General features: G+C 39.8%; 1 protein-coding gene, 3 long non-coding RNA genes and 1 pseudogene across 8 annotated transcripts; 3 read left to right on the top strand and 2 right to left on the bottom strand.

Annotated features, from left to right (window-relative positions):
- Window positions 1–33,280: 33,280 nt before the first annotated feature.
- Window positions 33,281–36,027, top strand: LOC132797876 (uncharacterized). Its single transcript, XR_009633809.1, has 3 exons — window positions 33,281–33,490; window positions 33,776–34,170; window positions 34,231–36,027. It is a non-coding gene; the product is annotated as an uncharacterized LOC132797876 (long non-coding RNA).
- Window positions 36,028–41,939: 5,912 nt separating this feature from the next.
- LOC132797861 (uncharacterized) lies at window positions 41,940–46,414 on the top strand. Its single transcript, XM_060809618.1, is given in 4 exon segments — window positions 41,940–46,025; window positions 46,027–46,122; window positions 46,124–46,210; window positions 46,274–46,414. Coding segments are annotated over 4 exon segments (4,410 nt in total).
- An 8,600-nt stretch (window positions 46,415–55,014) lies between these two features.
- LOC132797857 (uncharacterized) lies at window positions 55,015–57,664 on the bottom strand. 3 transcript variants are annotated; one of them, XR_009633801.1, is made up of 5 exons: window positions 56,612–57,664; window positions 56,302–56,435; window positions 56,172–56,240; window positions 55,818–56,106; window positions 55,015–55,496 (listed from the first exon to the last, which is right to left on the bottom strand). It is a non-coding gene; the product is annotated as an uncharacterized LOC132797857 (long non-coding RNA). The 3 variants fall into 3 exon arrangements; XR_009633800.1 differs by having other exon boundaries at window positions 55,015–55,177; window positions 55,242–55,496; window positions 55,818–56,240; window positions 56,612–57,659; XR_009633799.1 differs by having other exon boundaries at window positions 55,818–56,240.
- Window positions 57,665–59,569: 1,905 nt separating this feature from the next.
- Window positions 59,570–61,547, bottom strand: LOC132797852 (uncharacterized). Of its 3 annotated transcripts, XR_009633794.1 has the most exons (5): window positions 61,258–61,547; window positions 60,628–61,163; window positions 60,421–60,565; window positions 59,967–60,321; window positions 59,570–59,897 (listed from the first exon to the last, which is right to left on the bottom strand). It is a non-coding gene; the product is annotated as an uncharacterized LOC132797852 (long non-coding RNA). The 3 variants fall into 3 exon arrangements; XR_009633793.1 differs by having other exon boundaries at window positions 59,967–60,565; window positions 61,388–61,547; XR_009633792.1 differs by having other exon boundaries at window positions 59,571–59,897; window positions 59,967–60,565.
- A 303-nt stretch (window positions 61,548–61,850) lies between these two features.
- Window positions 61,851–68,009, top strand: LOC132797860 (probable ATP-dependent RNA helicase spindle-E; annotated as a pseudogene).
- Window positions 68,010–72,089: the final 4,080 nt, after the last annotated feature.

Genomic DNA, 72,089 nt, shown 5'->3' with positions numbered 1-72,089 from the left:
AAATCAAAATGTATTTGTAAAGACTTCAATGTAATTCAAGTATGTTTTAATTGTTTCAAAGGTATTAGCTTATTATCTAGAAGAAGTACAATGTTAAATCAAATTCGATCAAATTCATATAAAATCTAATCAAGTTTAATCAAATCAATCAATCACGTAAAATCAAATCTAACTAAATTAAATCAAATCAAAACAAATCAAGTTGGATCGAAACAAATAAAATAGAATCAAGTCAAAATCCAATGTAATACGAAATTTTAAGACGAAATTTTTCGGGGTTGGATCATGCATGTGAGGGGTGCTTTCCAACGTATTTGAAGCATGTGAACTCTCTTGCCTTGCAGTCCTTCAGCACATGATCAAAACCTTGGCACTTTTGACATTGATAAGCCTTTCTTTTGGTGTTTGGAAGTTTTATTGTGACTTTGTATGTGCCAAGGGTTTTTATATTTAGTGCGCTTTTATTGTTTTATTGGTTAACGAGGTCTGCTTTAAAGGCATTGGTAGGTTGACCTGAAAAACCTCCCTTTATGTTTGTGATGTGGCAAGGAGTATGTCCGATCTTTTTTAGTTGCTCCGAAATCTAGTTTAAATCTGTTGAAGCATGGAGTCCTTTTATTATGATTCTATATCTTTGTAATTCATTGCTATTTGGTATTTTATAATTGATTCTCTCGTCGAATCAATGTTTTGGATCCCAACATGGGTGGCCGAGTCTGTAGCTCAAGACCAAGTCCCGTGTTTGCTCTAGCTTGGAACTTGTTTCCAAATAGCTGTGCGGCCTTACTTATGAGAACTGTCGCGTCGGCGATGTATGGGATGATTATGTTTGGGGGTCTATTTTCAACATTGTCATTGCTTATATCAGATTGGAGTCCCAGAACGACAAAAGTATCGCCGTCCTCCTCCCACATGGCTGGCCCCTGCTGCTTTTTAGGGGTTTTGGGGTGGGCTGGGAGAAATAGATCTCCTTTTGGGAGTAGAGGCTCTCTTAAGGCTTCGCTCCTTGGTTACCTTTTGGGAGTAGAGGCTCTCTTAAGGCTTCGCTCCTTGGTTACCTTAGCCTCGACTCCCTCCGTGTCCCTGTCCCTATTAGCATTGTCAGTTTCAGCTTTAATAACTTTAAAATCCGGTTTTATCCAGAAACATTACCTTTGGGGTATCTACGATGTTACTGGTAATGATTGCTTTGTTCTCGGGTCGATTTGGCATTTTTTGTTATTCTGTTTAAACAATAGGGTAAAAAACGGTATGATAGTTTGGTTTTAAAATTGTACTGCAACGCAGTCTTTATAGACATGCAACAAGCCTTCGACAAAGTATGGCACAATGGCCTTCTGAGTAAAATAAAAATGCTGCTACCTGCTCCATTCTATGGAATCTTAAAATCGTATATGGATAGACGCGAATTCAAGGTCAGAGTTAGAGACTCATTTTCTACAACATGCCACATGAGAGCTGGAGTCCCGCAGGGTAGTGTTTTAGGACCACTGCTGTACTCCCTATACACCTATGACCTACCCATCCCAATGGGTGCATATATGGAAGATCCCTCCAAGGCAACTTATGCGGACGAGATTGCTGTATTATACAACTCCCTAAGCAGAGTAGAAGCTGCAAACGGACTCCAAGGATACCTGGATAGCTTGGCAGCTTGGTGCAGAAGGTGGAATCTGAAAGTCAATTCCACAAAAACGAAAAAACCGTGTTTTACTCTGAAAAGATTAATCTCCACCACTCCAGCTATTCACTTCGAAGGCGTGACACTGGAACAACCTTCTTCTGCGAAATATCTTGGTAACGTTCTAGACAAGAGACTCACTTTAGCGCCACACTTAAAAAGTGTCACCAAGAACTGTTGCCAAAGGCTACAGAAATTGCGCTGGCTGCTCAACAAAAGAAGCAAAATGTCTCTTCGAGCAAAGAAAGCAGTATACGTATGTATGTACATTGCATAGTGCCAATTTGGATATATGGAATGCAGATTTGGGGGATTGCTGCCAAATCAAACTACAAACGCATCCAAGTACTGCAGAATAGGGTGTTACGACAAATTACAAACTGTCCGTGGTATGTGAGAGGATCCACCCTACACCGCGATCTGAAAATACATTCTGTAAAATATTTATGATTGCAATCAAATCAAATTTAACACGACTGTGAAGGGTGTGAGTGTGTCAGACGAAGAGAAGAGAAGCGCAGCAACCAAGTCTTCGTGCATTCGCATGTACATTAGGGTGTCCCAAGGTAACAGGTGGGTTTTTTTTTTAAATTAAAATCGCATACCCTCTATTTTCTTTCCAAATGACCTTATGAACATAGAAAATAAATATTATAGCGATAGAATCAGGACAACCCGTGCCGACTTGATGTCGAACATAAAATCTAAATTTCTGTACAAAATAAGTATTGAAGATTACTAAAAAATCGAGTTAATTTAGGTCATAAAATATTTATATATACGAAACATATTGCTATTTATTATTATGTACAATATATGTGAAAAAACATTATTTTACAAATGTTCTTTTTAAGGTTTGTTTTTTACAGTCTGGATAAATCTTCCGGTGTTCTTGTACGCAGCGTAATAAAAATTGCTTTTGTTCCTCTTCAACTGTAATTAATCCATGCAACTCTTGCATCATCTTAACCGCTCTTTCAGCAACATCATTGACTGCCCTTAGCATTGGAACCTTTTTCTTGGCAACTTGAAACGAAGCGATGTTTGGCCATAAAGATGGTTCTTCGTTCAGAAAACTATCAACAATTTGAGGCCGTGTGAAAAACGCTTTACTTTTGACTGATACGAAGTCGTAAATGTTTTTGTCTGAAATATAAAATTGAAGAAAATTACTAATTTGTTTACAAAATAGAAGATAAAAGAAACTATATCTATTCATGAAACTTACCAAACAATGAACCACAGAGCTCTTCTTTAGAAGGGATGTAGCGTTTCTCATGGGCTGATGGATTCTTATTGGTTAAATTTTCAACCATTTTTATTTTCATTTCTTGCTCCACATTGTCATCAAATAATTATAATACAGCTATTTCATCGGTTAAGTACCATAGATGCTGACTTAATTTCTGTAAAGCAGCTATTGAGACGTTTGCATCGTTTTTATTTACTTCAAAAAGCACAAATCCTGATAAGGTGCTTTTACTGTCAAAATACATTGGAGCCATGGCTAAACATAGGATGTCACGATAAAAAGTGCTATTTTCAGTGCATAAATCGCCCGCGCCATCCACCGGGCTTGTTGCATGGCACCTGGAGAATTTTGAATTTTTGATTCTTATCTCCGCCTAAAAATATCACTGAAAGTTCAATTAGTTCTCGATAGTCATCTCGGACTATATCTTTGGTCAATTCAGATTGGTAAAACTTGATCATGTTTTCTATTTCGGAAACAGACAGATGCAGATCTAGTTTATCTTTATAGCACTGCATTTTATTCAGGTCGAGACTCTTCCAGTTGTGTCGGAACTTATGGAAAAGCGGAATATCTGGGCTTGTTGTCACTTGACTGATTTTTGCTTCAAAAATGCTTTTTAATATTAATTCATAGATATGAAGGCGGCAGGCAAAAATTAGTAATTTTCTATCGAGTTTCTCTTCAAGGAGTACACAAGCGCAATTAATACGACCTGTGTTTGAAGCTGTAGTATCACAGGAAAGAATTTGTACCTTAACTTCTAGGTTCCAGTCTGCAAGTACGTTCCAAACCGCCTTTGCCTGTTCTCTTCCTGATGAGTTTTCTAATCTTGGCACAGCTATCAATTGTTCCTTATTTCCATATGAAATAACTACCGGAAGTCGTTCTTCTTTTGATTTATGAACATCTAAAGCAGGCAATAATTTCCCATCAAAATGAACAGTTATAAACTCTGGCATCTCGTTTTGAAAATCATTTTTAATGAATTCCGCGCGCTCTTTGCGTTTTACGGTGCGAATTCTTTGAATTGAGGACTTACTTATTGGAAACTCATCAGTATTATATCCAAGTGCTTCAATAGTAGCTTCAAGAATATATACAGAATCTCTGATACTTACACCTGTCTAGTGCCGCTACTAATTTTGAAGTGATAAAGTCTTTCTGCCCTGATATTTTTGTTTTCTTGGGTTGCGCGCTCTCGATATAAGTTGGCCAATCTTTTTGCAACGATATAATGTCTTCGTCCGAATAAGATAAGTCTTTTTGAAAAGGATCATATGATGATGTTGATGGGGTTGACTCTGCTATATATTTAGATCACCGTTTCTCTTCTTCAATAATTCTCAGGCGCGCCTTCTCCTCTTTATCAGTCGCTTTTTGTCTACTCCACCTAAGTGACCCGGACGACCTAGCTCCCGTTGTCGTTGCAAAAAGGACTTATCTTCATTTGTTTTCAATAATTGAAGCGCATCGGCGTGACCAATATCAAATAAATTGTCCAAGTTACTGTCAAATTCTTGTCGACGCTGATTAAATACGTCTTGTGTTTTCTGTGCATCTTTTTGCAAATCCCTCCATACTTGATATAAACTCATAAGTTTTTTAACACAATTGGGAAAAGATTTCGTAGGTATACGAGCTCTTTCCCAGTATATAATGCACTCGCGAATACTGAGATTTGCACTTTCATTTACAGTTAAATTCACTTGACGAATGTTGTAGAATTAAACTGCTAAGACTTGTTTATTAGAAGCAAGTTTTGAACCCGTTATTTGGTGTTTTGCATCACCTATTAAGAATATATTCTTTTTAGCACTGCGTAATTCCACTGACATGTTGACCGAACGAAAACTATGTGTTCGATGTGCAAGTAAGTCTAAGGAATGTGCCGAAAAGAAACTGCACACTTTCAAGCGTCCAAAGCTCTCAGTGGGAGCTTTCGATCATGCCAAGCGATACATCGTTAGAAAGCTCTATTAATTCTGCGTTGTATGCATGTTCTCTTTCAACTATTTGTGGCGATCTGGTAACATGTCAGTACATAATAATTAAAATTACCAGACACATTGACCGTTCGAACGTGTCGTGTAGTAATCAAGTATTGACAAGTTAAAATGCAAGTCGGCACGGGTCATCGTTATCCTACCCACTCCAAATTGCGTTTTAAAAATTTTCAACATCATTCAAACAAATTTAGAGGATATGCGTTAAAAAAAAAATTTATGATTTTTTGGGACACCCTAATGTACATACATATGTATATACGCATATATGCAACGAAGACACTCATTAGACACATACAAGTTAAGACAAACAAGCGGTCTGAGTTCGCTGACCGAATACGACACTGACCAAATAGCTGAATAAGCATTTGACCGGATGTCGTTGCATAGCCGGCAACCACGACATATTTGCGTGGCCGCTATGAAACGATCTCGTAACCATAAGTTGCGGGATTGTCTTGTTTGAATTTATGTTTTAGTTCATTTCTTTATTCGAACAGAGGCACATCGGCCCTGTAATAAACAGTAATAAGAAATACTCCGCCTTTCATTTCAAGTTCTTGGATTTCAGGTGTTACCAATTAAATCAAACTCTTGGTTAAAGTAAAACCATTTTATTGATTCAAATAATTTACATATATATATATAATTATGTTTTCGCGTAACGCGAAGGTTAAAAAAAAATAAAACAACTATTTTATTTTTTATATAACTTGTAGACGAACTTTATTGGTATTGCAAGATTAGCGGGCTACGCGTCTTGTCTGAGGAAAGTGTCTTTAAAAATTTTTGAACAAGAAACTTCTTATTGCGACTTAGAGCTAACATACATATGTGTAATGTTTTGTGTATGTGTTAGTGTTTTAATGCTGAGTCCTCAAATTGCACCAGAAAATTTTAAGTGGCGTGAAGTGGATCTTTTTGTTTGACGTTAGTCGCCGCCGCGACGATTTTATGTTTAGGATATGATCGCAATAGCGATTATATTTGGAACATATAATATATATATTTTGGCCGGAATTGCGGCAGTGAAAAATTTTTGCCTGACAATTGCGTCAGTTAATACTATTTAATTATGATTTAATATTTTTATTTTTGATTTCTAGGTGAAGTTTTTATTTTGTTAGTCGACGGCACGACTTTCGTTGTCGATAGTTACATCGCCAACTCGCTATATTGCCTCCATTGCCGCTGCTGCTGCTGCTCATATATAAAACGCGAGGGGTGAGGGAAATTTTTGCTACTGCTCAAATATTTGACAATTTTTTTACTAGCACCGGCAGCCCCAAGAGGAGTAGAGTTGGCGGCAGCTGGGAGCAAGTCAGTGGTCACGCCCAAACAGCCGAGAGAAGCGCGAAAGGTGAGATGAGCTACAGCGACGTGCTGTTTCTAGTTACGAGACGGCAGAACGGTAAACTCAAAAATGTTTCGGACAGAGTGACCACTGCGCGTAGAACTGCCAAGGGCGATCTGCTGCTTGAACTTCGAGGATCTGGTCTGGATAATACAGACAAACTTCGAGAGGAGATCGTCCAAGTGCTAGGAGACTGTGCAGAGGTGCGCACTCTGTCCCAGCTCACACAACTAGTTGTCAGAGACCTGACCGAACTGGCAAGCAAAGAGGAGGTGGTTAAAGCGATGGTAGAGCATACCGGCTAATCTGGCATGCCGGCTAATCTGTGCCAAGTCAAGAGCATACGACCAGCCTACGCCGATACCCAGGCGGCGACAGGAACCCAGAAATCGGTGCTTTAAATGCTTGGATTTCGGGCACATCGCGAGTAAGTACCAACGCTCAGTGGACAGATTGAATAGCTGTTTTAAATGCGGCGAGCAAAACCACAAAGCGGCCACGTACAACAGAACAGCGAGAGGCTTTCTTTGCTCATCCAGAGACAGCATTGAGGTCAACCACGTGGCGGGTAGCAAACTCTGCCCTTCGGCAAGCGGGCGAATTAACAAACGCTCAGTATGAAGGTTATGCAGTTGAACCTTAACCACTGTGCAGCGGCTCAGGACCTCTTACTGGAGTCGGTCAGGAAGAACGGGTGGACGTATGCGTTCTCAGCGAACCCTATAGAGCTGGATTTGGACCTGATTGGACGTGCGACCACACTGGCAAGGCGGCTATATGGGTTTGTGGCAGAAACCCACCTTCAGTTTGGCTACAAACAGGCTGACGGCGGCTTTGTCAGGGCGCTAGTGGGCAGCGTATACCTAGCCCCAGTCTGCCAATTTCGGACTTTGCTAACATCTTGGATAAATTAGATGCGGACGCGATATTCGTATATTCGTCGCAGGCGGCTTCAACGCTTGGGCAGTCGACTGGAAGCATGGTCACCAATCAAAGAAGGCGATTAGTGGTCGAAGCCTTTGCTTCACTGGATCTGGTTCTTCTCAATGGTTCAAACTGTCATGGAGAGGTTGGAGTCGGCATACGTAGGCTCTATGACGAGCCGAGCAAACCCCTCGCTACGCCACACGCTAGTCTATTGGTGGAACGAGGCTATTGCCGCCGCAAGACGGCGTTTCTGTAACCACGCGAGGAGGCGCGGGGAAGACCCTCTTTCCTAGAATGACAAACAGCTTTTAGAGAGAGTCACAAAGCTCTTAAAAGCGCGATCAGGGAGAGCAAAAAACAGTGTTTCCTGGCCCTGTGTAACACACTGGAGGACGACCCATGGGGTAAGGCATACCACATTGTTATAAGGAGAATCGGCACACGGAAATCTCCACCACCACCGGATGATTTATTGCGTGGGATTCTCAAGCATCTGTTTCCCAGCGTGGAGGAATATAACACATGGCTACCTGATGATCGACTCAAGACTATGTTTTCGAGAACATCTGCAGGAGATTAGCCGTAAGGCTGCAGTAACCAACATGGTGTTATCTCGTCTGATATCCAACACCAGGGGCCCCAAACAGAGTCGTCGAGCATTACCATCAAGCGCGACAAGGTCCATACCCTCTATGCTGCTCCTATCAGGGCAGACGCCGTATTCAAAAGCTCCTACATCGGCGGCTTGGCGTCAACCTTTCGGCTGAGCACCATTAGAATCATAAGCGGATTCAGGACTGCTTCCGATGAGGCTGCATAAGTCATTGCCGGCATATCCCCCAACGAGGAAACGGTCAGGGAGAGACAAAGCGTTTTCCGGCAGCTTCAGACTGGTTCCTCAACCAGCGCTGAGAAAAAAATGGCCAAACTGAGAGTACAACGGGAAAGTCTCGACATGTGGCAAACCCGGTGGAACGGCTTATCCCGTGCATAAAAGAATGAACGAAGGACGAATGGAGGATGCCGAGCACGTCATTTTCCAGTGCAGCAGATACGCTTCTCTCAGGCAAGAGCTGGAAGACGTAATTGGCGAAAGGATGACGGTGTCAACGTTGGTACCTCTGATGCTGGTATCGTCCGCAAACTGCACACTGATTAGTGAATTTTTGGCAACGGTCATGATCAATCAAAGGTGGGCCGAGAAGGATAGACAAATAACGAGGGAGTAAGCGGCGCCGATGCCCTTGTGAACCATTGCTTCGCGGCCGTCCCACAAGAGCCCGGCTTCGCTAACTCTGTTTTCTACAGTTTAATTTTCTTCTCTTTGTATAATTCTTACTTTCACTTTTGTAAACCTTGCATCTCTCTTACCTCTCTCTCTTACCCTGTTAAAAAAAGACACACACACACATCCCTACATATTTTTAATCCAAGTTGTGTTTGTGCAAGTAACGCGTGGTGGTCGGTGTGATTTGCTTGTACTCTGTTTCCAGTGCAAGCAAATTTCGGCAGTGACACACCTCCGTTTAGTTTCGCGCAAAACAACGTCCATCGTTAATATTTTTATATTATTTTCTTATCCAACAGCAATAACAACAATTGAAAACGTCATTTTTTTCCGGGTGCAAATATACCTATATACATACATACATTGTTGTTTTTCCAGCTTCCTGTCTTTCTGGTATTTTTATACTCTTGTTGTTTTTTGTTTTTCGACTTACGTTTCTTTTCTATTTTTTTCGTTACGGGAAATTTCCCCCGCCCCCGTCCTTTTGCGTTCTTCGTCTGTGTTAAAAATAAAATTACTGATTAAATTAGTTATCTATAATTAATAGTGGAACGACTTAAGAGTACACTTTTAACGCCAACTAACTGTATTTTAAATGTAATTGTAAGGTAATAATGTCTTTTAAAATAAGGATTGCATTCAATAGAAAGAAAATATTAATATTCAAAATTACTGTGGTCGTGTCTGTGGCGCTGGCAGCAGCCACAATGGCAACGGGCAACAGCGGCGTCAACACCAGCGCGAGAACGGTCACGGAGACGGGTATTGGAGGTGGGAAAGGAGGTGTGACGACGGGCAGCGGCGGGGGCGGTAATAACTATGAGGAGCGCATAAATTACTGCAGAATGAAGGAGGCGGAGTTCCGTTGCTTGGGGCATAACCCCTAGAAATATTGCATACTTTTAAGCTGATCATTCAAAGAATCAAGTATTGACAAGTTAAAATGCAAGTCGGCACGGGTCATCGTTATCCTACCCACTCCAAATTGCGTTTTAAAAATTTTCAACATCATTCAAACAAATTTAGAGGATATGCGTTAAAAAAAAAATTTATGATTTTTTGGGACACCCTAATGTACATACATATGTATATACGCATATATGCAACGAAGACACTCATTAGACACATACAAGTTAAGACAAACAAGCGGTCTGAGTTCGCTGACCGAATACGACACTGACCAAATAGCTGAATAAGCATTTGACCGGATGTCGTTGCATAGCCGGCAACCACGACATATTTGCGTGGCCGCTATGAAACGATCTCGTAACCATAAGTTGCGGGATTGTCTTGTTTGAATTTATGTTTTAGTTCATTTCTTTATTCGAACAGAGGCACATCGGCCCTGTAATAAACAGTAATAAGAAATACTCCGCCTTTCATTTCAAGTTCTTGGATTTCAGGTGTTACCAATTAAATCAAACTCTTGGTTAAAGTAAAACCATTTTATTGATTCAAATAATTTACATATATATATATAATTATGTTTTCGCGTAACGCGAAGGTTAAAAAAAAATAAAACAACTATTTTATTTTTATATAACTTGTAGACGAACTTTATTGGTATTGCAAGATTAGCGGGCTACGCGTCTTGTCTGAGGAAAGTGTCTTTAAAAATTTTTGAACAAGAAACTTCTTATTGCGACTTAGAGCTAACATACATATGTGTAATGTTTTGTGTATGTGTTAGTGTTTTAATGCTGAGTCCTCAAATTGCACCAGAAAATTTTAAGTGGCGTGAAGTGGATCTTTTTGTTTGACGTTAGTCGCCGCCGCGACGATTTTATGTTTAGGATATGATCGCAATAGCGATTATATTTGGAACATATAATATATATATTTTGGCCGGAATTGCGGCAGTGAAAAATTTTTGCCTGACAATTGCGTCAGTTAATACTATTTAATTATGATTTAATATTTTTATTTTTGATTTCTAGGTGAAGTTTTTATTTTGTTAGTCGACGGCACGACTTTCGTTGTCGATAGTTACATCGCCAACTCGCTATATTGCCTCCATTGCCGCTGCTGCTGCTGCTCATATATAAAACGCGAGGGGTGAGGGGAAATTTTTTGCTACTGCTCAAATATTTGACAATTTTTTTTTTTACTAGCACCGGCAGCCCCAAGAGGAGTAGAGTTGGCGGCAGCTGGGAGCAAGTCAGTGGTCACGCCCAAACAGCCGAGAGAAAGCGCGAAAGGTGAGATGAGCTACAGCGACGTGCTGTTTCTAGTTACGAGACGGCAGAACGGTAAACTCAAAAATGTTTCGGACAGAGTGACCACTGCGCGTAGAACTGCCAAGGGCGATCTGCTGCTTGAACTTCGAGGATCTGGTCTGGATAATACAGACAAACTTCGAGAGGAGATCGTCCAAGTGCTAGGAGACTGTGCAGAGGTGCGCACTCTGTCCCAGCTCACACAACTAGTTGTCAGAGACCTGACCGAACTGGCAAGCAAAGAGGAGGTGGTTAAAGCGATGGTAGAGCATACCGGCTAATCTGGCATGCCGGCTAATCTGTGCCAAGTCAAGAGCATACGACCAGCCTACGCCGATACCCAGGCGGCGACAGGAACCCAGAAATCGGTGCTTTAAATGCTTGGATTTCGGGCACATCGCGAGTAAGTACCAACGCTCAGTGGACAGATTGAATAGCTGTTTTAAATGCGGCGAGCAAAACCACAAAGCGGCCACGTACAACAGAACAGCGAGAGGCTTTCTTTGCTCATCCAGAGACAGCATTGAGGTCAACCACGTGGCGGGTAGCAAACTCTGCCCTTCGGCAAGCGGGCGAATTAACAAACGCTCAGTATGAAGGTTATGCAGTTGAACCTTAACCACTGTGCAGCGGCTCAGGACCTCTTACTGGAGTCGGTCAGGAAGAACGGGGTGGACGTATGCGTTCTCAGCGAACCCTATAGAGCTGGATTTGGACCTGATTGGACGTGCGACCACACTGGCAAGGCGGCTATATGGGTTTGTGGCAGAAACCCACCTTCAGTTTGGCTACAAACAGGCTGACGGCGGCTTTGTCAGGGCGCTAGTGGGCAGCGTATACCTAGCCCCCAGTCTGCCAATTTCGGACTTTGCTAACATCTTGGATAAATTAGATGCGGACGCGATATTCGTATATTCGTCGCAGGCGGCTTCAACGCTTGGGCAGTCGACTGGAAGCATGGTCACCAATCAAAGAAGGCGATTAGTGGTCGAAGCCTTTGCTTCACTGGATCTGGTTCTTCTCAATGGTTCAAACTGTCATGGAGAGGTTGGAGTCGGCATACGTAGGCTCTATGACGAGCCGAGCAAACCCCTCGCTACGCCACACGCTAGTCTATTGGTGGAACGAGGCTATTGCCGCCGCAAGACGGCGTTTCTGTAACCACGCGAGGAGGCGCGGGGAAGACCCTCTTCCTAGAATGACAAACAGCTTTTAGAGAGTCACAAAGCTCTTAAAAGCGCGATCAGGAGAGCAAAAACAGTGTTTCCTGGCCCTGTGTAACACACTGGAGGACGACCCATGGGGTAAGGCATACCACATTGTTATAAGGAGAATCGGCACACGGAAATCTCCACCACCACCGGATGATTTATTGCGTGGGATTCTCAAGCATCTGTTTCCCAGCGTGGAGGAATATAACACATGGCTACCTGATGATCGACTCAAGACTATGTTTTCGAGAACATCTGCAGGAGATTAGCCGTAAGGCTGCAGTAACCAACATGGTGTTATCTCGTCTGATATCCAACACCAGGGCCCCAAACAGAGTCGTCGAGCATTACCATCAAGCGCGACAAGGTCCATACCCTCTATGCTGCTCCTATCAGGGCAGACGCCGTATTCAAAAGCTCCTACATCGGCGGCTTGGCGTCAACCTTTCGGCTGAGCACCATTAGAATCATAAGCGGATTCAGGACTGCTTCCGATGAGGCTGCATAAGTCATTGCCGGCATATCCCCCAACGAGGAAACGGTCAGGGAGAGACAAAGCGTTTTCCGGCAGCTTCAGACTGGTTCCTCAACCAGCGCTGAGAAAAAATGGCCAAACTGAGAGTACAACGGAAAGTCTCGACATGTGGCAAACCCGGTGGAACGGCTTATCCCGTGCATAAAAGAATGAACGAAGGACGAATGGAGGATGCCGAGCACGTCATTTTCCAGTGCAGCAGATACGCTTCTCTCAGGCAAGAGCTGGAAGACGTAATTGGCGAAAGGATGACGGTGTCAACGTTGGTACCTCTGATGCTGGTATCGTCCGCAAACTGCACACTGATTAGTGAATTTTTGGCAACGGTCATGATCAATCAAAGGTGGGCCGAGAAGGATAGACAAATAACGAGGGAGTAAGCGGCGCCGATGCCCTTGTGAACCATTGCTTCGCGGCCGTCCCACAAGAGCCCGGCTTCGCTAACTCTGTTTTCTACAGTTTAATTTTCTTCTCTTTGTATAATTCTTACTTTCACTTTTGTAAACCTTGCATCTCTCTTACCTCTCTCTCTACCCTGTTAAAAAGACACACACACACATCCCTACATATTTTTAATCCAAGTTGTGTTTGTGCAAGTAACGCGTGGTGGTCGGTGTGATTTGCTTGTACTCTGTTTCCAGTGCAAGCAAATTTCGGCAGTGACACACCTCCGTTTAGTTTCGCGCAAAACAACGTCCATCGTTAATATTTTTTATATTATTTTCTTATCCAACAGCAATAACAACAATTGAAAACGTCATTTTTTTCCGGGTGCAAATATACCTATATACATACATACATTGTTGTTTTTCCAGCTTCCTGTCTTTCTGGTATTTTTATACTCTTGTTGTTTTTTTTTGTTTTTTCGACTTACGTTTCTTTTCTATTTTTTTCGTTACGGGAAATTTCCCCCGCCCCCGTCCTTTTGCGTTCTTCGTCTGTGTTAAAAAATAAAATTACTGATTAAATTAGTTATCTATAATTAATAGTGGAACGACTTAAGAGTACACTTTTAACGCCAACTAACTGTATTTTAAATGTAATTGTAAGGTAATAATGTCTTTTAAAATAAGGATTGCATTCAATAGAAAGAAAATATTAATATTCAAAATTACTGTGGTCGTGTCTGTGGCGCTGGCAACAGCCACAATGGCAACGGGCAACAGCGGCGTCAACACCAGCGCGAGAACGGTCACGGAGACGGGTATTGGAGGTGGGAAAGGAGGTGTGACGACGGGCAGCGGCGGGGGCGGTAATAACTATGAGGAGCGCATAAATTACTGCAGAATGAAGGAGGCGGAGTTCCGTTGCTTGGGGCATAACCCCTAGAAATATTGCATACTTTTAAGCTGATCATTCAAAGAACATCAAAAATAAAGAAAGGTACATTCAAGTGTGCTCGACTCTGAGACCCCCGCTACCCATTTTGAATAAAGGCAAAATATACGGTAATATTTTTTATACTAGGGTAGAAGGGTATTGTAACTTTGTGCCGGCAGGAAATGTATGTAACAGGTAGAAGGAGGCATCTCCAACCCTATAAAGTCCGTATGAGCACCTATGTAGATCTCAGGGACTATAAGAAATAGAGCTTTTCGACAGCATTTGCTATGTTTGCACGCAGATCAAGTTGGTTTAAAATTTTTTGGCACGTCCTCTTCCGCCCCCGCCCATACACAAAAAGCGTAAACTACCAGGTGTACCGGTATGAAATGAGCATTTTTTTGTGAACATAAAACACTAATTATTAATGGGAAAGTAAAAAACATTTTATTCAAAGTATTGGCCATTGTTTTTTTACAAATTTTGACCACCTTTCTGGCAATTTGTGGATACAAATTTTAAAGCAAACCAACCAGACATCCAATTTTCGACCTTCTCGTAGGAATCAAACTGCTGCTCAGCCAATGCATGTCCCATCGATGAAAACAAATGGTAGTCGGAAGTAGCCAAGTCTGGTGAATACAGCGGGTGGGGTAGCAGCTCCCAGCCAAGTATTTTGATTGTATCCTGAACCAGTTTTGCTTTGTGGGCAGGTGCATTGTCATGGAACAAAATTACCTTGGCCCATTCTGGTCGTTTTTCGATCAATACATGGTTCAAATTGATCACTTGTTGTCGGTAGCGATCAGTATTAACGGTTTCACCAGGTTTTAGGAGCTCGAAGTACATCACACTTTTCTGGTTTTCTTTGCTTTCCGCAAATCATCACTTTCTGGCACAAAATTCGAAATTTTTAACACGATGAAAAAATATGTTGTTGTCTGTTCAATGACTTGATGTATACTAAATATGTTTCACAGATGTCATAGCAATCAAAAAAAAAAATTAATAAAGGGTCGTTCACAACAAATGTTCCCTACACCTGGTATAGTAGTTGTCATTAGAGGTGGGCACGGACCGGGCTTTTTTTCGTGGCCCACGCGCTAACAGGCGTGGAGCGGGCCCTAAAAATAAGATTCGGGCGGGCTTCGTGCGGGGCGGGGCTTAGGAAAAAGGCCCGGCCCGTAAAAATCCGAAATCGGCCCGTAAAAGCCCGAAATAGGCATGAAAACAATTTTGATTTGATCGAATTTTAATTTATCGCATTTTAATTGCTTATAGATGCTACTATCGATTTGCTTATACAATATTTTACTTGTTTGCACACCACTAATTCAAAATTGGCGGCCTATTGTGAAATTAACAAATTTGTGAAAAATAAAAATGTCGCGACAAACCATTCAGGACGCTACACACTGGGCCGGACGGATTGACGATTTGGTGGCAAAAAGTCAACAAATTTATTGAAGAAAATCTTAATTTTTATTTTATATATTTAAACTAGATATCCTAGATATAAAGTATCAATAAATATTTTTGTTAAAAATGCAAACTTGCAATTTTTATAGATTTTTAAAGTCAGGTGATTGAACTGATTTTTGTGACAAAATTGGTGGGAAACTTTATGCGCTTGGCAAATCCAAACGAAAGAAAAATTTTATATTTTCTAAAATGGATATAGATGTTGGAGGTATGTAAATTAAGAATAATAAACACAGTTTGTGTGATAATTTGCTAAACTGTATATATGTGTACTGTTTTGTGTTGTCCAAAGAAAACAAAAAGCTAACAAAAGTCTTCGTCTTCTGTAGAGAAAAAAAGGTCTTCTGTACACGCAGCGAAATTTTATACTGCTTTTTTTACTGCTCACTATGTGGATGATAGCTTCCGACTGAACGTCGCTCTTTTAGGTACTAATATAAATCAATTTTTATAATATATTTGTGTGTACGATTACATATAATGTACATGTTCATACTTACATATTTATTTAGTAATGTTTATGAAGCATTTCACTTACTTGTAAATCTTTTACAGGCATCATGGACTTCTTAGACGAGAAGAAAACTGGAGAAAATATTCTCAAAAATGTTCAGGAATGTCCTCAGGATTTCAACACACTTGAAACTATGGATCGAGCTGTGTTCATTACGGACAATAGTGCAAATGTCGTTGCGGCATTTAAAAGCTTCAAGCGCCTATCTTGTGCTTGTCACAATCTGAACCTTGTCATGGATGACGTCATTGAGAAAGATCCTATTGCGGAAGTGAAGGCTTTAATAGATTGCTGCAAATCATTAGTCAAATATTTTAAACATTCTCAGCTTAACAGTAAGCTCCCTGCAGTTCTGAGCGCTAGTTCGTTGCTGGTGAAATAAGCGCTTACCAGGAGCCAGTCACTACTTACAAAGTGGCGTGTAGCCATGCGTTTCTTAATTTCCGTTTTTCTATGAAATGTCCGCAAATAGGGTCAATCGCCACCGCCTCGATTACCACGAACTAGTGAAATAGTGCAACATATTAGGGTCAGTAAAATAAGTGCTTACATTAGACCCCATGGAACGGCCGGTAAAATAAGTGCTTACATGGGACCCCATGGAACGGCCGGTAAAATAAGTGCTTACATGGGACCCCATTGAAGGGTCAGTAAAATAAGTGCTTACAACGGACCCCATGGAGGGGTCGGCCATTATAAATTTAAAAAAAATTTACAATTACAATTACAGTTTTTATTTAATTTTAATTTTTCTTTATTTTAATAAGACGGATACTTTTATTACTTTAAGGCAACTTGAGTTTTAAAATATCGTTTTTTTGGAGCTGCAAGGCCTTTCTCAACTGGTCCTCAGTTATTGAATCTGGAAATAAAGGATTAAAAAGTCTTAATAGATTAAAGTGGATAATGATTTTTAAATAATTATCTTTTAAAATACTCACCGATCATAACACCAAAGAAATTGTCTTCTTTTTTAGGCCGCATTTCCCTGTCATTATTTCTATAACGTAGATTTTCTGTCATAATTTCCACTTCCTCTTCTTTAGGCACATTGTCGCTTTCCACTGTAGAACTATGCATTATTCTAACTGCTTGATATTCTTTTATTATCTGTTTATTTAATATTTTACACATTAAACATATAATGCATACATAAATTATTTTTTAAGTAACTCACCTAATAATTGATCGCGGATCCCTTTGCACTTCTCAACTCAAATGCTTGCAATAATTTCATCATCTACGAAACACAGCTGCGTTTGAGTAAAAGAGTAGCACAAAATAAAACAAAGACGCGTAAACAAACAGCGATGTAAAGCATAATCGAAGTTTTCTCTTTAAACTTGTGTATACTTTTTCCACAAAATAACAAAAACAAAAGCGATGCTTGCCGTTATTTTGTACTTATGCTTTAATGCGCATATATTTATTAACTAGGTGGTTCGACGTTCGATTACTATAGGGTTAATCTAGTAAGTACCCATGTAGTAATCGACGAGGTAAGGACTTATCTAGGGCCAATCGCAAATTCGAGTCGACTAGGTGGTTCGACGTTCGATTACTATAGGGTCACTTTAGTAAGTACCCATGTAGTGATCGGCGAGGTAAGCACTTACCCAGTGCAATCGATACCTCCAGAACTGCAGGGCTCTCAAAAACGCTGAAACAGCAAGTTAAAATACGCTGGAACTTTACATTTTGTATGCTCTTGAGTATATTTGATGTAAAAGAGGAAATAACTCTTTTACTTAAAAAGTGTGACGTTGCCAGTCTCACGTTGGGCCGACAAAAATTTATGCGATTGTTGCCAGTCGCACATTGGGTTAGCTAACCATTTATGATGACGTTGCCAGACCCACGATTGGGCGCCAAAAATTCCTAAGAATAGTCAGCCCCGGATGTGAGAAGACGGTTGCAAATATCATTCACGACCATCTCGCGTGCAAGCAGATAGCGGAGCGGGACCCATTGAACCCATAGCTCTTTCGGGATTGTGGGGTGGGTTTTTGCTATGCTTTACACGAAGCCACGAAAACTTTATTATTTTAGAGTCCCTCCTGATTCTAAAAAAAAACAAACACATGAGTCGATCCTCTTGTCAATAATCTTAATCCGACTCAAATCTACAATACAACTCGATCGGAGTACTACCAATATTTAATCAAAATAAAACAAAAGGTACACTGTTGAAATTCGGACAAAATTTAAAAAAAGCGGGGGATGTCTTATAAGATGTTACCTGCCACACCCTGGTCTCTACCCACCCAACCATGGTCATAAGAAGAAACTTTTTTTTTATGACCCCAAAACTATTCTACAACTCCCCTTTTACTTTATGCTCCCATGTCTCCGGAAATCAGAACAAATTTTAGAATTTCATTTTTAAAGTCCAATGACTCAAATTAACATACGTATTTATTTATAAACAAAAACAAAACCATTTGCTCAAAAATAATTATAATTATAACGAAATTATTATTTCCATTTTTTTTTTGTTTATAGGGCAGTTATTTTAATTCAATACAATATTCATTTTCTTAGTAACTGCTACTACTCATTTACCAATAATAAGAACTAAGAAAGAAGAAGATGTAAAAACTAATAATATTTAATAAACAAACAATAATTAATAATCAAACAAATTTTGGCAACTATTTTTGGATGCGCTCTTTAGCAAAACAGATTCATGAGGTTGTTATAAATATCCAAATTTACTGATATGTTTTTCTTTCAATTTTACTATAACATTTAAATTTTTCTTTACTTCAAATCATTTTTTTTTTTTTATTTTATTATTTATTTCTTTTTGTTTGTATTATTATCTCAACCACTTTTTATTTATGCTGTATTTATTATGAAATCATTTTCAATTTTTATTTATTTATTTTTAAATATTTATTTATTTAAAATTTTTATTTATTTATTTTTAAATCCTTTTTATTATTAAATATATTTTTTCTATATTTTATTTATCCAAATTTAATATGGACTTTTATTTATTTAATTTTAAATCATTTTTTTTATTTAATTTTTATATATTTAAATTTTCATCAAATTTAATATTGACTTTTTATTTATTCGTTTTTAATATATAGTTAATATATATATTTTTTTCTCTATTTTATTTATCGGATTTAATATTGATGTTCATTTATTTATTTTTAAATCATATTTAAACCACTGTGCTTTACCAAAGAACAATAATAATAGTAACGATATATGGCAGAGGCAAAATCAGTTATAAAAAGTATAGGCCTGACCCAAAAGTTAGGGTATCAGCCGACAGCTCATACGCTGTTTGGGAGCTTTCGCAACTGCGAAGAAATATGAAAATACAATTCATGCAAAACTGTGGGCAGCTGCTGCGTGGCCGAACAGGCACCAATATATGTATGTATGTATGGAATTACATATGTACGAATATTTATGTTATAAAAACTTCTTTTATGTATTTTTATTCGGACACTCGGACTTTTAACTTACCAGACAGAACTCCACGACGAAGGCCTTCATGATATTGTTGCTGTTGGTGATGATGTTGATGATAATGATGCTAATGATTTGTTATAAACCTTATATATACTTTTGTTTGGTTGTTCACACACACACATTGTTATAATTATTGTTGTTTTTGGTTACACAGTGTTTTCTTTTTATTTGTAGTTGGTTATTATGTTATGAGATTATATTTTCATTATTTATTTATATATTTTTTAATTATTGATGTTTCACGTCAGATATACCCTTTAAGGCCTAGGGCAATATAGCAAACATAACAAAGCAAACCAAAAAAAAAAAATAGCGCAAAAAAATAAGTGCCAAATCACAATTGATATTCTCTTTTCTTTTCGTTATCTTTTTAGTTCCTTATCACTATGCAAACTAAATTATGTTATATTTTAGAACAATTGCAAATCTTTTATTTAGATTGCGTTTAATTTGAGCTTTTACCCCTTTTACTATTGCCTCTGCGCACAACTATTGTATGACCTTTTTAACTTTTAACAATATTATTTTGGCCATACTATTATTCACAAACTTGCACTGAACTAGCACTGGCACTGGCACTGAACTGCTGCGGCTGCTGCTGATGCTGCTGCGACGAAGAGAAACGGCGAATAGGAGAAGCGGCGAACAAGTGAAGCGGCGAATATGGTAACAAGAGCCTTGCGCGGCTCGGCACAGTGGTGCAAGAGTGATCTGCCCAGAGATGCACTGCACGTCACTGTTGTTGCTGTTGGTTCTGCAGGCGGTAAACCAGAAATATAAAAAGTCTTCCGGCACGAAATAGTCGCCCTCCGCTGACTAACATGCGCGGGATTTGTGGTATTAAAAACCACTTGAAGGGTAGAAATTTTTGTCTATCCGTATTATTTTAAAGAAAATAATGACGGCTATGACGAATTTTCCAATCTACATATGAGAAAAAGTCGAAATTAGGGCCAATGTAAAATTCGATTATTTTCATAGAAATAATTACCTTCGCTTAGCAAGCGTAACGAGTTGGATATTTTATGTTGCTCAAAGCAAAGAAGCATCGATGGATGCTGATGATGTTGACAGATTAGTTTTGTCTTTTCTGGTGATGCATGCGTTTTAAATTTTTTTTTTTTTTAACACCATCAACCAAGAATGCATCCGTCTCTGATCGTAGTCCAATAAGAAAAGTTTGAGAGCTGTCGTCGCCAAAGTGACAAAGCCCGTCTCCTTCTCCTACGATCTTTCGCTAGACAACTCACCACGAAATTTAATTTGCAGAGGTGTATTGTCCCTTAATCGTGCAATGGTTTGTGTCTTCGCTAACTTTGCGCGGCAAATTTAAAATCTCAAGGAGAAAGAGATTTTACGCACAATTTTGTCAATACAACCAACAATGAACCAACAATGCAAATATTTGAAAAATTATGTTAACTTTGCAGAACTAGCATACTTGATTCCCAAATAATAAGTGAGTCTAAAACAATGACCCTAAGCGCATTAGAAGTCAGGTTTCTTCCGGCAATTGATCATTTGGTTGGGCTTTTCTTGAACCCTTCTTATAGAGAGATGAATTTCCTCTTAGAGAAAAAGAAAATGTGTTAGCTACGGTAAAAGCAATAGAATTATAAAATTAATAGATCATGAAAATAGTAGCTTTGATGACATGATGACCAATAACTTAAGCCCAAATATTTCTTAAAATGGAATGTTTGCTGAATTTTTTTGACTTAAATTATGTAAAAAAAAACGAAAAGTTGAGAAAAACGATATTGACATAGAGCTTAACAAATATTTGGCCTATCCAGTAGCTCCTGGCACACATATTCTAGAATTTTGGAAAAATGCAAGGGACTTAACATACCTTCCCAAATTAGCTCGGACAATTCTGGCTATTCCAGCCAGTTCGTCTACGAGCGAAAGGCTTTTTTTTCAACGTCGGTAGAATATAAATATATGTATGTTTTTCACGTCACCTACAAATTTGCAACATTGTTTTACGACATTGTAATTTCAGTTTTCGTGTTCGATTTAATTGTTAACTAGTGAGATGTTTTGAAAATGCATGTGCACATTACACAAAAATTTTCTAGTTTTGTTGTAAGACATTTGAACTTTTCACTGCACTTTTCGATTGCTTCTTAATATGATTGGCCCCTTAGAGGGGCTCCGCTAGGTACAAGGTCGCTAGAGCGACTCTTGGTGCGCACTTCAGGAGCTCCGCTAGCCGCTGTGCGCTGAGGCGGGGTGCTCCGCTGGTCAAAGGCCCTCAGTACAGTGGGCGATTTGGTCTCGCTAGCGGCATTTAATTAATAACTTTTAAACTAAAATAGGCGTCATCAGTCACTGATTAGAGAATAATCATAGAATTTTTCAAGTTAAAAAAAAAATTTTTTTTTCCTTAATTTAAAAAAAAAAAATTTTAAATATAAAATTTTGTTTTACTTTTATATTTTTTAACTTCAATTAATATATTTTCAATCGCGAACGTCGGCGAGTGCAGACGTGCTTTCTTCTGTCTTCTTATCGTGCAACGAAAATTAAATAAAAACAAAGCATAGTGCAGTGTAAGCTCCAAACATAAATACACAGTGGGCGAAAAGACGCTTAGTGCGATGAACTTCGTACTTTTTGTGTAAATAAAAACAAGAAAATCAAAAACATTAGGCTATGAGTGAATTCGACACTCATACGGTGCTCCAACGTCAGCAAGACGAGCGTCGACTCTCTTTGCAACGTAACAACGCATACCACTCATTCGTGTCAACGCAAGACAACGCGACCGCAAACCCAACAAAAAATAACCAACCGCGATCAATAACCCCAAGCCCGAGTAATGAACTCAATCCAACATCGCAAGGCAGGGCGCGTTCTTGCTCTCCTGCGCTCTCGTTGGATAAAACCCCATACCCTTCCCTCATGCCTACCTGCTTAGCCACGGTCACCAGTACAGTGACGTCATTAGCAACTGTAACGGCAACTATTACTACAACTACAATGGTATCAACTGCTCGCGCAATACCATCTACTGTAATAACGGAAACTGCTGTGCAAGCAAATAATGCAGCACCTTACACCAGCGTGCTCTCCTCAAAACAACGTTCGGCCGTACAGACTGGTATGGATCGCTACATACAAATAAAACGTAAGCTTAGCCCACAGAACTCTAGACTTGGTAACTCTGCTAAAATAACTCGAGGCACCTCAAAACAATCTACAATAGAGAAGCCCATAGAAGCAAACAGATTTGCTATTTTGGCAGATAAATCCGATGATATGCCTCCTGAAGACATCGTAGGGGACAACAAAAAGCCTAAGCCGCCGCCGATTTACATTCGAGAGAAAAGTTCGAATGCTCTCGTAAACTCGATACTGAACCTAATAGGACCAGACAATTTCCACATAATTCCATTAACAAAGGGAAATATTCATGAAACAAAAGTTCAGACTAATACGGAAGTAAACTACAGAATTTTGTCGAAGTATTTAAACGACAATAATAAAACTTCTACACGTACCAATTAAAAGCAGTAAGGGCCAGCAAGTAGTACTAAAAGGTATTGAGCCGGAAGTAACACCAGCTGAAGTTACAAGAGCACTGACGGAGAAAGGTTTTAATGTAAAAAATGTTATTAACATTTTGAATAGAGAAAGAAAGCCTCAACCTCTTTTCAAGGTAGAACTTGAACCCGAAACCAAATCCAAACCTCTGAAAAAAAATGAAGTGCATCCAATCTTTACTCTCCAGTTCCTACTATACCGCAGAATTACGGTAGAGGAGCCGCATAAAAGAAACGGACCGGTGCAGTGTAATAATTGTCAGGAATATGGCCACACAAGGTCTTATTGCACGCTTCGTCCAGTATGCGTTGCTTGTGGAGACCTTCATGAATCTCACAAATGCCCAAAAATAAAGAGGATCCCAGCAGCAAAAGTGTGGAAACTGTGGAGGCAACCATACAGCAAACTACAGGGGCTGTCCAGTCTACAAGGAACTGAAAAATCGTACACACCCAAGAGTGACCACTGCTCACTCGCATACACCACTTATGAAATCTACACGTAATGTCTTCCCCCCTACAGCTGTTAAATCTTTAGCCAATAATGAGTTCACCGACAAATCCGCAAGCTTTGCAACTGCTCTAAAATTGGGTCTTAAAAGTACCGCTCCCACCAATCCAAGATCATCAGTTTCCTCTCATCAACCAGAAGAACAGTCTACGAACAAACTTGAAACAATGATATGTAATCTTCAACAAAGTATGATGGAGTTCATGTCATTCATGCAGACAACTATGCAAGATCTTATGCGTAACCAGAACGTTTTGATTGAGCTGCTTGTTGCTCAAAACAGACTAAATAATCAATGGCTCCACTCCGTATATCACTGTGGAACGCCAACGGCGTCTCACAGCGCAAACTCGAGCTAACTCAATTCCTTAATAATAACCATATCGATGTAATGCTACTCGCAGAAACTCATCTCACAAATAAATATAATTTTCAAATTCGAGGCTACCTATTCTACAACACGAATCACCCAGACGGGAAAGCACATGGAGGCACTGGGATTCTGATTAGAAATCGCATCAAGCACTGCTTCCACAATAGCTTCGCCACTAAATTCATGCAAGCTACATCAATAGATGTGCAAATGGATTCCCGATCTTTAAAGCTTGCCGCCGTATACTGTCTTCCTCGGTTCACAATATCAGAATCCCAATTCATGGAATATTTCAACTCTCTGAGCGAACAATTTATAGCAGCAGGAGACTTCAATGCCAAGCATACGCACTGGGGATCCCGACTTGTGACTCCTAAGGGAAGGCAGTTGTACAATGCAATAATAAAAGCAAGCAACAAGCTAGACTGTGTGTCACCTGGGACACCTACATATTGGCCAACAGATCCTAGTAAACTGCCAGACTTGATAGATTTTGCAGTCACAAAAAAACATTCCTCGCAACCTGATAAGTGCCAACTCCTTATCAGATTTATCGTCTGATCACTCGCCTGTACTTCTACATCTAAATCAACATCCAGTTGCGGTAGATAAACCATTCAGACTAACAACGAATAAAACCAATTGGCTTAAGTACAAAAAAATATATAAGTTCGCACATTGAGTTGAATCCACGTTTGAATGACGAAGCTGATATCAACTTATCCACAAACACTCTTGAATCCGTCTTGGTCGCAGCAGCTCGCGTATCAACTCCACAAACGCAAAGATCATCGTACAATAACAGATACACGAACGTTGAAATAGAGCAGCTCGTTCTAGCAAAGCGACGCTCAAGGCGAGAATGGCAATCCAACAGATCACCATCCGCAAAACAAAGGTTAAAAGACGCAACACGGAGGCTCTCAGCTGCACTTCGTCATGAAGAAGAAAGGTCCCAAAAACATTACATAGAACAGTTATCCCCATTGAGCTCCAAGTTCCCACTTTGAGAGCACACTCATCTCTCTGCGCACCAATTGAATCTGCAATGCCAATAAGGACATCCACAGGCAACTGGGCTCGAAGCGACGAAGAAAGAGCCGTCAGATTTGCAGAACATCTTCAAAATGTATTTCAGCCCAACACATCATCAAACGGGATCTCACTGCCAGCAACATCAGATATTGACACATCAACGTATGAACCTATTGTGTTTAGGCCACATGAGTTACTCAAAATCATAAATGAACAACTCAACCCAAAAAATCTCCAGGATGCGACCTAATATCACCAAAATGATTATTGAACTTCCTCTCTGTGCTGTTCGAGCTATTTGCCAGCTCTTCAATGCAATAACGAGACACGGACACTTCCCAGAGAGATGGAAAAGTCGATCATTATAATGATACCAAAACCTGGCAAAGACCGCACAATCGCTTCATCGTATAGACCAATTAGTTTACTAACGTGTCTATCAAAACTCTTCGAAAAATGCTTCTTGGTACACATTACCCCATTTCTCAGAACACACAACAAAATCCCGATTCACCAATTCGGTTTTCGAGAAAACACGGAACCATTGAGCAAGTCAACCGCATAACCGCAGAAATCCGAAATACATTCGAACAAAGGGAGTACTGCACTGCGATATTTCTGGACGTATCACAAGCTTTCGACAGAGTATGGTTAGAAGGTCTAATGCACAAAATTACTGAAATGCTCCCAATCAACACTCACAAACTTCTGAAGTCATACCTATACAACAGGAAATTCTCAGTAAGATGTAATTCAGCCATGTCCGATGACTACATCATTAGAGCCGGAGTTCCTCAAGGCAGCGTGCTTGGACCAACACTTTACCTTATCTACACTGCGGACATCCCAACGAGCAGGAATCTAACCACATCCACTTTTGCAGATGACACAGCGATCCTAAGCCGCTCGAGATGCCCCAAGCAAGCAACGGCGCAACTGGCTACACACCTGGTGGCAGTGGAGAAATGGCTATCCGACTGGCGAATCAAAGTTAACGAACAAAATGCAAACACGTAACGTTCACTCTTAACAGACAAGACTGCCCTCCACTTATTCTTAACAACACAGTGGTTCCGATAGCAAATGAAGTAACATATCTTGGCGTACACCTCGATAGACGGCTTACCTGGCGCAGCCACATTGAAGCCAAAAGAACGCATTTAAAGCTCAAAGCCAACAGCCTCCACTGGCTTATCAATAGCCGCTCGCCCCTTAGCTTGGACTACAAGGTACTCTTATATAACACCGTCTTGAAACCAATCTGGATGTACGGCTCCCAGTTGTGGGGGAATGCCAGTAACAGCAGTGTGGATATAATGCAACGAACTCAATCAAAAATTCTCAGAACCATCACCGGGGCACAGTGGTACGTTCGGAATGAAAACATTCACAGGGACCTTCGCATACCACTCGTCAGAGAAGAGATAGCACATATCAAAACAAAGTACTACAATAGGCTATCAGTGCATCCAAATCATCTCGCGAGAGCCCTCACGCGAGTTTCCAGCAGTTCTCGTCTTCGCCGCAACGACCTTCCAATCCAGCGCTAATTATTAGGACCACGTAGTCTCTATTCAGTTCAAAACAAACTGTTAGATATTGTATTATTTTAAGATTTGCAACCTTATTGTTAGACTCATAAAGAGAAGATCCAATAAAAACAAACTAAACTTAAAAAAAAAAAAAAACTTTATCTAAAAAAGGCTAGAATGTTATTCGGAATCATCGGAATCAGAGAGAGGCATATTCAGATTCTTTATTAGAACCAAACTCTTAACATCATCCATAATAATTGTTTTTGTAGAAGAAATTGCAGACCCATTTGACAGTGAAGTTATCAAAGGATCGGAAGAAACTAATAAGGCATTTAACACATTTTCCATGGTATTTTTCCTGCAATTTTTCTTGTATGATATTGCTCTCGTGTACGTTTTGGAAGTCCTTGTTCCTGGCTTCAAGAGATTCCTCGGACATCATACAAATTAGAAGGCAAAATGGCTTATAATGTCTGCTCCATGAATGAAAATTCTGTGAACAGCCAGGGATATGATTTCACACCGGAATGCCTCTTTTATTTCATGGCAACATGCCAGTGCCCGTAAGACTACACTGAATCGATGTATTAAATCATAGCTTACTCCTGTTATACGAGCAGCCAAATTTGGTTTTCGAAAAACCTCCTTGAAGTGTTTCAGTTGTTCGTACTGCCAGCAGTAGCAATTGGTATATCGACCAGCAAATGCATTTCTTCCCTCAACTTCTGCTGAATATTTTTTTTATTTTCTTCAACAACATCCTTATCAACACCACGAGCTTGCCACTTTTGTATCGGAATTCTATATGCAATGTGCAAAACACACTCGAAAAACCTAATCCAGGCGTAAAGACTTGATAAGCCATATTCAAAGACGTTTTCATTAATAGACAAGCTCTTCACCAAATTTTAGACCGCTCATATTTCTTGGAGTTGCGTTACAGATTCCGCATGTTTGCGAAGAAGATTCCGATATGACACTGAACGTTTTGACATCAAGCGTGGTCATATGATATTGGTTATCAACTCTAAAGCCACTCACTAAAGTTGGTAAAATATTTGATATTTGGCTGTTAATATTTTTACTTTCTATGCAAATTTAGTCTGCCGATTCTTTTTTCGCAAAGTATTTCAATGGGTCGACAATATCGAGTAGAAGAAGGTCTATTGTTTTTCAATAAAACTATCGGTCCGTTCTGCACTGTTAATGGCACCAGACAAATTGAAAATAAATATTGATCTATCATGTTTCCATCAAAGTCATCAAATTGTTGCCTGTACGTTGAATGGGCGTTGCTGCCATCACAGCCCAATTTGTATGTAGCAGTTAATTGGGTGTTATTATTGTTCCTAGCAATCGTATGGTCCACTAAGCTTTGTAGTGCTCAGGGATAGAATTTTGTTATTCGCACACATATATCAGCGTTTTGTCCTTTGGCTCTCTTTGACAAATTCCATGTGTACTTGGTATGTCCAACATCTACAAATAGGGCCAGTGCTTTTTCATCAAAAAAATTTTGACGGTAGACGCTGTGGGGTAGTCATAATTTTCATTATATTACCCCTAAACTCTTCGTCGGCGTTTACCATTGAAACCAACTGTTAAGCACTGCGTTTTTCAGCTTTATACAAGCAGCTACCAACAATGCATCTGATGGGACATCTTCAGTTAGGTCTGACAATTTGTTGACTTGCCTTTTTTTTGCAACAATCCGCAAAATCTTTTTGTGAACGTCCAACATTTTTTGTGGACGTTCAACATTTTTTGAATATGAGATTTCATTAATACCAGCGGCGTATCTAGCCAATCCTGGTTTTTGGTTTCGAAAAAACTACTTATTTCTTTCATAGTCTTTCCACTTTACACACACACTTGCATGAATTAATAGTGGATTTGAAAGGGGAGCATGTTGCTTGTACTGTAAACAATAGTAATCTTTTCAAAAGGTTTGGAGATGCGATATAATGATCAGTCGCTCTTAGTCCCATGGCTTCCTCTCCGGGAAGCCAGCTTTGTCCAGGGATGCACACATCTCCGTACTGCTTCGGATAGCCCCTTCTTTGGTGTGTGCTATGGTGGCACAAGATGTTTCCCAAATGTTTCCTTTCCCGATATATTGAATTGAAAACACACGGGTTTTATTTTCTTATATATTTATAACATCGGCTTATTACATTAAAAACACACAGTTTTTTTACCGCTTTTATAGAGTTAGAAATTGCAACTAATCCCTGTCGGCATTTCGCTCAGCTAGCCCTTTGCGAAGTTTGGTTTTGCGGTGGAAAGTTACGGGGAGAGAGAAGCTGAGAGGATTGGGAACTTAGAGTGTTTGCTTGTGTGTGCATTGAGTGCTCTTCGATCGGCGGAACGGAGAGAGTGCCACTCACTTACAATGCGGTCGCCTGAACATTCTCCCCTCTTGCAATATTTCAATTGCTAAAGAAATTAGGCGCAAGTGTCCAATATGGGGACGTATGCGTCCCCATGGGGAATGCTTGACTTGGGAGGATACCCAGCAGGACTGTCTCTGGACACACGTCAGTCCCCTAGACCACAGACATCGACACTACTTAGGTTCTCTACCTCCACAAATTTGGAGTTTGTTCGACGGACAGTAGAGCCAAACAAATAAAAATAAATGTGGAGAGGGTCCTGTGACAAGAGTTCGATACGCGGACAGTCGAGTTGAATAGGACGAGATGGTTTTAGAATTGGTTTGTAACGCAGAGCTGTCGATCCATCAGAAGGCAAAAATCAAAAAATGTGATGACGTATTATTTAAGCAAAATGTAAAGAAATTGTCTTTTAAAAGTCTATGATTCTTATTGGCATACCGAAAATCTAACGGTACTTTCTAAAAATAGCTTTGCAATCATGAACACGTGTTCATTTTGAGAACGGAGTTGCACTGAGCAAGTTGCTTCTCTATTTCAAATCACCCTTTAAACCGATCACACGTTACCTGGAGTGCTCCGAATTTAATTATTTTAAATGAATTTTAAAATTGAAAGTATTATCTTTCAATCGATATATTAATAGTTAACTTTCCTGTCAAAGTTTTTTCATAAAACTAATTTGATCATTTTTTCTGAAATTTGTGAAAATCTATTTTATGTTTAGTTAAATTTTTAGTTGTGTTCCAAAAAATTGGTATGTATGTCATCATTGTATTTCCTTTTGAATCATATTTGATTTTGGTAGGTGCATCGCAAAAGTGTGTGTTTCCACATTTCCATATTTTTAATATGTGGTGCATAGAATGGTGCATAGAATAGAAAATGGAACCAACGCAGAAAAATTGAAGAACTTGATGTCCGAAGTGCATGCGAACATTGAAAACAACAGCTACATCATTCCAGAGTTGAGCGAAGTGTCAAAAAAATTTAGAACCTCTGCAAAACAATTGCGTCCTTATCGATAAATTACAAACGTAAAAAATATTCAGTTATTCAATATCAATCAGGATGGCTTAATAAAAAAAAATCTGTGTCAATAAAACGCCCCCATTGCAAATCTAATTAAATAGAGGAATGTTCTCATCGGTGCCGTCATAAATTTGATTTTGAGGAGACTTCAAAGAAAACAAAGGGACGAGGTGTAAATCAATCAGCTGATCAAAGTAGAGGAGTCCACTGTTTCTGCTCTACGCAATGATAATCAAAATATCTCCGCGCGACAATTTTCGAGCGGAGTTACATATGTCGTTTTTTGTTTGGCGGAAATATGTCGCGCGGAGATATGTTGCTACCCCGAAGCAATATTAACGTAGAACTCTCATTTCAACGAATGCAACGCAAGTTAATTGATGTTTGAAGTCTGCAAAACAAAAGCAAACATGCATATTGGAAAATGGAAGTGTTAATAAACTGAACTGAAAAGACCGCTTCTAATTGTGCACTTATTCCTTTTTTTTCTAAATTTAGTTTGAAAGAAATAACTTTCTCGGGGCTCCTTTTTAAGCTAGTCACCAGGCAGAACAAAGAGCATTATATATCGTCATTTCCAGGAAATAGTTGCTAAAAACAATGCACGGCAGCGTTTCTAATTAGATTTGGTCTTTTTCTTGTTTGTTTAAGGTTAAAATGTTGTTTTATAATATTTTTGCTATCGGATACATTACTTCATTTCGCCGACTTACACATTTTTCAAGACAAAGTCAAATGTCTTGTGTTTTTATTAATAATTCGAAAACGACAACTATTGGAGGCTAGTCTTATTTTCAAAAATTTTTGCAATGTACATACGTAAAAAACATTTTGCAGAATGTATATTTTTGACACAATTTTGTTCGTTTAAAGATGTTTGAATATCACACATGCGATCCTGTATATGCCCATATGTGAGTTTATTACTAACAAATTACTTCAACAACCAAAGGCAAAAATAAGGGGTCAGCATCTCATCTACATCCACTAAATGCCGACTTTGACGCAGTTACAAATATCAAGCCATTGAAATACCAAACACAAAACTGCTGGAAAGGCGTTTCGTGGTCTTCCTCAACATGACCATCAATGGAAACTTTGCTGACAAAATGTAAATATATATGTACATATATATTTATTTTCTATATTAAAATTTAATGAAACTTTAATTTATAGATAGATAGCCTCTTCTTTGGGTTATGTTGTGTTGGAGATTGACCGGTAAACTACATGTATTCAGAACTAAGTTTTCAAGTTAATTTTACTTTTTTGTTATTGTATTCGGTTAACGTATATTATTTTTTATTTACACCTACATATGTTAGATAAGTTATCTACAACCATTGTCGTAGTTCAACTAGTTCCCCAGTATAGGGTTTATCAAGATAGGATTGAGTCTGTGCAGAAACATTTCTTGTTATTTGCTCTTCGTAGTTTAAATTGGAATACTAATATTAGATTACCACCTTATCGCAGTAGACTTTTATTACTGTTGAATATCCCATATTCAAAAATAACATTTGGTATTTTTCTTTATTAGGTATTTTGATATAATTAGAATTAGGTCACATTGAAATGTAACTCCTTTGCGTCTGCTAGCTGTGGAGTGTGGTTGTGTTGCGTGCTTGAAAGGAGCTTAAAGCCAATGAAATATAAAATAACATAAAAACTAAATCTGTGTTTAATTAATCAATCAGAGTAGTAAAATACATTTTTACCTCAAAATATCAACAATTACTAAACCTTCCTTCTCTTGCTGATCGTAAAACTATGCAAGATGCTGTTTTCATACAGAGACTAATTAATGGTGAAATAGACTCCTTGGAGCTGTTAAGTCAAATTAGTTTTGCAGTTCCGGTCAGGATCACTAGGAATTTTCTTCCTCTTCTCATCTCTCGTAAAATTACTAACTTTTCTTGCCATAATCCCTTCCGTATTCTTTGTATGAATTATAATAATATTAATAACGTAGTTTGCTCTAGTAAATCTATTTCTCTGCTCAAAACCTTATTATTAGCATATTTATCGAGTATTTAATTGTGTTGATGCGAGCGCATTGTAGGTGAGGGGCACACCTCCGTTCCGCCGACCGAAAAGCACTCAAAGCTTTTTCGCTCACCAGCAATGCGCTCAATGCGTAAGAATGCACTCAAGCTCCAGTGCTCTCAGCTTCTCTCTCCCACAACTCACCACCGCTGAGCGCGGCTCAGCGCTATAGATCGACGAAATGCCGTCGGCATTTTCTCTATTGTTAGTTCTAATTTTCGCCTCTATCTTTACGGTCTAACTAACCCCCCACTGTGCGTGTACAACACCCCGCAAAGTTTCCTAATAAATACCTATTTATTATAAGACAAAACCGCGAGTGTTATTATTTCGGGAAAAGGAGAATCTTGATACTTTCAGCGCCCCCACGTCATCATTTGGTCCTTCGAGCCGGAGGGGACGAAACGGCTCCCGGGAACAAGCGCTTGAACAATCGTTCAGAAATGAAGGTAGCCTCTGATCCAGAATCGATCAGCGCCCGTGCTGTGTGCCGAACGCCGTGATGGCAAATGTGTACAACAGCTGTACTCAGCAGAACACCTTGTGTGTTAACTGCCAGGAATGATTGCACATTAGCTGACTGGGAAGGAGTGGACTGTATATTAGGAGTGGGATTAGTGACTGTCGGCGTCGGGTTGACACGATGACGACCCTTGCACGTTGCATTTTTCATCTTCTTATACATATATCCTAACATATTTTAAGTTAACCTAATTAGCTGTCTAGCGTCTTTTAATATTTATTCGCGGTTTTCGATTAATGCATGCTGTTCACCCCTGCAAAGTCAGCTGTTTGATTACATGCCTGCGAAACTAAAAAGCGCGGTAAAGATTTTGTTTACTTCCGAGCGTGCCAAAATTGTTGTGGCTGACAATGCATTGTCTCTATTGCATCAGCCAAAGAACTGCAAGCGCCAAGCTCATTTGAGCTTGTATCAAATAATGATTTGTCCATTTAACAGAAAGTTACCTAACATACTTTCCGTTAGGCGCTGTCCATATATTACGTAATCACTTAGCCGGGGTTGGGGGTCAAGGAAGTGATTATGTTTGATTACATGATTACGTCATCATTTTATAAAAATATATAGCGCCGATCACTCCGTCAATAAGTACCTAATGCAACTTTATAAATTAGTCGATATACATATTCTATTATTTGTATATCGAAAATCAGCTGTTCGTTGTGAAATTATGGAATTTTATATAGATTAAAAGAACAAATTTTCATATTTTTCTTTTTTTGTGATCACGTAATCATTTTGTACATTAAATGATTACTTTTGATTACCAGGGGAGGTGGTCAAAAATCGCAGAAAATGTGATAACGTAATATATGGATAGCCCCTTAACTTTAAACTAAACATATTTAGATCAGTAATTCTTCGACACATACATACATAGTTTAAAATAAATACAACAAATTTTATATAATTGAATAATAGCAGTCAAGGGTATCTAGCTATTGTTTTATTTTTGGTAGGCTGATCAGGGTTGCTTTTCCTGAATTATCGATTGGTATATTGGAATTGAGCTTGTGGTCACACCGACAACTCACAAAAAATATTCGTTAAAAATTTTGTGCTACAGTTCAATTGAAAAAAAAACATGCCAAAATTTAAATAAAGGCGTTATCCGACGCGCATGCGGCTAGATGCGGGTTCTCGAGAAGACAACGAGAACGGGGATATAACAATGGAGACCAATAACAATGGAGGCAATGGGATGTTGTTGACTCAGGTAAATACATCGGTATCCTTATATCAGGGGTGCTCATTGAACACTGCTCAACGCCTATACACTGAGTGCACTTTTGTTTTTGTATATGCCCTGTGTTCATGGGTAGAGTCTTGTCTGTGTTAGTAAACGCACTGCCATAAGACGAATCTGAGCACCCCTGCCTTATATAGTATTTATATGTTTGTAAATATCTTATCTTTGGATTGTAATGAAGCTAGATATTTTATATATATTTAATACACACTTATATACATATAAATTTTGTTGTTTCCTCTAATTACATAGCTGGAACAGAAGGAAGAGACTGAAAATGTAACTAAAATGAAACTGACGCAACTTGAGCAGCAAAACAAGCAGCTGCAAAGAATAAAGCTTAATACATTCCGATGTTAATAAATTCGTTCAATACTAATTTTAACCATGTCTTAAAGGTTGAGCTATCAGCATTAAAAAACGAATTCCAACAGCTAAAGAATAACTTTTTTGCAAAGGTCAAGGACTGTGCCCTATGCGAAAATAAAGTAGCCGATTTGGAAATGAAGTTGCAAGAGAGTGCAAAGTTAAATTTTGAGATGGAACAAAAACTTGCCCAGGCTGAGGCAAGTTATATTAAAATGCGGCAACAATTTGAGAGCATTATAGTGGGATCTTATGATAGATCGATAGCACATCATAGACAGGTACATACAATTATTAAGGATATAGTAATTGTCAATAGTATCTATAATAATTAATTTTAGTCACAAATATCGCAAGAGTGTGACAGGCAACAATTCCTCGACGACATTAATCACGAAGCTGCTAAGGATAGAGATAAGATAAGATAACAAAGCCAAGACCAATGGCACCCAGCAACAGTAGATGCAGCCTGTTCATACAGCGGAAATTGATGCTGCGTCCGCCGATAGTATTTCAAATACAGCAATTACTACAGGGCCATCATCATCCTCATCAACGGAACCAGCTGCAACTGCAAAATCAGTCAGACGTAGACGAATTTAATTTAAAAAAGTCAATACATTAAGGCTTTCATGTGCCAATGTAACCTCCTTTAAGCACTGCTATATAAGCATCAAGTTCTGAAAAGTTAAATGCTTAAGCAATACATTAAAGATGGAAGCCCTATTTGATTAATGGAGCTTTCGGCTGGAAGCTTGCTAGCCGGGAAGCCCATGTCTACCACACAAGCGGATGGCTTCCGAAATACAATCATGTGTGTGTCTTTGGCAGAAGAAGCTGGAGATGGAGAACACCAGTTGGGTGGAACACTTTGCGCGTCACACCGGCGAATTAATGTACTATCGAGAATCCTATCCAGCTCCCGTCCAGAACCACTTGAGAATTGCAACAGGCGAAAAAATAAAATTTACTGTTTACGTTTTTAATTTATGTAAACAAACCTGCAGTTATGCCATACAAATTTGGAGAACAAAATGTTGCATACTTTCAAGCTGATCATTCAAGAACATAAAAAACAAGAAGGCTACAGTCAAGTGTGCTAAACTCTGAGACCCCCCGCTTCCCAACGGTATTGGGTATAAAGAGTCCGTAGTAAGAGGTGTTAGACCATATGTATATTGTGAAAATATTTTTAAGGTATACTTAATAATTATTTTATGGAATCTTGCATGTTCTTAAAACTTAAAGCCACTGCACTATGGGGCATTTTCCAATTTAGCTGGCATTTAGTCGTTTTTGAAAAATGTTCCAATTAGAAAAATTTTAATGTCAATGCATTAACAGAACATCAAACTTTTATGGCTCATACCAAAAACATGTACATATATCTAACAGCTCTTTTGAGCATAACAGCTGTAAAGTCAGCTGTTGCATCCGAAAGCACGCGAGTTATGTTAACATTTAATTAAATAAAATTAATGTTTTTTTTTTGTAACTTCAGTTTATTTTCTTCACGTTGTGTTCTTGTTCGCGTCTGCTCACCAAGTCAAAAGCTTTTTGTGTCTTCTTCGTAGTCGACAGAGCTTGTGATCTCTCTCTCTCTGACTTGTTAAATGCATGATACAATTATACAAGGTAGTCTCGTCGGAAAAAGCTGTCCGACTTTAAACAAAACAATGAGTGCGAGTGAAAGAGTCTCAGCACAGCAGTGTGAGCGAGACGACAATGAAATGCGCATTAACCCTTAGACGATGATATTAATATTTACATAATTTGAAGCTAATATTAATGTCTTTTTGACATATTTCTAAAATGTAAGTTGTTTATGAATAATATTAACAATATATATGAGAATTCTCTAATTCTCGAAATGTTTTAATTCTATCCGTATCTACGGCATACATTGCAAAATGTGATTTTGCACAAGGGTTAATTGCAGAAAAAAAATCGTCCGCAGACAACCTCTTGCGTCGAAATACGAATGCGTACTGACGGAAGCTTTTTCCGACGAGACTACCTTGTATAATTGTATCATGGTTAAATGTAAACGAAGAGAATGAAAGCTTCGAGTACATAACTCGCGCGCTAAGTTGGCATATTTTTTTTCAGTGAACTTTGTTATTCATTTATTTATGTTGAAAGCGATTAATAAAAAAAGAAGTCATGGATAATAATTTCGCATGTTTGTACTATATTTTAAATGTAAATAATTAATAAAATTTTGTGTGTTTATACTAATATTTTGTAATTTTTTAAAAGCTTTTTTAGCTGGATTTTGAAAAACAATTTTCAACTTAGGAGGGGATTTTGATTTAGCATAAGTTAGCAATAACTTCAACTGTATGTTATCAGTAGTGTCTTTTTTGCATTTTTCTCAAAATATACCGAATTTAGTAGGCGTTTTTGCCCATACAAAAGTATTTCTTTAATAACTCCGACAATTTTTTTCTGATCGCAACCAAATTTTTTTTGATTTGCGGGGGCGGAAGTGGGCGTGGCAAAAATTTGAAACAAACTTGATTTGCGTGCAAACATAACAAATGCTGTCGAAGAAAAATTATAGCTCTATCTCTTATAGTCTCTGAGATCCAGTGTTTCATACGGACGGATGGACAGACACACAGACGGACAGACGGACATGGCTAGATCGTCTCGGCTGTTGACGCTGATCAAGAATATATATACTTTATGTGGTCGGAGATGCCTCCTTCTACCTGTTACATACATTTCCTGCCGGCACAAAGTCATAATACCCTTCTACCCTATGGGTAGCGGGTATAAAAAAAGGTGAATGTTATTCTTATAGCTCTAGATAAGCACTATATTTAGAGCTAAGATTGATTTTAGGAACTTCTTCTTTTTTACGATAAAATATATGTTAATTTTTTGGTTTTGCGTACGAATTTGTTAATTTTTGCAACTATCAGAACAGAAAACAAATCAGAAAGAAAATTCCAAAACTATTCTTAGCTCTAATAAAAATACTTATCTAGAGCTATAAAAATAACCTTTTCTTATTTTTCGTCGCAAAATAAATAGAAACACTTTTCTTTTTCGGAATTTTGACTTTTAAAAACACGTTTATTTTACTCGTAGAAAAAATACTTGTTATGCGCACAGAGAATACAAAACATATGTATATGAGATAGAAAAAGCACTAAAAGTAGGCAGGGTGACCAACACTAGAGGAAAAGCTAAATCAGTGTGACTATATACTAACTTTGTCACTAACGATAACAAACGATCGCGACCACAATGTCAGCTGGTTTGAGTGGTCACACCTGCCATCATCAATGCCATGCCATCAACGAGTATCTAAGCTGCTGCCCAAATTTCCATTAGTTCTTGGGTTCTTATTTTGATTGTCAATTTTTTCTTCACACTTTGGTAATTCATGTAACCATCTTCCATTTCCATTTTCTTCAATCGTGCACACATTCCACTTTATGCCCTCGAAGTCTTCATCAGAATCGTAGCACTCAAATTGAACTACACCGCTAGCATAGACAAAATAATGTGTTTCATTATTTTCCTTCTTAGCATACATTATTGTGTTTCCTGTAAATTTTATACCATTTCCCTTAGGCTCTGCACATGTAACTGTCGGCTTCCATTTCCATTTATCGTTGAATTGACAATGAATTTCCCGCTGATCGGAGCCATCAAGGCAATCATATATGTATGTTGTCGCACAGTTGACTACTATTATAGATAATCTTTCCATTGCCACACTGGAAATAGGGATACCGAAGTTTTTTGCATGTACATCTCTATAGAATCATCCCGACCATTCGGACAATCGAACTTGTTATCACATATTTTATCCGCGGAAATACAATCGTCTTGGGTTGAAGCTTGGCATGAGAGCTGAGGTCTATAAATAAATTAAATTATTTAATTACCACAAGTATTTAAATATATGTATGTGTACATTTTAGTAAAGTGCAGAATACTCTTTCACGATCTCACTTTTAGAACGAATAAATGTGCTTAATAACATCAACAATTAAGCTGTAGCCACTTTAGTAATAGTAATAGTGTTAGTACTTTAGTAATAATTAATATTAACTATAAGTAACCTTTTTAAGTAAATAAATAACTAACATCAACAATTAAACAAAATTAATCATTATTTTTTTTTTTTTATAATTTCAAGCAATGTGATTGTCAAATTCTGCAGAACAATCGGACAACGAACATTTTTCGTCCGCGTAGTAGAATTGAATATCAATTAATTCAATTAAAATTATATAAATTAAAATTTTCAATTGCATTACCATAGAATTGCCTAATTTATTTGACTTTGATATTATTGATTGCGCCTATTTTATTTAACTAGTAAATTGAATAAAATGTTTTTTACATATAATGTGACGCTCCATGCTACGTCACAAAAATAAACAATAGTTCGAAAACGTATATACCAGAGTTTTTCTCTTATACATGGTCACTCACTCAGCTGTGCCGAGTTAACAGCGCACGGCCGCACTATTACAGTGTCGACTGTACTACTGTTACCGCGAACGGGCACTTTGCTTTACACAAGCACTACGGGAAAAGACGAGGCACACAGTATGAGTGAGACAAATGCTGGCGTGTGATCACACTGGCACAGTCACACTGTACACACTTTTTCAGCGTCGACTGTAGTAATCTGTAATCACACTACTACGGTGAACGGGGAAAAATATGTGCGTTGTGTGAAAAGGTAAACAACGACGAGCGAAAGACGCGGCGAAAAGAAAACAATGTCTAGCGTATATCGTTAGTGTGGTTATGTTAGTGCGTTGTCGCACTCGAAGGGGGTTAATACAATGACTACACTAATGGCTATGCGTAATCGCATGTGTTGAACGGGGAGCAAAAGGGAATAATGAAAGTGTAAATGGGTATCAAGCATTCAGCTTGAACGTACCTTTTAAATTCTTCGTGTGTTGCGTGATGGAACTGTTCGATGAATACTTGGCACGTGTTTCTAGACTTTTTCTTTATCACTCGCGGGTAAAAGTGTTACGCACTGGCAAGTTCTTATCAGAGTGAGAGAGCCGCTCCTCCTACTCTCGCCTTTTTATCTAGGTCAAGGTCTTGGCTCTGCCAACTCGCTTTTAGTTTCTTTTCCTAAATTTGCGTATGCGCTGTTAACTCGCTTTGCGTTGCACTTGTGCTGTTAACTTGCTTGGCTCATTTTTGCGCTGCGCACGCGCTGTCAACTTGCTTGGCTCATATTTGCGTTGCGCATGCTCTGTGAACTCTCTTTGCGTTGCACTTGCGCTGTTAACTCGGCACAGCTGAGTGAGTGACCATGTATAAGAGAAAAACTCTGGTATATACGTTTTCGGACTATTATTTATTTTTGTGACGTAGCATGGAGCGTCACACTCACCCCGCCGGGCGAATAAAAATCCGGATACGTCCGGTTTTAGTTCGGTTCACCTGGTAGGTGATGTCCAAATACGTATGAGTGAACCTTGTCCTGGTCCCTCGTCCCTCGCTGCCGCGGACCTCCTCAACTAGGCCCCGGGGTAATTTACGTAGGGGCGTTTCCACCTTCCACTCGGCAGGAGCTTCCACCACCTCGCTTTCATGGGCTACTTCGGTCATCAGGGGTTTCTCCTCCTCCTCCAACGGCACCAAGTCCTGCCCCAAGACCTCCAGTAGATCGGCGAGAGGGTCGGACTCCTCGTTTGCTGGGGATGTCCTCGCGTACTGCCGGCGGAACCGAGGCCCGTCCGGCTCGTCGTCCGACGACGCGGACTCCCAGCGTGGGCCTTCTTGCGGTGGGTCGTAGGAAGACATAGGGAGGGGGAACCCGTCGGGGTCGGACATATCCATTTCCTCCAGTCGGCGTAGAACGGGCGTCATAGGACGTCGAAAGGCTGGTGGAAAGTAGGGTGGTGGCACCGGGCGGTCAGCGATCGCTGGCTCCCGATAGTTCCAGTGCTCCGGCAGCTCAAAATAGGAGGTGGAGGTTTCCCCTGGAGGGAGGAAAATATCCACCACCGCCCGGTCAATACGAGTTACCCGCATTACCCATGGGCGGATGGCCGGCTCGTAGGTTACCGTACGGTCTACCTCCTCGATGAAAAACGCTTCGTCCGCGTCGATATCCTCAGTGGGAGGAGGCTGGTATTGTTGCACCTCCGTCTCGGTCGGCGACGGGGTCGAGCATACAGCCCATGCCCTAGTCGCGGGTCGCGTCGTTGCCCAGGCCTGGGTGACCAGGCGCCTGGTGGGAGTCGACCTCTCCGTATGGCCTCTCCTCCGATTCACCCTTGCTGGTGGGGTTGTATCCGGCTGGTAGGCCAGCCAAGTAGAAAGGGTCATCCTTGTCCCACGGGGTGTAATATGGTTCCCCCCTTTCAGGCGACCTACGGGGTGCATCCTCAGGGCACGGAGAGTAGCGCTGCTCCGCACGATCCGGCGTCATAGAGGGTGCATCGGCAGCGTAGTCGCGTGGCGGAGAAGAAAAGGTGAGATCGATAGGTTCCATGTACTGTAATGATCAAGAAAAGTAGTGAGATTATTAGTAGGGCGACTGAGGAAATTGTGGTCGGAGGGATAGGATCAGGGTTTGATCGCGGTTCCCGACGTATCGCTCTCGAAGTCTTCGGCCTCGGAGTCAGGCCTCTGCTCCTGGAACTCCCGGAGATCGGCAATGTTAGCCACTCTTTTTTGGTTGGTCGTGGTGTAAGCGGACGATGTTTGCTGCAATGAACTTCTTTACTATGTACGGGCCATCAAATTTCGGAGCTAGTTTTGCAGCGAAACCGTCGGCAGCGTTGGAGAGGTGGTGTTGCCGCAAAAGCACTTTTCCGCCCAAAGTAGGTCGCCATTGCCTCCGGCGTCGGTTGTAATGTCGACTCTGGTCATGGCTCGCTTGATTCAGGTTTCCGCGTACGATTGTAAAGATCTCCTGCAGTCTTTTTGCCTTATCGCCGGGGTCTTCTAGTTCGCCGGGGGCCTCTGGTGTCACCTCGTCATATAATCCTCCGGGAAGTCGTGGCTCCCTACCCTGTACTAGGAAAGCTGGACTGTAGCCGGTGGACTCGGTGATTACACACCAATACTCGCCTCACCTACACCGTACATCCCGGTTACGATTCTCCGCGAGGTATACCTAACTCCCGCTAGCCGTAATAGTGTGACTACAAACTATTACAGTCGGCGCCGGAATAGTGTGTACGGTGTGATTGGCCAGTGTGATTACACACTCACAACCATTTCACCCACACCGCGTGCTACGATTCATACTATTCGTCCGAACCCCCGTTTCTTCCCGTTAGCTGTAGTAGTGTGACTACAAACTACTACAGTCGACGCCGGAACAGCGTGTACAGTGTAATTGGGCCAGTGTGATTACACACTCACAACCCTTTCACCCACGCCGCGTGCTACGATTCATACTATTCGTCCGAACCCCCGTTTCTTCCCGTTAGCTGTAGTAGTGTGACTACAAACTACTACAGTCGACGCCGGAACAGCGTGAACAGTGTAATTGGGCCAGTGTGATCACACACTCACAACCAGTTCACCCACGCCGCGTGCCCCGTTTTCCACATTCTTCGCACGAACACGTTTTAGCTGTAGTAGGGTGACTACAACCACTACAGTCGACGCCGAAAAGTGTGTACAGTGCTGCATAGTCGGTGTGCTTCACACTGACTTCCGTGATAACTTCCCCCGTGTAACAACCCTATCGACGTTGGACCCGAGAACAACCCCAGAAGCAGAAATATTCACATCATTGTTGACAAATCTGTTGCCAGAGAAATAACAAATAAAAATAAACAACGTTACAAATTGAAAACTCCTGTCTTTTCTGTACATCCTGATCTCCATTTGCCTACGAAGATCGTCTCACACCTTGAGATACTCGACTTGTAGGGTTTCAGCAAACATAAATTTCTTATTTAGATCCCTGGACAGCGCTAGCTACTTCGGCGTTGTGACGGTTCGTTACAAGTGGCGCCCGAGCAGAATTGCGTTCGCGTCACAAATTGCCAAAAGTAGGCTTGGAAGGAAAGTCTGGGCTCGACTGGCCGAATTGGAAATGATATACACGCGACCGCGCACTCCACATCCCGACGCGCAAGCCACCACCTCGGGCTTGAGCCAACAATTTTTACACGCCCCACCGGTTACCCTACCCAAGACGGAAGTACGTACGACGTCTCACGCCCCGGTGTTAACTTCTACCCCCGCCACTTCAAGTCTACACAGGCCAATTCCCCCGGCACTCGTCAGCGAACCCCAGCCGAACCCGATCACCGCCAATCTAAGCCATGGACCATACGACACCCACCTGGATCGAACTCGGAAATGGGGAATCCAATTCGACGGTCAGGGTGATCCGTTGACTTTTGTCGAGGCATTGGAGGAACGGGCTCAGGCATACGGGATCTCGGTCGATGCATTGCCAAGGAGTATGGCCGAAGGCTTGGTGGATAGTGCCGCGCGTTGGTTCCGAGCCAGTGGGCTGAGCGCAGTCCCTTGGTCGGAGTTCCGTAAGGAATTTCTCGCGTTTTTCTTGCCCACGCGGTATTTTGAACGGTTAGAAGAGCGTAAACAGCGAGAAAACGAATCCTTCAAGGATTTCGTAACGGAAATTCGGTTCCTCATGCACCATGCTGATTACAGTACGACGCAAGAGTTGGACCGAATCTACGACAACGCCCGCCCCGAATACCAGTACTACGCCCGTCGACACGAGATCACAAGTCTTCCCCAACTGATCCAGTTGGCCACGGAGTTCGAATACATACAGGATCGAATCCAGCCACGGACCTCACTGGCGACGGTGACTGCCATCTCACCCCCGGCACCGGGCCGCCGCGAGGCATACCCGCCAACACAGACTCCACCGACGTGGCATAACCCTTTCCGAGGACAGGCCCCGCCAACCACCAGTTCGGAACACTCCCACAGGACAAACTTCAGTGCCGGATGTAGCCCGGGTTTGCCGACGATGCGCGGAACCAGGACATGTACAGGCAGCATGTCAGAATCCTGCCGTGATATTCTGTTGGGACTGCGGCAAACGAGACATACGCACGATCCATTGCTGTCGGAACAACGGGACGGTAAACGGTCATCGCCCTCTACCCCGGCGGGAGGAGCAGAGGACGATAGACACCACGACCCGCCAGTAACCCCAACGATGCATCTAACCGTTGCGAGAATCGTGGCCAAGATCCAGATCGAAGGCATGCCCACCGAGGGAACTGTGGATACCGGTGCCACCACGAGTTTCATCAACGAAGAATTGGCCGCACGACTTAGCACCCCCGAGAACACATTGGCTAGGGACTCGCGAATTCGTCTCGCTGACGGCTCCGTGCGGGAGGTCACGAAGACGCTCACAGCGCGTGTCCGCCTGAAGAATCAAGAAGTTCGCGTAGCCTTCCTAGTCCTGCCACATATCCTTGAGCCCGTGATACTGGGCCTGGATTTCCTCTGTTCCATAGAGACAACGATTTGCTGCGGTACAGCCCAGATTCGTTTAGATACCTCGTTAGTACCGATGAAAACACCTTTGTGCCATCAAGCTTCGCACCCCGGGCCTACCCTGGCGACACCCCCTTCTCCAGTTCCACGGAAACTAACATGCGCAGAGGCAGATCCAATGCCCCGACCGACTCCTAGACCCCGTCCCCGGCTTACAAGGCACAACCCTGCTGCCCCAATTCCGCTCCCGGTCACCTTGTCCAGTGTAATTCCTGCCGTTCCAGACACAAGGGGACCGAGTGTCTATGACACGACCCATCTCCAGGACTTTCGACTTCAAACGTCCTCTCCAGCCCTCGAGATGGGGTCCGACACAGACGAACAAGGACCTTCCCCATGGCCCGCAGACATTGCGCCAAGCATTCAAGGATTCCTACAAGAGGAACTCCCCAAGTTTGACGGGATGACCGGAGTAACCTCAATCGCGGAACACATTATAACGCTGCGCGACGAGCGGCCTATCAAACAGCGTTATTTTCCTAAGAACCCAGCCATGCGAAGGATCATCGACGAACAGGTCGATCAATTGCTGGAGGATGGGCTAATCGAGCCTTCCTATAGTCCTCACAGTGCCCCAATCGTACTAGTGAAGAAGAAGAATGGACAATGGCGGATGTGCGTGGACTACCGACAACTCAACGAGCGATCAGTTCCTGATGCATACCCCCTTCCGAGGATTACCTACATCCTGGAACGCCTACGACACGCGAAATTCATATCCACGCTGGACCTTAAGAACGGCTACTGGCAGATACCGATGGCTACGGGAAGTCGAGAGGCCACTGCTTTCACCGTACCAGGACGCGGCCTGTATCAATGGCGAGTGATGCCATTTGGACTACATTCGGCCCCGGCGACATTCCAGCGTACCTTGGACTCCGTGATCGGAGTCGACATGGAACCTTTCGCCTTCGCATACTTGGACGATATTGCGGTGGTCGGGAACTCCCTAGAGGAACACACTAAGCACCTTAGAGAAGTGTTCAAAAGACTCCGGCGGGCGAACCTACGTATAAACCACGAAAAATGCGCATTCTTCCAGCGAAAAATAACCTACTTAGGACATGTGATCAGTGAGGAGGGGATCCACACGGATCCCAGCAAGGTGGCAGCTGTCCGAGAATTAACTCCCCCGTCGAACCTGAAAGAATTACGCCAGTGCATCGGCATGGCGTCTTGGTACAGCAGATTTGTCCCTAACTTTGCTACGGTGGTGCAACCCATGTCACAACTCCTCAAAAAGGGGCGAAAGTGGACATGGGGCGAAGAGCAGCAAGTCGCGTTCGATGAATTAAAAACCCTTTTGACCACCGCCCCTGTGCTAGCATGCCCGGACTTCCACGTGTAGTTCGTGCTACAAACTGACGCTAGCAACGTAGGAATCGGAGCAGTCCTGACTCAAGAAATCGACGGTCAAGAACGTGTGATATCCTATGTTAGTCGACGGCTCAACAAAGCGGAGGAGAACTACTCCGCCAACGAGAAGGAATGTCTCGCAGTGATCTGGGCCATCAGGAAACTTCGTTGCTATCTGGAGGGTTATCGATTCGAGGTCGTCACCGACCATCTGGCACTCAAGTGGTTGAATTCACTAGAATCACCACATGGACGTGTGGCATGTTGGGCTTTAGAGCTGCAACAATACCAATACGACGTGCGATATCGACCCGGAAAGCAGAACGTAGTCGCCGACGCTCTTTCCCGACAACCCCTTACCAGGCTGGCGATGTTAAAGGAGGAGGCCCAACCTTGTTCGTGGTTGTCCCGGCGCATACGACAGGTGAGTGAGGAACCACAACGCTTCCCGGATTATACCATCATGGACGGACAACTGTTCCGGCACATCGTGCATCGGTCCGATGACTTCGACGACGTGGCTTGGAAGTTGTGCGTACCCCGGGCCATGCGACCTCGCGTTCTTCACGAGTGTCATGACCAACCAGCTGCCGGCCACCTAGGAGTACGTAAGACTATTCTTCGAATCAGTCAGCGGTACTACTGGCCAGGTATGCATCGGGACGTCAAGAAGCACGTTCGGCAATGCCTGAGCTGTCAAAAATTTAAGACATCAAAGCAGAAGCCTGCCGGACCCATGCATACCCGGCCCGCAGAAGAACCCTTCGCCGTCATTGGAGCTGATTTCGTCGGCCCACTTCCTCGTTCTAAGCAAGGTAACACTTTGCTCCTCGTTTTCTTTGACTTGTTTTCCAAAAGGGTAGAACTAGTGCCACTACGACGTGCCACTACTGCGAGCCTTCAGCGTGCGTTCCGAGAGCGAATCCTCGCTCATTTCGGGGTTCCGCGACGTTTCGTGTGCGACAATGGGACGCAATTCACTAGCCGGTCTTTCAAGGCATTTCTAAAAATCGCCGGGGTCGACCTACAACACACTGCTCCTTATTCGCCACATGAAAATCCAACGGAACGAGCCAACCGGGCGATTAAGACCATGATCTCGCAACTAATCGACGGACAGCAGAACCAATGGGATGAGTTACTTCCAGAGATCACACTAGCTATCAATTCCAGCGTCTCCGAGTCCACCGGCTACAGTCCAGCTTTCCTAGTACAGGGTAGGGAGCCACGACTTCCCGGAGGATTATATGACGAGGTGACACCAGTGGCCCCCCGGCGAACTAGAAGACCCCGGCAATAAGGCAAAAAGACTGCAGGAGATCTTTACAATCGTACGCGGAAACCTGAATCAAGCGAGCCATGACCAGAGTCGACATTACAACCTACGCCGGAGGCAATGGCGACCTACTTTGGGCGGAAAAGTGCTTTTGCGGCAACACCACCTCTCCAACGCTGCCGACGGTTTTGCTGCAAAACTAGCTCCGAAATTTGATGGCTCGTTCATAGTAAAGAAGTTCATTGCAGCAAACATCGTCCGCTTACACCACGACCAACCAAAAAAGAGTGGCTAACATTGCCGATCTCCGGGAGTTCCAGGAGCAGAGGCCTGACTCCGAGGCCGAAGACTTCGAGAGCGATACGTCGGGAACCGCGATCAAACCCTGATCCTATCCCTCCGACCACAATTTCCTCAGTCGCCCTACTAATAATCTCACTACTTTTCTTGATCATTACAGTACATGGAACCTATCGATCTCACCTTTTCTTCTCCGCCACGCGACTACGCTGCCGATGCACCCTCTATGACGCCGAATCGTGCGGAGCAGCGCTACTCTCCGTGCCCTGAGGATGCACCCCGTAGGTCGCCTGAAAGGGGGGGGAACCATATTACACCCCGTGGGACAAGGATGACCCTTTCTACTTGGCTGGCCTACCAGCCGGATACAACCCCACCAGCAAGGGTGAATCGGAGGAGAGGCCATACGGAGAGGACGATGAGTCCAAACAGGAAGAGAGCAGGGAGGCGGAAGAGCCCTATTTTCGACTCCCACCAGGCGCCTGGTCACCCAGGCCTGGGCAACGACGCGACCCGCGACTAGGGCATGGGCTGTATGCTCGACCCCCGTCGCCGACCGAGACGGAGGTGCAACAATACCAGCCTCCTCCCACTGAGGATATCGACGCGGACGAACCGTTTTTCATCGAGGAGGTAGACCGTACGGTAACCTACGAGCCGGCCATCCGCCCATGGGTAATGCGGGTAACTCGTATTGACCGGGCGGTGGTGGATATTTTCCTCCCTCCAGGGGAAACCCCCCACCTCCTATTTTGAGCTGCCGGAGCACTGGAACTATCGGGAGCCAGCGATCGCTGACCGCCCGGTGCCACCACCCTACTTTCCACCAGCCTTTCGACGTCCTATGACGCCCGTTCTACGCCGACTGGAGGAAATGGATATGTCCGACCCCGACGGGTTCCCCCTCCCTATGTCTTCCTACGACCCACCGCAAGAAGGCCCACGCTGGGAGTCCGCGTCGTCGGACGACGAGCCGGACGGGCCTCGGTTCCGCCGGCAGTACGCGAGGACATCCCCAGCAAACGAGGAGTCCGACCCTCTCGCCGATCTACTGGAGGTCTTGGGGCAGGACTTGGTGCCGTTGGAGGAGGAGGAGAAACCCCTGATGACCGAAGTAGCCCATGAAAGCGAGGTGGTGGAAGCTCCTGCCGAGTGGAAGGTGGAAACGCCCCTACGTAAATTACCCCGGGGCCTAGTTGAGGAGGTCCGCGGCAGCGAGGGACGAGGGACCAGGACAAGGTTCACTCATACGTATTTGGACATCACCTACCAGGTGAACCGAACTAAAACCGGACGTATCCGGATTTTTATTCGCCCGGCGGGGTGAGTGTGACGCTCCATGCTACGTCACAAAAATAAATAATAGTCCGAAAACGTATATACCAGAGTTTTTCTCTTATACATGGTCACTCACCAGCTGTGCCGAGTTAACAGCGCAAGTGCAACGCAAAGAGAGTTCACAGAGCATGCGCAACGCAAATATGAGCCAAGCAAGTTGACAGCGCGTGCGCAGCGCAAAAATGAGTCAAGCAAGTTAACAGCACAAGTGCAACGCAAAGCGAGTTAACAGCGCATACGCAAATTTAGGAAAAGAAACTAAAAGCGAGTTGGCAGAGCCAAGACCTTGACCTAGATAAAAGGCGAGAGTAGGAGGAGCGGCTCTCTCACTCTGATAAGAACTTGCCAGTGCGTAACACTTTTACCCGCGAGTGATAAAGAAAAAGTCTAGAAACACGTGCCAAGTATTCATCGAACAGTTCCATCACGCAACACACGAAGAATTTAAAGGTACGTTCAAGCTGAATGCTTGATACCCATTTACACTTTCATTATTCCCTTTTGCTCCCCGTTCAACACATGCGATTACGCATAGCCATTAGTGTAGTCATTGTATTAAACTCCTTCGAGTGCGACAACGCACTAACATAACCACACTAACGATATACGCTAGACATTGTTTTCTTTTCGCCGCGTCTTTCGCTCGTCGTTGTTTACCTTTTCACACAACGCACATATTTTTCCCCGTTCACCGTAGTAGTGTGATTACAGATTACTACAGTCGACGCTGAAAAAGTGTGTACAGTGTGACTGTGCCAGTGTGATCACACGCCAGCATTTGTCTCACTCATACTGTGTGCCTCGTCTTTTCCCGTAGTGCTTGTGTAAAGCAAAGTGCCCGTTCGCGGTAACAGTAATACAGTCGACACTGTAATAGTGTGTATAGTGCGGCCGTGTCAGTGTGATTACACACCAATACTCGCCTCACCTACACCGTACATCCCGGTTACGATTCTCCTTGAGGTATACCTAACTCCCGCTAGCCGTAATAGTGTGACTACAAACTACTACAGTCGACGCCGGAACAGCGTGTACAGTGTAATTGGGCCAGTGTGATTACACACTCACAACCCTTTCACCCACGCCGCGTGCTACGATTCATACTATTCGTCCGAACCCCCGTTTCTTCCCGTTAGCTGTAGTAGTGTGACTACAAACTACTACAGTCGACGCCGGAATAGCGTGAACAGTGTAATTGGACCAGTGTGATCACACACTCACAACCAGTTCACCCACGCCGCGTGCCCCGTTTTCCACATTCTTCGCACGAGCCACAACTCTTCCCGTTTTAGCTGTAGTAGGGTGACTACAACCACTACAGTCGACGCCGAAATGTGTGTACAGTGCTGCATAGTCGGTGTGCTTCACACTGACTTCCGTGATAACTTCCCCCGTGTAACAACCCTATCGACGTTGGACCCGAGAACAACCCCAGAAGCAGAAATATTCACATCATTGTTGACAAATCTGTTGCCAGAGAAATAACAAATAAAAATAAACAACGTTACAAATTGAAAACTCCTGTCTTTTCTGTACATCCTGATCTCCATTTGCCTACGAAGATCGTCTCACACCTTGAGATACTCGACTTGTAGGGTTTCAGCAAACATAAATTTCTTATTTCGATCCCTGGACAGCGCTAGCTACTTCGGCGTTGTGACGGTTCGTTACAATAATAAATTACTAAAAGGAATAAAGCTAGATTCGAACGTGAATTTTAAATAATTCCATATGTCGGGAGCAGCAGACAGCGCATGTTAATGCAATGCTGTAACAGCGTCTGCCAGCAGCGCTGCATCTGCCGGCAGCGCTGCATGCTCTCTGTTAGCGATCGCTTGCAGTTCGATCGGCTAATTGTTTTTACTCTTAAATTGTAGTTGCTTGTAATCGTGTCGGTGGCGAAGCTTGGTACTTACTCAGTCACAGCCAAACAATCTAAGGTGGTTACATATACGTATGTACATATGTACCATCTCAATAAACAATTGAATTCGAAATTCGAGTGTCTTATTTAAAACAATATTGGTGCATGTTGGAATACCCCTATTCCTATTCAGAAATACCATCTTAGTATATACATATACTTTTAAGGCTTATTGAATACGTAGCCTTCGGTCACAGTGACCGATCCTCTTCCCTTTTTTTGTTCAATCGTCAAAGAGAAAAGTTTTGTGGTGCTGGTGTGGCGGTACAATAAAAAGAAACTTAAAACATAAATTCTTTTGTGTAATTATTGGAATTATAAATCAAGTATTACAACAGTTTATGGGACCAGTCCATGCCTTATAAACAATTAATTTGCGAATCAATTTATATAAAAAAAAGTCCTATTTTAATTTCTTGAAAATTTATAATTCTGGTGAAATTTCTAGTTATTGTGAAATTGCGAATTCTTGCGAAATTGCCATTTCTTATGAAATTGAGATTTCTTGTGAAATTAAAATAAGTTGAGTTCCGCGTGTGTATACCCATACTTGTACAACTGCATATATATGCACAGCAAAATGGATAGGGCAAAACGTAATATACAGCCATTCAATGGCGAGAAGTACTCAATTTGGAAATTTAGAATTAGGGCTTTATTAACTGAACTAAACGTACTTAGGGTCATTGACGAAGACATACCTGCCCAAGTGGATGAACAATGGAAGGAAGCAGAGCGTTGTGCAAAAAGTACTTTAATAGAGTACCTTAGTGATTCTTTTTTGAACTTTGCTGCAAGCGATATAACTGCGCGCAAAATTCTTGGGAATATATGAGCGAAAACGTCTGGCGTCGCAGTTGGCAGTTCGAAAACGTTTGCTTTCTCTTAAGCTATCGAGTGAAATGTCTTTATTGTCCCACTTTACTATTTTTGATGAATTAATAAGTGAGTTGTTGGCCGCAGGTGCAAAAATAGAAGAGATGGATAAAGTCTCTCATTTGTTGTTGACTTTGCCTTCTGCTTACGATGGTGTTATTACAGCCATAGAGACATTATCGGGGGATAATTTAACATTAGCGTTTGTTAAGAATAGATTGCTAGATCAGGAAATTAAAATTAACAATGAACATAATGACACTAGCATGAAAGTATTAAGTACACAAAATAATGACTACAGCAATAAAGACAATTCATCTAAAAATCGTATAACTAAACATAAGAAGACATTTAAGGGGAATTTCAAGAATAGGGTTAGATGTCACCACTGTGACAAAGAGGGACACATTAAAAAGGATTGCTACCACTATAAAAGAATTCAAAATGAAAGAAATAAAGAAAATAAAAATGATGATAAACAAGCTAAAACCGCAACATCACAAGGCATTGAATTTATGGTAAAATCGCAAGAAAACCTTCCGGTAGGTAAATGTGGATTTATACTTGATGCAAGGGATCATCTGATAAATGATGAGTCGCTGTACATCGATAGCATTGAATTGGTGCCGTCGCTTAAGATCGCTGTCGCCAAGCAAGGCGAATATATTTACGCTTCTAAGCGTGGCATTGTGCGCTTGCGTAATGACCACGAAATAACGCTGGAGGATGTGCTGTTTTCCGAGCAGGCTGCTGGAAACCTGATGTCGGTGAAGCGCCTACAGGAGGCTGGAATGTCAATCAAATTTGACAAGAATGGAATAACCATTTCCAAGAATGGATTGACGGTGGTCAAGAATCCAGGTATGTTTAACAATATATCTATTGTTCAGTTTCAAGCATATAATATACATAGATGCGAAACATAAAAATAATTTTTCGGTTATGGTATGAGAGGTTTTTCATATAAGCAATGACAAGTTATTATAAATGCTACGAAATAATATATTTAGTGATAACAGTTAATAATTTAGAGCTATCGAATGAAATTTGCGTGTTTAAATGCAAGGTTACTGTTTAAACAGTTGAAAGATAAAACCTATATTAAAAGACCCTTAATTGTACGTTACTTTATTAATCGAATTCCTAAATGAGAATTAGTTGATAGCGTGATGACTCATAAGATATAAAAAAAAAAAGCCCAATTTAAAATATTTGAGAGTGCTTGATGCAACTGTATATGTGCAAAATAAAAATTAAAAAGGAAAGTTCGATGCTAAATCAAGCAAAGCTATTTTAGTGGGCTACGAAGCAAATGTTTTAAATTGTGGAAAGCTGTTAATAAAAAGTTTCTCGTTGCAAGAGATGTGGTTGTCGATGAAACCAATTGATAATTCTAGAGCTGTTAACTTTGAAACAGCATTCCTGAAGGATAGTAAGGAAAGTACAAATAAAATTTCCCGAATGAAAATAAAGAAATAACAGAAGCGAAATTCCCGAATGAAAGTAAGGAATATGACAACATACAAATTCCTGAAAGATAGTAAGAAAAGTACAAATAAATTTCCCGAATGAAAATAAGGAAATTACAGAAAAGAAGTTCCCGAATGAAAGTAGGGAATACGACAACATACAAATTCTGAATGATAGTAAGAAAGCGAATGAACATTTTCTGAATGAAAGTAAGAAAAGAAATCGAGATAATATCCTGAAGGAAAGTAAGGGATCAGGCAGCCCGAATGAGAGTAGGGAGAATGAAACAACTGAATACTTAGATGAAACTGGATCTGTTAAGAATCCAATTGGAACTGATGATCGAGTAGATTATGATGATAATAGTTTTTATAAATATGTATTAAATGCTCACACTTTCTTAAATGATGTTCGAAATACATATGATGAAATTCAATGATAAATTGTTTTGGGAGGGAGCCATAAAAACAGAGTTAAGTGCTCATGAACTAAAACAACAGTAATTTAATTTTTTTTAAAAGCCTTAATATGAATCTCGATAAACCAATTAAACGAAGAAAACCAAGGCTGTATTAGTACAGCAAATAATTCTTCATGTTATAAACTAGCCAAACATATTGATATCAAATATAATTTTGCCAGTGAACAAATTGAAAGTAACACCATTTGTTTTGAGTATATTTCCACAGAGAATTAACTTGCTGATATCTTCACAAAGCCATTGCCCGCCTCAAAGTGAATTGGGATTACTACGAGATGACTGATCCACTGTTTACTGATGCTGAAGTTTTTTTTGTTCTTATATATTTGAATTTAATTAATCTCATTGAAATACTTTTGTTCTCTTAAGCATTAAGTTACTGAAATTTGAAATGTAAACATATGTATGTATTTATAAGAGTGATCTGAACGGGTTTTTCTGGGTTTTCCCCGTATCCTTGCAGCAAATGCTGGATCACATAACTATTCCCAGAATGCACACCACCCACACTAAGTACATAACAATTACTAATAAATGTATTAGGTTAAGTTTATTATTTTTATAGATGTTATTTCTGAGGGGGCGTGTTGGAATACCCCTATTCCTATTCAGAAATACCATCTTAGTATATAAATATACTTTTAAGGCTTATTGAATATTGAAGAATGACCGATCCTCTTCCCTTTTTTTGTTCAATCGTCAAGGAGACAAGTTGTGTGGTGCTGGTGTTGCGGTACAATAAAAAGAAACTTAAAACATAAATTCTTTTGTGTATTTATTGGAATTATAAATCAAATATTACAACAGTGCAAAATAAAAGCTACTAAAAAAGCTTAGTGGCACAACACCATATTCTACAAATATACAAAATACAAAAATATCATAAAGGGAATATTTAGTATCTCGATATAGTTCTACATAAAAAATTTAAAATGGAATACAAAATATACCAGATTGTTAGCCAAACCTATCTCTAAGGTCTATCTCAATAGATCTTCAGAGCTTCCTTTCTGAAAAGTATTATTATTATTGTTATTATTTTCTTTACTATTCGTTTTTTAACCGAAAAAATATTCAATGATCAATCATATTTTTTGTGAACCAAAATTGATGGCTTAATAAATTTTTATAGTCAGGCGATGTAAATTACTACCATATACTATATAGCCACTATTCAGAGCTGTTTATTTCTCTCGTTCAATGTCTTAAATTTGTAATATTTTTTTTGTTCTTACTTTACTTTGTTACACTTTTGAATATACTATATATGTCTGAAAATCAGCTGTGTGATGACATATTATTTAAGCAAAATGTAAAAAAAATTGTCTGTTAAAAGTCTAAGATTCTTATTGGCATACTGAAAATCTAACGGTATTTTCCAAAAATAGCTTTGCAATCATGAACACGTGTTCATTTTGGGAACGGTGTTGCACTGAGCAAGTTGCTTCTCTAGTTCAAATCGCCCTTTAAAGCGATCACACGTTACCTGGAGTGCTCCGAATTTAATTATTTTAAATGAATTTTAAAATTTTAATTTTGAGTATAATATATTTTCTTTTTACTTTTCCTTTCAATCGATATATTAATAGTTAACTTTCCTGTCAAAGTTTTTTCATAAAACTAATTTGATCATTTTTTCTGTAATTTGTGAAAATCTATTTTATGTTAAAGTTTTAGTTGTGTTCAAAAAAATTCCAAAAATTGATATGCTTGTCATTGTATTTCCTATTGAATCATATTTGATTTTGGTAGATGCATCGCAAAAGTGTGTGTTTCCACATCTCCATATTTTTAATATGTGGCGCATAGAATAGAAAATTGAACCAACGCAGAAAAATTGAAGAACTTGATGTCCGAAGTGCATGCGAACATTGAAAACAACAGCTACATCATTCCAGAGTTGAGCGAAGTGTCAAAAAAATTTAGAACCTCTGCAAAACAATAGCGTCCTTATCGATAAATTACAAACGTAAAAAATATTCAGTTATTCAATATCAATCAGGATGGCTTAATAAAAAAAAATCTGTGTCAATAAAACGCCCCCATTGCAAATCTAATTAAATAGAGGAATGTTCTCATCGGTGCCGTCATAAATTTGATTTTGAGGAGACTTCAAAGAAAACAAAGGGACGAGGTGTAGATCAGCTGATCAAAATAGAGAAGTCCACTGTTTCTGCTCTACGCAATGATAATCAAAATATCTCCGCGCGACATATCTCCGCTCGGTACAATCTTCGAGCGGAATTATGTCGTTTTTTTGGCGGAGCTATGTCGTTTTCAAAACGTCATATCTCCGCGCGGAGTTATGTCGCTTTTAAAACGTCATATCTCCGCGCAGAGTTATGGCGATTTTAAAACGACATATCTCCGCGCAGAGTTATGGAGCTTTAAACAGAACAGAATTTGTGCGATTTACAGTGAAAAAACATGAACTATGCCAATTTTAAAATAAGTGAAGGTTATTCTTACTAATCTAGAGCTATAAGAATTACCTTTCCTTATTTTTAAAATTGGTTTAGTTTATGTTTTTTCACTGTAAGAACGGGCGCACAAATTCTGTCAGAGAATTGCCCATATTACATACATTTATTTAAATGCATGAAACTTAGTTTATTATTTTAATTTTTTAATTATATATATAAACATTACGGATAGCTTCTTTGACAACTTGTTGACACGTTGGACATTTTGGTTCACCACTGTCAGGATCGTTAGGATCATCGTTCTGTTCTTGATTATGAGCCAGAATTTGATCCCAACATGCTGCACAAATATTCAAATGATTACATGGGCGCAATAAAACCGATTTTGGTTCGATGAGACATACATTGCAGGGATTCATTTGAAATATAGATGAATCGGATATTTGACTAGATTTTGAGTCACTCGACGAAAGCGATGATGTTGATGCCTTCATTTCAGATGACATTCCCGACAAATTGGAGTCCATATGCACACTGTCGAACAGGTACTGTTTTTTAAAACGGTCATTTAGCGAAACAGTTCGTGTCAAAAAACCCTGTATGTCAATTTCTCCCTTGTCAAACAAATCCATTGCATCCATAATTTTTTGAGCGCGATCCTGAAATAAATAAATCGGCGGAGATGTAACTTTTCGCCTTTTTTGGCGGAGCTATGTCGTTTTCAAAACGTCATATCTCCGCGCGGAGATATGACGCTTTTTGTTTAGCGGATATATGACGTTTTAAAAGCGACATAACTCCGCGCGGAGATATGACGTTTTGAAAACGACATAGCTCCGCTAAAAAAAAACGACATAATTCCGCTCGAAAATTGTACCGAGCGGAGATATGTCGCGAGGAGATATGTATGTCGCTATGCCCCTATTAAAATTAAAAGATGAATAAATGAGAGCATACATTTAAAATGATGAAATAGATACCTTCTTAAGCCACTGCTTCTTAAAATATTTTAAAAAGGGCGAAAACATCTTCTTATCTAAGGCTGTGGCTTGAGCTTCAAGAAGACTAAATGCTTCAACAACAAATGCTTGCATTCCGGTAAAAGAGGTAAATTTCATAAACAGCATATACGCATGTTTACTGCACGAAAGCATTTTATCCAAACCAATAGTTTTGATTGCATTTCTTTTACATGCTTGTGTAAAATAGAAACAGCAAGCATAAAAAATTCATATTTGGATGCAAATTTTTCAAAGCGTTGCGCATCGCCTTCTCAAAATCGGATATACATAAATGATGTACCATTAAGACAGCAAATGTTTGAGTCAACATACATACGTAAACAGGTGTTGGTAACAGAGCTCCGTTTTACGTGTCATCAAAACAAATAGGAAAGGTGTTATCTAAAAAATAAATAATAATGTCAAATAAAATATAAAATTAAACAAACAATAAAATAATCACCTTTTGCATGAGTTTAACATATGTAAATATTAAGCAGTTGCTTAAAGTCCCCGAAAGGGCAAACTTTAAATGTGGCATCTATTAAAAAAATGCCTATTCTGCTCCTCAATATTGCCTTGCATCAAAGTGATGACCTTGTCGGAAGCAAATATAAGACGAAACAAAAAATATTAAATTGAAATATGTATATAAATTTCTGAATAATACATACACACACCGTCATGTTTTTGAATAAATATACATACATATGTATCATATATACATATGTATACTAATGATTGTATGTATGCGTACGTGTATCTGTACTTACCTCGCGAGAACATCATTAAATATTTTTTTGGTGTCGTCGGAATTGTTTTGACACTTCAATTTTATTTCCGACAGCACATAGATTTTTTCCATTTCATGGCCTTGTGGTCCATGAAAATGCTTTATTTTCTCAGGATTGGAAAAAACGCGAGCCTTATCTGCACTTAAATAAACCCGTGCTTTACAATCCTTTAAACGGCACACATATGCAATATCATTCGATTTTAATTGTTTATTTTTTATGTAAATTTGTTGGTCACTTGGAGAAAATAATAATATTTTCTTTAAATTATTTGAAAAATGGGACGCGGAGAACAATTATCGGAGTATGAAAGAGGCCAAATTGAAGCCTATCGTGAAAGTGGTCTTAGTCAATGCAAAATCTCTCGAAAAATTTGACGAAGCCAAAATGTTGTGAGTAATTTTTTGAGAAACAAATCAAAAAATCAGAATCCGACGAAAAAAAATGTAATTTGGACATTTGGATACAATTATTACTATCACGATCGTCGAAAGGAAGAGCATTTCCTGAACCGTCGCCGTAGCTGTGAAGGAGGCGTAATGGTTTGGGGGGTCGGTATCAGTCTTTAGCACTTGTGACCTGCAATTTGTTACTTCCAAAATGAGGGCAGAAACCTACAAATCTATAATACAGATAGCGTTTCCTTATTACTCCAATATTTTTCAAGTTATTTAATGGACTTACCAGCAAGATAACGCTCCTATTGATAAAGGTGGTAAAAGAATGGATTAAGGATCAAAATGTGGACTTGCTCGAATGGCCCCCATATTCACCTGACCGTATAATGAAAAACGTATGGGGGTTGCTATCGCGCAAGGTATATGAAGGAGGCAGGCAATTTGAAAGTAAAACAACTTTAGTTGCGGCAATTCAAATTCGCTGCAAATACTGCAAAATTTGTATAGCTCGCTTCCCGATCGTTTATATGAAGTTATATCGAAAAACGGCGGTTTCACTCATTATTAAACTTATTAAAAATTACATTAGAAATGTACTTAAGCATAAGCCAAGTGCCAAAAATATGAAAATATCTTAAGTTACTTATGTATATAATTTGAATTTTTTCAGGTTGAACCTATTCAGATGAACGAAAATAAATCATTGATTTTGTTAAGCTTTAAAAAAAAAATAAATAAGGAATAAATAATATGTTTTTGAAAAAAAAACTTTTTCAAATTTTAATTTTGATATGATTTAAGAATTAAAGAAAAAAAAATTATGTAAATCGGAAAACTTGATTAGGAATTAAAAATACATTATAGACTCACTCACATGATGAACCTATTCAGTTCAGCGGCAATATATTTATAGAAATTTTTTCAATGTAATAGAAATAACGGAATTGGCGTTTGCGAAAAATTTTCGCTGATCTTCACTTTGTAAATGCATATATATACATATATATACATATATATTTATATATACATATATATATATACCCCAAATTTTTTAAAAGTGTACCTCACATACTAGCGAATAATGGGATACCAAGAATTTTGCAATTTTGGGCGTTCCCACTCATATGTACTCATCAGTGCTGCCACCAGATGTGACCAGAGTAAGCAATAATAGAGTAATGGCCTATTTCCACTGCACTAAAAAACCTCGGTTTTTTTCGTTTCTCATAAGAAACAAATGTCGGTTCGAACGTAAAAGAACTGAGTCGCAGTGGATATAGGCTAAACTCATTAACAAGAGGCGAAATCAGAACGTATATCGGTAATCGAGCTTGGAAACTAGCCAAATGGTTATAGCGCGCTGTTAATTTGAACAAAAATATACACATTGTGTATGTTCATACGTATGTACATATACATATACTAACATATGTTAATAACATATGTATATGTACATATATATTATCTATTATACATAATACATAATTCATTCAAGTGTTAGATGAGTCGCTAATAAATCGGCGAAGATATGTCGTTTTCGTAACGTCATAGCTCCTCGCGGAGTTATGGCGGTTTTAAAACGACAAATCTCCACCGAACAAAACATAACATAAACAGAACATATCTCCGCGCGGAGTTATGTCGTTTTTTGTTTGGCGGAATTATGTCGCGCGGAGATATGTTGCTACCCCGAAGCTATATTAACGTAGAACTCTCATTTCAACGAATGCAACGCAAGTTAATTGATGTTTGAAGTCTGCAAAACAAAAGCAAACATGCATATTGGAAAATGGAAGTGTTAATAAACTGAACTGAAAAGACCGCTTCTAATTGTGGACTTATGCATTTTTTTTAAATTTAGTTTGAAAGAAATAACTTTCTCGGGGCTCCTTTTTAAGCTAGTCACCAGGCAGAACAAAGAGCATTATATATCGTCATTTCCAGGAAATAGTTGCTAAAAACAATGCACGGCAGCGTTTCTAATTAGATTTGGTCTTTTTCTTGTTTGTTTAAGGTTAAAATGTTGTTTTATAAGATTTTTGCTATCGGATACATTACTTCATTTCGCCGACTTACACATTTTTCAAGACAAAGTCAAATGTCTTGTGTTTTTATTAATAATTCGAAAACGACAACTATTGGAGGCTAGTCTTATTTTCAAAAATTTTTGCAATGTACATACATTTTGCAGAATGTATATTTTTAACATAATTTTGTTCGTTTAAAGATGTTTGAATATCACACATGCGATCCTGTATATGCCCATATGTGAGTTTATTACTAACAAATTACTTCAACAACCAAAGGCAAAAATGAGGGGTCAGCATCTCATCTACATCCACTACATGCCGACTTTGACGCAGTTACAAATATCAAGCCATTGAAATACCAAACACAAAACTGCTGGAAAGGCGTTTCGTGGTCTTCCTCAACATGACCATCAATGGAAACTTTGTTGACAAAATGAAAATATATATGTATATATTTATTTTCAATATTCAAATTTAATGAAACTTTAATTTATAGATAGATAGCCTCTTCTTTGGGTTATGTTGTGTTGGAGGTTGACCGGTAAACTACATGTACTCAGAACTAAGTTTTCAAGTTAATTTTACTTTTTTGTTATTGTATTCGGTTAACGTATATTATTTTTTATTTACGCCTACATATGTTAGATAAGTTATCTACAACCATTGTCGTAGTTCAACTAGTTCAACATTCTCATTTCCGACTCACATAACGTGTAGTAGGGCATGCGATTTAGGGGCTTACTAAAAAGTCCTTAAATTTGAATTTTGTCGAACAAAGTTTTGAGTCTTTGTTTAGTGCATTCGATGATCAATTGATTTTGCTCGTTAAGTTTAACACTGAAGTAGAAGGAGCCATGGATAGATTATGAAGCGAACAGCTCACGTGGAATTGCATTGCTTACTCACCGGAATACATAATCACTATCTATCATCGATATTGGCGCACATCATGATGCGTCTGAGAACGATTCAAGAAAGTATGGGGACCTCATCAATATGCTGGTTACTGGCCAGGCGACCGCCGTTCATTTTAGGAACGGACGAGCAATCCAGTAGTCAGGCAATCCGGTTTTGTAATAAACTTGCCGAGATTAACGATTGAATGAATTAACCATAAATCCCCGCCCATGAACGCCCAGAATCGAATGCAAATTCATATCAAACTTAGAGTCCAACTTGTACAAGAACATCCGAATTCAACCAACAGTTATTATGCAGAGTATGTATTTATTGTTACATCAATATAATGGCAAGCTGTCACCTTTATGAGTAGAAAGAGTGAAAACCAAATGATGTAAACGCGTTGACCGGAACTCGAACCAGGTGTACACCCAAAAAGGACTATTTTTATTGAACATACGTTAATTTCCAATCTGATAATGTATTTTCCATTACATTATTTAAAATCCATGTCTCTGCGTTTCTGCGTATACAGTACTTGGACAAAAGCCAATGTCCGAGGTCAAGCCAATTCTTATTGAAAGAGTAAAGGCATGTTCCTATGGCTGATGCAAAACAAAAAAGAAGAAACGTAATGGATTATAGTTTGTTCCATGTCATTACTTACGCAAACGCTTGCTGCAAATTTGACTTTGGGACCGCTCTCCGGCTTTTACTGTCCTAGGAAAGCATGCCAAGCATGGTGAAGACGAGCGGCTCTGTCAAGATTCTTGTGAGATGAGTGTTTAGATGTTGCTATTTGGCAGCTTATTAGCTACTTATTTGTGATTAAAAATTTAATATCCAGAAGAATAGATACCACTCCCAGATTGTGATTTTTGCTCCAAGTTTTGCGCTTGATCTCATATGTTTTCTCTCCAAGCAAGACAGTACGTTAATCTCTGCCGTCTCTATATGTAAGCGTTTTTATTTGCTCCGTCCAGCAGTATCAACAGACTATTTATCCTTTTTCTTCTGTTTTTCTGGCATAACTCAACGTCCCTAAATTATCAGATGACATTATACATTTTTTGCAGTTCTTGTGATATCCCTTTTTCTTGGATTTAAATTGTTCCACTGCCATTCCATCAGTTATTTTGCCTTTTGTCTGTTCAGCCTGCTTCTTTTGATTTTTATCTCGTGCCAGGTCACGTTGATTTCCGCCTGAAAGTAATAAATTAATAAAGGTTGAAATAAACTTTCGATTTTTATATGCAAGCATGTGTACATGTGTACATGCAGCAATGCATTTACTAACATCGAAACGAGGGTATAGGTTAGAAGCGCACCACATACATATACACATAACTAGTTGCTAGTATTTTTAACCGATTTATATTGAAAAATATAAAATACTAATGAAATTATATAAATATTGGAATGTTTACTTTGATTCCAAAAGCAAAACTACATTGACAGAATCCTCACTGTACAACAATAGAATGAATGAGAACATCAATTCTAGATTTTGTATTTTTTATTTATTTGTTAACATCAAATGGAAAAATAATTCTGAATTGAGTACTGTCACGTTCAATGAATTTGTATGTTATGCTGTGTTTGCCATCCAACGAATTAACATTTTGCCAGCTGTTATTAACAGCGATAAGTTTCCATTTACAAAATAGTTTCAAATTATAAAAATAGTATTTTCAGTAGCAAAAGCGTTACACATTTTTTTAAATATATCGTCAAAATTTAAATTAATTTTAATAGAATTAAAAATATTTAGATATTGGAGCGAAAAAAATCGATAGTTTATAGACAGCTAGTCCGTTTACTGCGAATATTTTAGTCTGTGTTGGTAAACGCTGTCTAACTAATGAATATATCGATATTTTGAGGTGCTTTTTTCATTTACCGCTTAACCGCTCTGTTGCATACTAGTTTTATTTGAAGTGAACGCTGAAACTTAATGTCAGCATGGACTCCGATATAATGGACTTTTTCGATTTTTCAAAGGAATTCAAGCGAGGAACCGCTTTACAAGGGTGTATAACTGGCGATCCCAAAATTCTAGCCGTGGCGACTAAAGACGGATTATGTGAATGAAATCGTCGAGAAAGAAAAAGAACTCATGAAGAAAGTAAGAAAAAAAAAGTTTATACACGATGTGTGTATGTATGTATGTTAAAATTGAATGAGTGTGGGTACGGCGAAGTAAATGAATGGGAATTTGAGACATCTTTCAAGAATATATGTACATTTATATATATATATGTTGACTTTACAGATGGATGATGACAAGAACAACTATTCAGTGCGCAATAAAACACTTAATGATTTGGATAGTGACGACGATGACGGCGAAATGGAAGAGCAGCCTCGCGTGCGCTCTGATGAAGCCTACTATGAAAAATATCACTTCGATTTAAATCGGGACAAGAATTTGCCCATATATGCACATTGTGGAGATATTATGGCCGCCATTAATGATAATCCGGTGGTTATATTAAAAGGAGAGACGGGCTGTGGTAAAACTACACAGGTATGCTTTTTAATTTATATATGGATTAAATATTCTATGCAGACCTCTGATTTTAACGAAAATATTCTGAATATCAATAAAGATCTTTGTGGGCGCAAATGAAGTGCGTATGCCGTATCATATGCGTGTTGTAAGATTCCTCAAGTCGGCAGAGTTGCTTATAAATCGCTAGGCAGTTAAGCTCTTCGTTGAGATTGACTCTCTTTGGCTTCAATTGATGTTATTGGAGTCCATTGCTTTTGCTGTCTTCAGGGTTTTCCAAAATTTCACAAGCACCAAGAAATGCATTCTCTTGTACGAATTTCTAAAAGTAAAAGCTTCTTTGGGAGTTGTGATACTCAAAGGGTGCGTGATATACATAGTTTCTTGACAAAACAGACAAGCGGGTCCCAAGTTTGAGATGAATGGAATAAATTATATGCATGCAATTCGTTGAGTTTCCTTCACCGTTAGCTCGCCATCAGCAGGCAACTCTCTTCCGTAAGATGCAACACCGCCAATGTTGTCTCAATCATCTCGATGTGGTTGGTCTGCACTGAGTACATGTGTTTTGATTGTATTTCTTTACAGCATGATGAGAACAGCTTCATCTTGTCATTGGTACCGTCCAAGACGTTGCAACTTACAACAACTGACATTAATTTCATGAATTTTTATTTTAAATTTCTAAGATTTTTTTAACCATTACATACTGTAGAGTATCTTCGTTTATACAGAAAATGTGTGTAACCGTATTAAGTATATATTTGATCATAGTCATTTATGTATATATATTGCAGTGTTTTGCTTTTATTAATAATAGGTGTCGGGAGTTTGTTTTTTTTTTCCAACAGGTGCCGCAGTACATATTGGATGAAGCTTTCAAGAGGCGCGAATTCTGTAAAATTGTTGTAACACAGCCACGACGTATCGCTGCCATATCGATTGCCAATCGTGTTTGTCAGGAACGGCAATGGCAACCAGGAACTGTGTGTGGATATCAAGTTGGCCTACACCGTCCCGCTAATATGGAGGACACTCGCTTATTGTATTGTACCACAGGTGTATTGTTGAATAATCTCATTAATCAAAAGACACTCACACACTACACTCACATTATCTTGGATGAGGTACATGAGCGGGATGAGGACATGGACTTTTTGTTGATTGTTGTACGCCGACTGCTGGCACTGAATTCACGTCATGTCAAAGTCATCCTGATGTCTGCCACTATTGATGCTAACGAGTTCTGCAAGTATTTTGCTACACTTCGTGGATACCACCCGTGGTTACTGCTAGTCATGGCCGCAAATATCCGCTAGTTAAATTCTATAGAGATCAGTTCAAGAATATTCATTGCAAGGATGAGCCTCAACAGCGGGAACCAGGTATATCACCAGATCGCTATGGCGATGCCATTAAAATACTTTTGGTGATTGACAACATGGAACGCAAGGCGGTTGGGACATCCCGACAAACCTATGAGGAGTCGAAGCGCACAGGAGCAGTGCTCATTTTTTTGCCAGGCATCCATGAGATTGATACTATGGCCGAGCATATTAAACAAGTAATGGGAGAAAAGTAAATAAATTAACTTAATATTTTATTATCCGTTAACTGATTGATTTCACATTCACAGTCCCAGTACTGAAATTACAATTGTGCGATGCCATTCGTTGTTGTCGCCCGAGGCTCAAGCAGAAGTCTTTCAACCACCTCCCGTTGGCCATCGCAAGGTGATACTGACTACAAATATTTCGGAGAGCTCTATAACCGTGCCAGATGTATCCTATGTCATTGACTTTTGCCTAACCAAAGTGCTACATACCAACTCTGCATCGAATATTAAAGGCCTTCGCTTGGAGTGGGCCTCCAAAGTGAATTGTCGCCAACGAGCTGGACGTGTTGGACGTTTACGAAGTGGTCGTGTTTATCGTATGGTCACAAAGGACTTTTATTTAAATGAAATGAAAGAGTTTGGAGTCCCCGAGATGCTTCGATCGCCACTTGAGAATTCGATACTAAAAGCCAAGGAACTTGACATGGGTAGCCCAACTGAAATTCTGGCCCTAGCGATGTCGCCACCAAATCTATTCGACATACACAACACGGTCCTCTTGCTGAAGGAAGTTGGAGCCCTTTTTACAACGGTTGATGGAGTTTACGAGGATCTCGACGGCGATATCACCCATTGGGGTCGCATTATGACACGTCTCCCCCTAGACGTGCGTTTGAGCCGCCTTATTATACTTGGTTACGTATTTAATTGCCTCGACGAGGCTATTATCATGGGTAAGTCACGAAAGGTCACGACATTTTATTGAAGATTTGAGAAACAAGGTCTTGTCCGAATTTGTCCCATAGCTGCTGGCATGTCTGTTCGTGGATTGTTTCTCACTGAAAGACGAGGACAAAATGAAGCTTTTTGGATGCGCTACGCTTTCTCCGATGGTTCTGGGTCGGACATGATTGCTGTATATCGCATGTACAAAGTTAGTAAAGTCTCTTAATATACACTCAAAGTATTTGACTGGGATCTTTTAGATGTATCTGAACATATGTCAGGACAGAATGCAAAAAGATTCGGAACACCAATGGGCTCGGCGGTTTTGTGTTTGTTTGCGTTCTCTTCGAGAGATGCATTTGATGGTACAAGACCTGCAGCAACGCTGTACTTCTATGTATCTACAAAACATGCCATCTAGTGCTTGCAAGTCTTGGAATGATCGTCAAAAATCCATAGTTTTGAAAGTAATCATTGCCGGCGCATTTTATCCCAATTATTTCATGCGTGCCGATAAAGCAAACGAGGACTACGATAGCAACATATACCGAGCTATTAATGGCAACGATCCTTGTCGCACTGTCTACTTTACTAAATTTGAGCCACGGTATATGGGTGAATTATATACTCGACGGATTAAGGAATTATTTTTAGAGGCAAAAATTCCGGCCAAGAAAATGGATGTTACATTTTCGCATGGTTCTGAAAAGATATTTGTAACATTCAAAGAGGATGACGATGAATATAATTACATGAATCCCATTCATGTGCCGGACGCGTCGCGACCGAGGTTTACAAGGCTGTTCGAATGCGTCTAAATAATGCATATCGCCCTCTTCACGTTATAGAGTAAGATAACAGTACAATTCGCTTTAATTGATAATATTTTCTAAATGGAATGTCCATTTTTCATGAAAATGTTAGCTATATTTCTAAGGTTTCGATTCTTTAATCATTAAATTTTTGATGATTTTTTCAGAAAACCAGTGCTCTTAAGTATGTTGAACAACACGGGATTGAGTTGTCAGTGACAGCACCTGGGTGCCACCATGCAAGAAATGGAATGTTGAGCTACTTCCTCTACCATCTGTTTTGACAAGATTGTGGCAGGCAAAATATCGCATGTAAGTGCAAAATCCCGATATATAAATAAACGACACAGTTTTTAACTAATAAATATGAATCATTTTGTTTTGTAGATTGTAAATTGTAGCAAGTTTTACTTTCAACCAAATGAATTGTTGGATCGCATCGACAGCATGACTGAACTAATTAATTCACCACAGCACCTTAGCTGTCATGTGAAGAATCCAAGCCTTATTACAACGGGCCTGGAGCTTCTGGCAATGCATAAGCAACACTTTCAGCGCGCAACTGTCATCAGGGTCGAAACTCAAGCAAATGGGAATCCAAAGTTTAGTGTGCGCTTCATTGATTACGGTAATACAGCATTATTGGCTATAGATCAGCTGCGAATGATGCCATATGAGCTGAAATATAAATTAGATCAACTGCCACCGCGTATGCTTGAATGCCGGCTGGCTTTGATACAGCCATCGTCATTGGTTAGCAACTATAACCGTTGGGATAATGAGGCAGTCGAAATGTTGACTACAGTATCAAAGTGCGGAACTATTGAATTGGAGATATACTCATTGGTCAACAACGTCGCTGCTGTATTACTGCATATGCGTGATGGACTACTCAATGACAAACTTGTGGAACGACAATTGGCTCGTCGAGCAGATGAAGATTATATGTCGCGTAAGGATCATGACTTTCGCATACGCAAGCAAGAGGTTGAGTGCCATGTAAGCCATGAGGAAAAACATCACATCAACGAGGATTATTTACGTTCTGCTCAGAACCCAACTGACCAAAACTTGAAGCCACCGCCTCTGGATAAATGCAATCAAACTATAATGCTTAAAGGGCCATACAGTCCACTTGAAACATCTATGTGTTCAATGCTACGCGTCGGCTTATTTAAGACTGTGGTTATTGAGCGAGAATCAGTTAATGGTGTTCTTCTAGATTCCGACCCACAAGATCGCCATAATCAAATGGTGGTGGCAGCGTCTGTCAGTGAAACCGATGGTGATAAGTTGACTGCTCGAGGCACTACTCTTATGCCAAATATTCACGGCTTTTCTGCATTGATGACTATGCTCTTTTGTCCCTCCATGCAAATCAAATGCAATAAGGAACGTACGAAATACGTGTGTATTTTAGCTGGACTTGGCTTTAATCCAAAAACTATGCAATCTCATTTTGAAGAGCACGACATGATCGTTAATTTGATGTCGCAGTTCTTGAGGACGATATTCGTATTGTAAATATTATTTTGCAATATAATTGATTTAATTTTAAAATTTTGAAACTTATATTTTAGATCAATCAAATGCGTTACAATATCGACATGTTGTTCTTCCACAGCGACCCTAATCAACTGCCCACCGCTAGAGATGAGGGTCGTGCTACTATTTTTAATCAACTGCAATCTTTGCTTACACGGTCTTTATAAATAACTATCAATTGTTGCGATTCTTTTAATTTCTTTATTTTGTAGGCTTCTGAACAAAGATCGGAGTTTTATTGAACGTAACCTGTCAAATTCTGATTATGTTTGGGAGGACATGTCTGATTTGGAACCTGCCGCCGAACCGTTTGGCAAGCGAGCCATATTGCCTATACATTGCTATTACGAACTCGAAATCGAGAATATGAGTAACTTGTTGGCCTTACAAGCGAATTGCAAACAACTTTACGAGTGGCGCAACTTGTAAGTATTTATACGCCTTGAATATTTATATAATTATATAACATATTAATTATTATTATTATTTATTATTATTTTGTAGTCGAAGAGATATGTCAATGCTGCAATGCAAATTGTGTAACGTAATGTTAGAAAGCGTCACTCAATTGCGCTTGCACTTGCTTACCCAACTACATCGCGATCGGGAAAAGCAGATCGGATGGAAACCTCTGTAAAATGCAGTTTATTAAATTTAATTTGAGGTTCATCCATTATGGACCTTTGTATAATTTAAATTACGATCTGATCTAAAAATGTGCCTTCTAGAATTAAAGCAGTTTTATTGCAAAATATGTGCTTTAATTATATAATCATTATTTTTATTTGCATATGTAGGTCATTTGAGTATGTAAGGTCATTTGAGTTTTACAAAAATTCTTTAGTGATGTAAAACAACTACAATTAATAAACACATTTTGAGTATGCAAGAAAATCTGAATCTTAAACTTTCATTGGGACACCAAGAGTTCTATAGTACTAGTACTAGCCAGCGTTGATTTAATATGCCTATGTGTTAGTTAATGTTATTGTGTTTTCTCAACTTCACCAAATTCTTAAAACTAACATTTAATGATATGTCTCCCGCTGCAAATAAGATCAGCAATGGCATATCGATATATCTCCGCTGGCTAAAATTTTCGAGCGGAGTTATGTCGTTTTTTGCGGAGATATGTCGTTTTTTGTTCGGCGGAGATATGTCGTTTTAAAAGCGCCATAACTCCGCGCGGAGTTATGTATGTCTCTATGAAAAGTTACATCTCCGCCGATCTTCCACCTTCCAATAGAATAAATTTAATGTGTTTATACCCGCTACCCATAGGGTAGAAGGGTATTATAACTTTGTGCCGACAGGAAATGTATGTAACAGGTAAAAGGAGTATATATATTCATGATCAGCGTCAACAGCCGAGACGATCTAGCCATGTCCGTCTGTCCGTCTGTGTGTCTGTGTGTCCGTCCGTCTAACCGTATGAACACCTAGATCTCAAAGACTACGAGATAGAGCTATATTTTTTTTTCGACAGCATTTGTTATGTTTGCACGCAGATCAAGTTTGTTTCAAATTTTTGCCACGCCCACGTCCGCCCCCGCAAATCAAAAAAATCGAATAACAAGCGTAATTTTATAGCTAGAGTTTGGTATATATAATAATAACTATAGTAGTTATGATTCCTGAAAATTTGGTTGCGATCAGATAAAAATTGTCGAAGTTATAAAAGAAATACTTTTGTATGGGCAAAAACGCCTACTTATAAGGGTCTTAGTTACTTTGGCTGACAATCTGGTATATTGAGCCGTCTATGGTATATTTTGAATGCGGTACTATATTGATATACCAAATATACCATTTGGTATATTTTTAGTATTTTGAGTATTTTCGGTATATTTTCAAAATGATACCGCAATATTTTGCCTTTATTAAAAATGGGTAGCGGGTATCTCACAGTCGAGCACACTCGACTGTAACTTTCTTACTTGTTTTAAATTAATTTCATACTGAAAGTTGAATGGAAAATCTTAATAACTTAACGATAATATAATCAATTCCTTAAAAACGCAGTTTCCCACAAGTCTTTATTTAGTATATGGGTAATTCCATGACGGAATTTGTCCCGTGCGAGACTCTTTACAGTGCACTGCAGTGAAAATAACATAAGTTGAAACAATTTTAAAAATAAGTGAATGTTATTCTTAAAGTATTAGATAAGCACTATATTTAGAGCTAAGATTGATTTGAGGTACTTGTTCTGTCTTACGATAAAATATATAAATTCGTTATGCAATTATCAGAAAAGAAAACAAAACAGAAAGAAAATTCAAAAACCATTCTTAGCTCTAATTAAAGTACTAATCTAGAGCTATAAGAGTAACCTTTTCTTATTATTTTTAAAATTGTTTCAGTTTATGTTATTTTCAATGTAAAGAGTCTCGCACGGGACAAAATTTCGTCATGGAATTACCCATATGTATTATTATTTTTATTAATTTGTATATAAATCAATTCAACTTATATTATATTATACATATGGACAATTCTCTGACAGAATTATTCTTACTAATCTAACGGTTCATGATATTTTCATCATTAAAAGCATCGCGCACATCCTCTGGAGTAATTGGTGATTTTGGAAGAAAGGGTTGTGTTTTTCTTTGTAGAGTGCGTTTCACCGTTTGTTTTTTAATTATTATAAAACGAAACAAAAAATATTAAATTGAAATATGTATATCAATTCCTGAATAAAACATACACACACACCGTCATGTTTTTGAATAAATGTACATACATACATAAAACATACCACATATACATATGAATACTAATTTTGTATGTATGCGAACGTGTATGTGTACTTACCTCGCGAGAACATCATTAAATATTTTTTGGTGTCGTCGGAATTAGTTTAACAATTTTATTTTTATTTCCGACAGCACATCGATTTTTCCATTTCATGGCCTTGTGGTCCATGAATATGATTTATTTTCTCAGGATTGGAAAAACCGCGAGCCTTATCTGCACTTAAATAAACCCGTGCTTTACAATCCTTTAAATGGCACACATATGCAATATCATTCATTCATCATTTTAATTGTTTATTTTTTAAGTAAATTTGTGGGTCACTTGGAGTAAATAACAATATTTTCTTTAAATTAATATATTTCTTAAAATGGGACGCGGAGAACAATTATCGGAATATGAAAGAAGCCAAATCGAAGCCTCTCATGAAAGTGGTATTAGCCATCGCAAAATCGCTCAACAAATTGGACGAAGCCAAAATGTTGTGAGTAATTTTTTGAGAAACAAATTAGAATATGGCAAAAACATGAAAGGCGGAGTCAAACACGCCTCTGCGGCAGACAGGAGGCATATTGTGCGAGCTGCGACCAACTCGCATCTCTCAGCACCCAAAATTAAAGCTAGTGTGTCAACAGTTAAAAGCATGATTTTGTCGGCTGATCATCTAAAACGAGTGAAACTTAAAAAAACCACCGTTAAATGATGCACATAAAGCTTCACGACTGCTCTTTGCGCGTGAGCACATGAGCTAGACGAGCGAATGGCAGAAAGTTTTTTTTTCCGACGAAAAAAAAATTAATTTGAACGGCCCCGATGGATACAATTATTACTATCACGATCTTCGAAAGGAAGAGCATTTCCTGAACCGTCGCCTTAGCTGTGAAGGAGGCGTAATGGTTTGGGGGCAGTCTTTAGCACTTGTGACCTGCAATTTGTTACTTCCAAAATGAGGGCAGAAACCTACAAATCTATAATACAGATAGCGTTTCCTTATTACTCCAATATTTTTCAAGTTATTTAATGGACTTACCAGCAAGATAACGCTCCTATTCATAAACTAAGGTGGTAAAAGAATGGATTAAGGATCAAAATGTGGACTTGCTCGAATGGCCCCCATATTCACCTGACCTTAATATTATATAATGGAAAACGTATGGGGGTTGCTATCGCGCAAGGTATATGAAGGAGGCAGGCAATTTGATAGCAAAACAACTTTAGTTGCGGCAATTTAAACGGACTGGACAACAATTTCGCTGCAAACACTCCAAAATTTGTATAGCTCGCTCCCCGATCGTTTATATGAAGTTATATCGAAAAACGGCGGATTCACTCATTATTAAACTTATTAAAAATTACATTAGAAATGTACTTAAGTATAAGCCAAGTGCCAAAAATATGAAAATATTTTAAGTTACTTATATAATATGAATTTTTTTAGGTTGAACCTATTCAGATGAACGAAAAAAAATCATTGATTTTGTTAAGCTTTCAGAAGAAAAAATAAGTAAGGAATAAATAATATGTTTTTGAAAAAAACTTTTTCAGATTTAAATTTTAATATGATTTAAGAATTAAAGAAAAAAAAAATATGTAAATCGGAAAACTGGTTTAGGAATTATAGATAAATTTCTACCGCTGAGATGATGAACCTATTCAGTTGAGCGGCAGTATATTTATAGAAATTTTTTCAATGTAATAGAAACAAGTAAGAAAGTTACAGTCGAGTGTGCTCGACTGTGAGATACCCGCTACCCATTTTTAGTAAAGGCAAAATATTGCGGTATCATTTTCAAAATATACCGAAAATACTAAAAATATACTGTTGATGCGAGCGCATTGTAGGTGAGGGGCACACCTCCGTCCCGCCGACCGAAAGGCACTCAAAGCTTTTTCGCTCACCAGCAATGCGCTCAGTGCGTAAGAATGCACTCAAGCTCCAGTGCTCTCAGCTTCTCTCTCCCACAACTCACCACCGCTGAGCCGCGCTCAGCACAATAGATCGACGAAATGCCGTCGGCATTTTCTCTATTGGGAGTTCTAATTTTCGTCTCTTTTGCTACGGTATAATTACCCCCCAATTATCTCATTATCATCGGCATTCCAGCATACTACGCTGATAAGTATCACAAGTTTTTTCTATTTGTCCTATCCTTCTCCCACGGTCGTCCGCCCCTCAATTTCCGAGATATTGTGCAAAAAAATTCCAACATCTTTTGCCAAGTTGC

This window comes from Drosophila nasuta, unplaced genomic scaffold (genome assembly GCF_023558535.2).
Source record: "Drosophila nasuta strain 15112-1781.00 unplaced genomic scaffold, ASM2355853v1 ctg28_pilon, whole genome shotgun sequence".
In the NCBI taxonomy this organism is placed as follows: Eukaryota; Metazoa; Arthropoda; class Insecta; order Diptera; family Drosophilidae; genus Drosophila; species Drosophila nasuta.
The sequence above is the reverse complement of the archived record's forward strand: the minus strand, read 5'-3'. Positions and strand labels throughout refer to the sequence as shown.